At 35.1% G+C, this 68831-nt stretch overlaps 1 protein-coding gene and 1 pseudogene across 1 annotated transcript; both read left to right on the forward strand.

Moving 5' to 3' along the window:
• Positions 1-37577: 37577 nt before the first annotated feature.
• LOC136040377 (transmembrane emp24 domain-containing protein bai-like) lies at positions 37578-38481 on the forward strand. Its single transcript, XM_065724635.1, has one exon. It carries the CDS (start codon positions 37821-37823, stop codon positions 38433-38435), a length of 615 nt encoding a protein of 204 aa, XP_065580707.1. The 5' UTR covers positions 37578-37820; the 3' UTR covers positions 38436-38481.
• Positions 38482-48732: 10251 nt separating this feature from the next.
• On the forward strand, positions 48733-58089 carry LOC136040296 (calpain-A-like; annotated as a pseudogene).
• Positions 58090-68831: the final 10742 nt, after the last annotated feature.

Below are 68831 nucleotides of genomic sequence, written 5' to 3' on the forward strand. Positions count from 1 at the left end.
TTTATAATTCATAATTGTGTTTCATTAACCTGTAAGATTTTGATTGGATTTGGGGGTTGGGTGACCTCTTTTTCGTATTGTTACAAGTATTTATATTTTTCATTTTTGATAGATCCCCATTTATACAGCGATTGTGGCAGAGGAAAGTGCCAATAGAAACAATTATTGCAGTTTTTTCTAAAGTTACAGTCAAGTGCGGGAGTGTTTGTTTTAAAAATGTGAGTTCTTGTTTCTTTTATGTTTGATTGTTTATATTTTTAGTTTGGTTTAGTTGTCGTGGCATTTTTTAAAATGTCTTAAAAATAGTCTTAAATTGTTGTAATTTTCTCCCTTTTTGTTTTTTTTTTCCGTTGAGAAAGGCTCCCGGAGGTGGGGCCGAAATATTCGGAGTATTTTTATTTTTTGTTAGTTAAAGTGTAGTTTTTATTTTATTTTGTTGTCACTGCTTTATTTATAAAAAAATTAAACCCGTTTTTTCTTCAATTATTTGTTTCGTAAATGGAAAAGCAGTGTGGTCTAAGAAATTATTTACGTCAAGCCTACGGGTGGCAAAAGACCAATTCAGTTTTAGTATTTTTGAATTTAGCAAAAAAACATGCCAATATAATTACACAACAAAAGTTTTTAGAAAAGTGCAAAATAAACAAAATCATTCCAAAATCATTTCGTTTTAAGTATCATTTAAATACATTTAATGAGACTAGTCACACGAGAAAGGTAAATTTACTAAATTTAAACCATGTATTGAAGGATAAACGTTTTCAAAGATCACAGATTGTAAAAGAAATAGATTTCTTAAAAAATATACTTTGTGGGTATCTTAATACGTATGATTTCCAACAAATTATATGAATTTTCAAAAATTCTTTTGAACATGTTTTAAGGTTATCAAGGGAAAGATTAAACCAAAAATTTTTGCAATTAAAAAGGGAACATAAAAAACAAAATATTTCAACGTATAAATCTAAACATTTCCCAGGACCAAGTGTGATTAATCTAAGCAAAAAGGAGTTAACCAAAGAACAATTGAATATCCTTGAAAAAGGTATAAAATTTGGACTATCTCCTAAAAAAGTACCGGTAGAAGAAATAATTTCAAAGATTGAGACAGGGATTCATATGTTTTCAAAAGATGTTAAAAATGTGGATGATTTAAGATTGGGAGTAATAAATATTTTAAAAGATTTTGGCGATTTTCAAGAAAACCTTAAAAACAAAGATACAAAAATTTTGAAAGAATTAAAAAAAGATGATTCTCTAATAATAACGAAAGCAGATAAAAGCAATACGATAGTAATCCTAGAAAAAGATGATTATGATAGTAAAATAGAAACAATTCTAAAGGATATTTCAACATATAAAGAACTTAACTCAGACCCAACCGAATCTTATGTTGCAAAATTAAGAAAGGACTTAGAAGACCTTAAAAATAATCAAAATATCACACCACAGATGTACTATAAGTTCTTTCCAAGGGGATCGGTTTGCCCAAGAATATATGGTTTGCCAAAAATACATAAAACAGACATCTCTCTAAGACCTATAGTGTCAACAAGGAACTCACCAACAGAGAAAATTGAAAAATGGGTAGCAAAGACGCTTAAACCTTTATTATATCTCCAAAAGTCTTATTTTAAAAACTCAGAATTTTTTAAAAATAAAGTTAAAAATATTGAAATATCAAGTGACTCTAGACTTTTTAGTTTTGATATAAAGTCAATGTATACATATATACCTTTCGATAAATCTGTGTTTGTTTTATCAAAAAAACTTGATGTGCATAAAAGTGAAATGGAAGAATTGTTTGCAGGGATTGAGATAGAAACTATATTAAATCTAATTAAAATAACTAGCAGGTATACTAATTATTTCAAATTTAGAGACAATTTTTACCATCAAGTTAGAGGATTAGCAATGGGAGGACCCTTAAGTCCACTGTTAGCTAATATTTATGTGGAGTATATAGAAAATTTAGCTATTGATACATATTTTTTAAAACCAAAATTTTGGGGCAGATATATGGATGATGTATTAGTTATTTTGAATTATGGGGAATCACAAATTGAAGGTTTTCTGGAACATTTAAATAATTTGGGAGGGGAATTAGTTTTTACAATTGAAAATGAAACAGAGAAAAAATTACCGTTTCTGGATATTTGGATCCATAGAAAGAATAATAAACTAGTGTTTTCAATTTACCGTAAACCAACTAATAACAACCGCTATTTGTCTTTCACATCAAATCACGCGATCCAAGTAAAAAGGGGGGTAGTTATTTCTTTAGTGGATAGAGTGTTAAATTTAGCTTCACCAGAATACATTAGTAGTGAATTAATTTTTATTAAGGATATTCTAGTAGGAAATGGATATCCCGAAAATATGATTTCTCAAATAATTGAAAAAAGGAAAAAAAAAGTTACTGGAACCTGTAAAATTAGAAGAAAATGAATCAAATCAAAAACCAAATTACATAACTTTGCCTTATATCCCAAGGTTGTCACAGAAATTAAGGAAAGAATTAAAAAAACATAATATAAAAACAGCTTTTAAATCAGGACAAAATATAAGCTCATGGCTAAATAACGGAAAAGATAAAGTTCCAAGAAATATACAACAGGGGGTATACAAAATTCCATGCTCTTGTGGTAAATTTTATGTAGGTAGAACACAGCAGAATTTAAAAAATAGGCTACAGCAACACAAATATGCGATAGATTGCTCGCTAAGACAAAATAAAAAACCTGATACTTTTGAATCCGCTATAGCTGGTCACGTGTATAATTTTCCTCATCATAGTATTTTATTTGATCAGACAAAAATTATTGATAAGTCTGTAGGACTTTTACAAAGTTTCAGAGAAATTATAGAAATAAAAAAGATTATCTATGGGGGTATTAGTATCAATAGAGATGAGGGGGAATTTAAAATAAATTCAATTTATAATAGTTTAATTAAAGACCAGTCAAAAACTTCAATGAGTATTGGGTTGCATAATTGTCCTGAAACAAGTAATAACCTTGCGAACGGAGGTCAAAGCATGGTCAATGCTGTAAGAAGTCAACGGACGGCAGCTAAAATAGCAAATGAAAAAATCCATTCAATTTATAATTCATAATTGTGTTTCATTAACCTGTAAGATTTTGATTGGATTTGGGGGTTGGGTGACCTCTTTTTCGTATTGTTACAAGTATTTATATTTTTCATTTTTGATAGATCCCCATTTATACAGCGATTGTGGCAGAGGAAAGTGCCAATAGAAACAATTATTGCAGTTTTTTCTAAAGTTACAGTCAAGTGCGGGAGTGTTTGTTTTAAAAATGTGAGTTCTTGTTTCTTTTATGTTTGATTGTTTATATTTTTAGTTTGGTTTAGTTGTCGTGGCATTTTTTAAAATGTCTTAAAAATAGTCTTAAATTGTTGTAATTTTCTCCCTTTTTGTTTTTTTTTTCCGTTGAGAAAGGCTCCCGGAGGTGGGGCCGAAATATTCGGAGTATTTTTATTTTTTGTTAGTTAAAGTGTAGTTTTTATTTTATTTTGTTGTCACTGCTTCATTTATAAAAAAATTAAACCCGTTTTTTCTTCAATTATTTGAGGCTAGGAATAAGTGAAGATGAAAATGTGACGCTGGGCAACGAAAATATTGATCAGGTAGGTAGCTTCACTTACCTTGGTAGCGTTATTAGTAAAGACGGTGGGAGCAGTGACGATGTTAAAAGTAGAATAGGCAAAACTCAGGCTGTTTTTTTCACAGTCAAAAAAGGGTTTTGGTAGAATAGGAAAATAAGTCTATCAGCCAAGATTAGAATATTGGAAGGTACAGTGATGACTGTAGTCAAATATGGCTCTGAAGCATGAGTGCTCTGAAAAGCGGATGAAGATTTACTAGATCTTTTCCAGAAAAATTGCCAACCGATTGTTCTGGGTACCCAGCTGACTGACCGTGTTTCAAACAGTAGACTGTACGAAAAATATGGTTCAATCCCGCTTTCTAGGGCTATAATGAAAGAAAGGTTAATATGGTTAGGACACGTTCTGCGGATGAAGGACGAGCGATTACTGAAGATTGTGCTGTTCGGCCAACTGTCTAGGGCTAAACGAAAAGCAGGTCGTCCTCGTTTTGGGTGAGAGGATGTCACAAAGAAAATTTAAAGGAAATGAAAACTTCCTGGGAGGGTGTAAAGAGGGAGGTTTTGAATAGACTGGGATGGAGGAGGAGCGTACCTAAATTTGTTGGCCTCAGGCGGCATGGTGCTGTGGCAAGTTGTTAGTAGTAGTAGTAGTGGTAATCAAATAAGCGATTTAAATTTAAATTAATAGATACAAATCACATTAAATCAAAATCAGCAATGAATCTTCTTTTTGGGCTTTTTTCTGCTGTTCTTTTAAAAGGTTCGTGTAAATTAGCTTATCAACCTTATTCAACTTAAGAAATGTATTTAACATTGCTTAATTGAACTTTCAATGACAAATAGCTTAGGTTTTGTGTTCGGGCTGTAGTTGTTATTGAATGGAATATCTTTATGACTGTATAATAGTTACAATTCTTGAATCAGCCAAATATGATTTTTTGTTTCTCACTAGCCAATGTTTTTAATTTCTGTTACTACGGGCGGTGGCTCATTCTTTGCTAGGTTGTAATTACCACTGCAACCATGCTGAAGTTTCGAGGATTCATTAAGAGCTTTGATAATAAAACTTCAAAGGTGTAAATTTTGATTTAAAGAAGCAAAATTATGAGTGACAAAAGAGAAAAAAAAATGTTTGTCACCAAGGTATAATCATGAGTCTATATGTTCCTTAAAATTAGCGTAGATAGATGGCACAGAAGAATGGGAACTAAAGGAAGAAGAGAAATTCCCAGAAAAATTACTCTGAGCAAAATTTTAATGCTAAGATCAAGATATTAAATATATTGAAATGCCGAACCCCCTTGATTAGTTTGGAATGAGATTATAGCATGAAATATTTATTTGTTTGATTTCAGTTCAACTCTGCTCGAATAAATCTTTATTTGTTAATAGTTTAAATTAGACGAAAAGGAGCAATATTCACTCGTCCGTATTCCAAAATAATTTGAAGATAAGAAAAAGTGATCTTACGAAACGTCCTTCTTCATTAAGGACTCTTTATTGCCAGTACTCCTATTAACCACATCAATTTGTTCAAGAAGGCCAAAATTGTTTAAATCTTTGACGTTTTTCAGCTAAAAAAACGCAAATAAAGTCGTAGTCTTTGAAAAATTTCAGGAAGTTAATTTAAACCAAGACTACGAAAAATTGAGTAAAGAAAAAACTGGTTTAATTTCTATAAAGCAGTGAACAAAAATAAAATATATAAATTACACTTTAACTAAAAAAATAAAAATACTCCGAATATTTCGGCCCCACGTCCGGGAGCCTTTCTCAACGAAAGAACAAAAATTAAAAACCGACAATTTAAGACATCATAAAAAAAAAAGTTTCTAGTGTTGCAAGAAAATAAAGTTTTTTTTTCACATGCTGTTGCTACTTCTTCCACTGCTAATTCCAGATTTTCAATATTTTTTTTGCAATCAATAACTAGTACAATTTAGGTTTGAGTCCCCACTTGAATACATTAGGCATTATTTTTTCACTACGTTCCCCCTTCGCGTGGACTGTATTGTGCTTCTGTTTACATTCTAATTTTATGTAAATAGTCTCTCACGTTTTGTGAAACTGGTGTCAATGAATCTTTTTTGAAAGACTTGTTGGAGTAGTTTTATAGATTTCACTGTGGAAATGGCTTCTGTGCCTATGTAACTTTGATTTGTTTTAAAAATGTCAATGTCTGACCTTTTAATCCTAAGAGTAGGGGAGACCAGCCGAAGTTCACCACAGCCCAGGCTCGCCATTTGTGTTTTACTTGCAGCCCATTCACGGAGAGAATCCCATAATCTAGTGTTTGAATTACTATCTAGTAGCGACAGTTTAGGTGGATTAAGAAGCATGCTAAAACACGTTTCGTAGATTCTATGCGGTGAGTTGTTTTTTGGTGCTATAAAACTAGATTTCATCCTGATGGAAAATGAAAAAAGTCAATGCTTAATTTAAAGGTATGAGAGGACTCTTGATCCCAATGTGATCATCTGCAACTTAGCAACAATAATGGGTGCATATGTGACGCCATCCATGGTAATAACTGATCACCACTTTTTTTTCTCAAAAGAGGGAACAAACCCATGTTTGCCAACAAAAACCAGGCCTGGTTCACCATTCCTAGGAATGGCGAACTAGGGCCTGGCGAACCTGGACGATCGAATTCTCGTATATCTCTTTTTATCTATAAGCCTATCTTCTTTTTTTTACCAGACCGGGAAGTAAATGTTTTGATTTTTGTTCAAATGGCCTTTCTTCTTATACTTTGTGACCAACAGTCGGTACGATCAACCCTGAAAAAAAACACAATAGTTGATATTCCTGAATCAGCTTCAGATGACGATTGGATTCCTCCTCCCTCGGCAGCTTTTTTTCCAAACATGTTTTAAATTTTTGGCTGCTGTGGTGGTTGTGGCGGAAGCACCAACCATGAAAAAAAACTGATCGTTCCAAGTTGTGCTTTTCCTTTTTGTTCAATGTGTGGGCCTGTAAGTCCTCAACCGATTTTCAAGAATTTCGATTAAAATAGTGTGATTTTTATTTCAATTTGACACCATTTTTGAGGTGTTTCTAGCTTCTTTTGGAATTCTCAAAAATTTTGTCTCAATAACGACAGTTTATTGTTCTTTTAAATCAGATAATAGCTATTATTTTGTATCAGCGTTCATTCGGAAATATTTCACACAATAGGCTTCTTAAAACATGCGTTTTCAGATTAAGTTGAAAATAAGTCGTGTTTCACTCTTTTCTATGATATAACTAGTGCTGCATTAACCGCCATTATTCTGCTCAAACTTATCTGTTTGTAAGACCAGACGTGGTTCATGCACCGATGAGATTCCTTACGTATATAAAAATGTGATTCCTCACGTATTAGTGAGCAAGGAGACAAAAAAATAGCGTTTCTTCTCCATCATTTACAAATTTTTGTCCAAATCTGAGATTCATTGCTTCTTTCTCTTGCTTCCTCTATGGGATATAAAGCCGAAATTTAACCTATATTAAACTATTTATCACATTAAGAGAAAATCATCACAATGTACAGGGAAATGGTAGTTGGATGATGGCTTATAGCAATAATGCTACTTATAATCCTGTGCTTATAATTCTTGACAATCACATTAGTCGTTACAGTAGTGAATTGCTTGAGTTAGCGAAAGGGAATCAAGTTGTCATGCTGACAGTGCCTCCGCACACAACGCATAAATTGCAACCACTTGACAGGTCAGTTATGCATCCTTTGAAGGCATTCTACAACAGGGAATCTGCAACTTTTAGGACGCAGCACAAATGCAAGACGATTTCCGTGTACAATGTATTCGAGCTTTGCGGAAATGCGCATTCCAAAGCACTGACTCCAGAAAATATAATAAGCAGTTTTCGTTGCACTGGAATTTCCGCTTTCGATCCCAATGTTTTCAAAGATAATGAGTATCTCAGCTCATATGTCTCTGATCGACCATATCCTTTGGACCAGGATGTCTTATTGCCTACATCACCAGTTTCTGGTTCCTGTAAAGATGATGCGGCTAGCCAGTCTACCGACTGTGACAGCGCTACCCAATCTCTATCGGGCTTACCTTCAGATTTAGACCTATTGGCTGACAAAAGCTTCTATGCACTAGTTGACATCTCTCCATTCCCAAAAGGTTCTCCAAGAAAACAAATCAGACGTGCAGTGAAAAAAAAATCTACCGAAATCTTGACTGATATTGGGGTATTGGGATTTTCATCTTGATAAGATGTTGTTTTCTTATTCTCTTCATCTTGATAAGACGAAGTGCACTTAAGTCACAAAAGTTGGTTGATTCTAAAAGGCTAGTTTTATTATCATATTATTGGCTAAGGTATTGAATACTTCAGGAATGAATGTTTTTCACTATTTTCTAATCAGATTTCAAAATCTTAGATTTATAGGAAGAATTATAGGGCTGTATTTCACAGACGGCAATCTTTACTTTTAACATCAATAAACGCACTCCTATATACCCTAGCATATTGTATTGATCCTGCCACCCTTTAGTTTACAATAACACGATCAATAGTATTGGCTGTTTTACTATCATGTGAACACCAGGTTAACTCAAGGGCCATTTTGTGACCAAATAGTACTATTTTCTTTTCCTACACGAAATTTACCTAGGGAAGGTTATCATCTATCCCTATTTGTACCAACCTGCCTATTTCTATCAGTGCAGGACGGGGACCAGCACAAATTCTCAAGTCTATACTAATATACTCAAGCTAGCTTAAAACCCGACAGCAAGGAGTCTCTGGGACTTTCAGTATGAACGAAGGCTTTGTCCAATCTTGAGCCATCTTTGTCAAAACACTGTTTTCAACACTGCTCCTACCTTAAATTACCTTAAATTGTATTGCCCAGTAAAATAAAGATGGATTAAATCCTGCAGGACTGCTCGTTAGTGATGACAATGGTTGGACGTCTCAACAGCATCCCACTCAGTTTGCCATTTCTTTGATGGCCCTTCTCCATCAACAGCTCTTTAAAGGCAGCAGTACTGGGGGGTAGTGACTGCTTCTTTGGTCAGAAAATTCCACAAACTTACAATTCTGTTAGTGAAGGAGTTATTGCATAGTCTAGTGCCAGCTCTCTTCTGATATAGTTTCCAAATATGCCCCCTAGTTTTGGCAGATTAGTCAAGTTTAAATGGCTTGTTTAATGGAGAGTTATAATTAGGGAGCTTATGCATCATAATAATATCACCCCTTTTATGTCTGTAGACAAGAGTGGGGAGTTTCAGTTTCTTCAGACAGGATGAGTAGTGTAAGTACTCTAAATTAGGTCTGACCAATGTCTTATATCATTTAGTCATCACCATAGGTGACCTATTAGTGATTCTTCTTTTTATAATGCCAAGGGTTCAGAGTGCTTTGGCTTAAGTTGTTGGTGTGTGCATAGTGAATTTTAATTCTTTATCAACTATGACCCCCAAGTCTCTCTCTCCTGTGGACAAGATTATAGTCTCTCTTGATCCATCATCCCTAAAATATAAGATAAGATGATATTTATTTTGAAAAGGTTATCACAAGCTCTAAGAGCCAAATTTGCTTTATATGCTATGTAAGAGTAAAGAAAATAAAATTTAAAGTTAGTACATTAAGTCAACTTAACACACTCAACATGTTACATTAAGTCAAATAAACAGTCTAGACATTAAAATGGAAAAAGGCAAAATCATCAAAGATAAAGGGCAAATCAGGAAGCTTGACAATTGCTGAAGGGGTTAAATTATAAAAAGATTACATATAAACAAAAATAAAAACAGCAATAGATGAGAAAGGGAACAACTTGTGGCAATACACCATCAACAGGGAGAGAGACAAAGGAGTTGATTTTGGTAAGGACACAATCACAAATGATTATTAAGTTGCTCCAGAATAAAGGGGATAAAACTTTTATGAAACTTGTCTGTAACAGCATGGATTCAACAGTAAGTAAGGATTGCCAAAGAGGCTGACTGGGGAGTTGGGGTCTAATGGGATTGTGAAATTCAGGGAGTAAGTCCTCAGTATGGGATTGTAAATGACTGATTTAGTGAAATGCAAGCAAATTTTTCCTCCTTTCTTTTAAGGTGCAAATGCAAGCAAATTTTTCTCCTTTCTTTTAATACATGCAGTTTTAAGGAGGAAGGAGTATGGAATTTGCTTGCTTTGTAAATGATCCTGAGCGCATACTTTAGACCAACTCAGTTTTGTCACTAACTTCACTTGAAGGTTGTGAATGCTAGACCAGACATGAACATTCCAATTGCAGCCTGACAAAGGATGAGTAAACACAGAGAGAATGTATCTTAGGACAATTAAATTTGCTTAGCAGTTTCAACATAGATAGTGAAACAATTGCTTGTTTAACAACATTGGAAATATGCATGCCCCACTTAAGATCATTAGAAACACCAAGGAGTTTAACATGTTTCACAAGCATTTTGGGTGGGATCAGGTCACAGAAAACGGGAGTAGATTTCAAGAAGTTGATCGTCAATATGTGTGATTTGGTGGAATTTACTGTCATATTTAGATTTTTAGATTCATCTAAACATTGGGTTAGGATTTCAACTAAGTCACTTTTAATATTCCTATGACATACTTCAAGGATCAACAAGCCATCCACACATTTCCATCTTCGGGGGAATTCCTTGCCAATATCATTAATCATGACAAGAAATAAGAGTAGTTCCAATAAGGTCCCTTGAGGTGTTCCACAGTAAATAGGGAGGGGGCTAGAGTAAGTATTTTTGTATTTTACAACTTGTGATCTATTTGAAAAGAACAATATAACAATGTTTATTAATAGACGGTTAACTTCAAAGTTATCCTGTAGCAAACGAATTTGGATATTGTGGTCAACTAAGTCAAATGCTTCTTGGAAATTGACTAAAACCAAGTTTAGCCAAATATTTGGTTTCTCCAGTTCACTTAGGATGGTATGAATCAAGCACACAAGGTAATGGGGTGGTGGAGGTTCTTCTTAGATTACCAAACTGTGAGACATCAATGCATTGACAACTTTTAACTTTAAACCAGTCACAAAGGAACCCTTTGTACAATTTTGAAAAAACTGGAATTAACCAAGTGTGTACAATACCTTTAAGAATCTTGACATGAAAGGGCTGAGCTGATATCATTTATTGCCCCTGTATCATAGTTAGAAAGGATTTTATTAAATACTCAGCATAGATAAGTTGCCTCAAAACACTTGTTTTTTTCTATTCTATCCTCCTTTGTGTTTTGAACTAAGGTGTTATTTTAGAAAGGATTTAAAACAAGACAATCAATATTGATGATTTCATCATCAGGCTACGTGATTCTATCTATAAACCAGGCTTGGTTGCTTTCATACACAGAAAGTTTTATATCAAGTGCATGACATCTAATACAAGTCAATGAACTGGAATAGATTCATAGCTTACTATGCTTAAATAACTGTATAGCATGCTTTTACAGGCAATACACTAAACAGCACCTTATAATATACCTTTTATGCATACCTTCTTTGAATGAAAGGTTCCTAAAGATAGGTCCAAAGGGACTCCTAAGAAGAACTGAAAACTAAGGAAGACATAAACTTAATCAGGTTTTGAACCATGTCTTCTCCCCTCCAAGAAAAAAAATACTCTGATGCAACTATGGGAAAGAGACTGGGTTACTGGTTCTGAGTCACTCTGCTTCAGGTCGCATAAAAAGCAGAAGCTGATGCGGAACTTATGAAGCAGCTGCTATTGACTGTGCTGCTGCTGTGATATAAAAATTTCAAACTCAGTGATAGACATGTTTTCCAATTTGTTACAAGTGGTAGACAATTAGCTTGCACCTGAACCCAAATTCTAATATAATTAATAGGAAAATTTAACTTAAAATAATATTTTCTACTAAAAGTCAATTTAAATACCATTGGATGTTTGACGGAGACAAAATTATTGTTCCTGTCGGCTGGTGTAGTTACCTCTTGTATTCCAATTATTTCTAGGTTGATTTGATCTCCTGAGATACTGAGGCGTATCGTGTAGCAAATTTTTGTTTGAGTTGGTAATTACCTCTAACTGAGGTTGTGACGTCAATGTTGTACTTTCTTTTTAAAATGAATAAACATGTGAAATGGTTTAGCCTAAAGAGGAGGCGAGGAAAGTGTAAATAGTAAAAATAATCTTAGCTCGAGACCTGAGTATCTTCCAAAGGTCATCATTATAAATTACTGTGGTTATATAATTATTACCAAAAATCAACTGGAAGAGATACCACCCATTTTCCTGGAGGGTAAGAAACAAACTAAAATATTCCATCTTTTGATTGCTTGTTCAAATGAAACAAAAAACTGCGTCAAGCAAAGTGGAGTTACTCAAGAAGCTTGTTGAAAGCTTGGATGCGAAAAATGAAAATTTAGTGGTAAATCTAGTTCCAGAAAATAATTCTGAAGTGGGAAAAGAAAGGATGGTATTCTATTTTTCATATTTATTAAAAAAGTTTTACTCTTCCCTGCCTCAGAGCTATTGTGCTTCTTATCTCTATATAGAAAATATGAGAACATTTTTGTCTGGTGACTATAATATTGATGATTTATCCATCCCCTTAGAAAATAGCTTTGATCAACATTGTAAATTTCGAATAGATTTGACTAACAGTGATATTCTTATGAGTGTTCTAACAAAAAAGTGCTGTGAATTTTCGATATTTACAAAATTTGAAAAATTGCAGTATGATGGAGACGTTAAGGGACTTGTTAGTAACCCTGATGAGTTCCAATATAGCAATAAGGTTAACCATGGTGTTCTTGGTGGAACCTTTGATTCCATACATGTTGGTCATAAGCTGTTATTGAGTGAAGCAGCCTTAAGGTGCTCTAATTCTTTGACAGTTGGTATTACTGATGGCTCAATGATAGAAGGCAAGACTCTTTTTGAGCTAATTAGACCAGTGAACGAACGTATCGAGTATGTGAAGAAGTTTTTAAAATTGATCGCACCATCACTGTGTACGAAAATTGTGCCAATTTATGATCCATTTGGACCATCCATTTCTGATCCTAACCTAGAATTGATTGTTGTGAGCGATGAGACACTCAAAGGAGGACAAAGGGTGAATGAGAAGCGATTAGAAAAGGGTCTTTCACCATTAAAACTCCATCGAATAAGCCTAATCGAGGACACAAATAAAGAACTTGGAGATGAAGATAAAATGAGCTCCAGTTCTCTACGAAAGAAGAAACTTGGCACTAGAATTAAACCGTTTCAAATGAATGATAATGTTCCAATATATCAGCATGTGATTGATTTAGCCGGTGGGATAGCGAGTGGCAGATCATCGATAGCGAAACGTCTTGAAAACTTGGGTGCTGGCATCGTTGAGTGCGATACCCTTGGTCATCGGGCATATTTACCTGGGACATAATGTTTTGAAGATGTTTTGCAAGCATTTGGAGATGAAATTAAAAATGCTAACGGCACGATAAACCGGAAGGCTCTTGGCTCAATCGTTTTTTCTAACAGAGATGCTTTGAATAAGCTCAATAGCATTGTTTGGCCACAAGTTACTGAACTAGCAAAAGCAAAAATTAAAAAATTCCGCACTGAAGGTAAGGACATAGTGGTCCTTGATGCAGCGGTCCTGCTTGAAGCCAACTGGAACGAATTTTGTCATGAAGTTTGGGTGACTATTATCCCTCCTGAAGAAGCAGTAAAGCGATTGATGGATAGAAATGGACTACAAACATATGCCGCTTGGAAAAGAGTAGAAGTGCAGTTTTCAAACATAGAAAGAGTAAAGGTTGCAGATATTGTGTTTTCAACCTTATGGGAGCCAGAATTCACACAGAAGCAGGTTATAAAAGCCTGGGATGAAGTTGAAAAGGTTTTGAAAAGTTCTAGTCTCTGAAAATGGTTTTGGAGGAAAGTAATAACTTATAAGTTCTGTCTTGATAGTAAAAGCATTTTGTAACAATTATTATGTTAACTGTAGGGGGTTAGAGACAGAGTTTTGGGAGTGGTGTGTCCAGGAATTTTTTATGTTGATAAAATATCTGCCACCAACATTATTTTTAAAAGTTGACACCTATTATTGCCTCAAATGCAAATTTTTTGCAAATTATGAATTGAGGATCAAAAGTTTCTATTATTTTTGCAAAGCGTTAAATATTAAAGTGCCGAAACCCTATAGGCAAGTGTATTCTCCTAATGAGGCCTTGTGTTGGGATGTTGCCTCTGAATTATTTGTCTTTACTGTTTGTATTGTTTGGTAAATGACGACTTATACCTATTGACGACATGAATGCCTGTCCATGGATTATTCTTCATGGTTGATTGTGTATGGCTATGCTGGTTAACCTATGTGATTGTATGGATGAGTAGGGTTAAGGCCTAATTCAAGTATTGGTCTATATTGATCACTAATTTAGGAAAACAGTCTTCCTTTTCTCCTTTTGTCTCTTTTTTTTTGTTAATGTGTTTGTGCGGTTGACATGGTGATTTCTCTTTTCGTTATATGTGTATTCTTTAACTTCTAGATTATGTCCTGTTACACTTGATAGGCTAGAGCATATACTACTTATTTGTTGTTAAATATAGTTGGGAAATTGGTCGAACATGGATGCATTTATCACATTTACTGTTGCCCCGAGTCTATAAGGGCTGTAAAATAAGTATTAGCTACACTAAAATTATTAAATACTAGCTGTTGGGGTGGCGCTTCGCGCCACCCCAACACCTAGTTGGTGGGGCGCTTCGCGCACCCCCCCAAGCCCCCCGCGCGCGTAAGTCGTTACGCGCCATATTAGTTATGCGCCATTGTAGTTGTGTCCCTGTGTCCCACCTGTGAATATAGATAGATTTATATATGTGTTTCAAACTACGTAAAAATTGGGAATAAACAGCATTCTTGGCTTTCCCATTGTCTGTGCATATACAAAGCCGTATGTACTAATAATGACGTCATATGCAAACGCTCTTTTTACAAACAAACAAACATGCATCCACACAACTCGTTTTTATATAGATAGATAGATAGATAGATACAATACAAATTAATTGCGTAAAACTTGCGAATATACAACATTCTTCGCTGTCCAATTGTCGCTGCATATCTATACATTGTCAGGTTTACCGACCCTCGAACATGCAACGTACAATTGTCCATGGGAAAAACAATCAGTATTAGGATCTATACCACATTTTTCTAATGATTGACCTTGAGCTTTGTTAATGGTGATTGCAAATGCTAATCGAATTGGGAATTGCAATCTTTTAAATTGAAAAAGCAGATCCGTTGGAATCATGGGAATGCGAGGAATAAGAACAGCCTCACCCTCATAAGGCCCTGTCAAGATTGTGGCCTCTATTAGGGTTTCAATTTTTTTTTTTGTACGGCAAGTCGCGTGCCATTGCAAAGCTTTGGTGGGTTGATATTTCTTAAAAGTATTATTGGTACGCCTATTTTTAGTTGTAGCACGTGTGGTGGAAACCCTGAAGGATCTATGGAATTTAAAAATTCAGATGGATAATTAACCGCTTCATTTGGTTCCAAAACTGTGTCGACTGACTTGTAAAGGACTGCCTGGTCTCGAATCTTGGTCAAAACAATATTGTTGATTTCGTGGACGTCTATATTTTTGGGTGCGAGAATCGCTCTTTCACTTAGCCATTTATTATTTTTATAATTTTTTAGAATATTCGGAAATACTTTTTCAATCAATTCATTTTTGGACGTTACTAAATTACAGAAATCAGCAGGTAGTTGTATACGTCCTGAAATTGAGTCTACTGGGAGCTTTCCGTTTCCAATTGTCAGCAATTGATCTGAAAATGTTTGACCAGAGTCATCGTTTTGCAAACGGACACGCATATTTGTAGTTAATTTTAATATTTTTACGTGTGCCCATAAATTAGAATTTTTCAGGCAAGCATTCATTCGTCTTCAATGGCTCTGGTGGTGCAGCCAATAGAGGAAGTTTAACTTTTCCTGAGGCGCAACACATTCCCATTGTTTCACCATTGAATTTCAAGGCCTTGCAATAGGTACAAATTTTAGACATTGTCCCGATTTGAACACATCTACTCAAGCTATAATCATCGACTGGGTTGTACCTGAATGCCAGGCGATAACTTCCAGGTTGCTCTGATTCCTCGGCACGCTTTCTTTTCTTACTTTCTCTATCAGCAGCAAGCCTGATTTCTTGCTGTTCTTGTGATTCCTCGGCACGCTTTCTTTTCTTACTTTCTCAATCAGCAGCAAGCCTGATTTCTTGCTGTTCTTGTAATTCCTCGGCACGCCTTCTTTTTTCACTTTCTCTTTTAGCAGCGAGTCTGCTTCCGCGTTGCTCTGGTAGTTCCTCGGCACGCTTTCTGTTCTTTTTTTCTCTATCAGCCTCAAGCCTGTTTCCTTGCTGTTCTTTTGATTCCTCGGCACGCTTTCTGTTCTTTCTTGCTCTATCAGCCTCAAGCCTGTTTCCTTGCTGTTCTTTTGATTCCTCGGCACGCTTTCTGTTCTTTCTTTCTCTATCAGCCTCAAGCCTGTTTCCTTGCTGTTCTTTTGATTCCTCGGCACGCTTTCTTTTCTGACTTTCTCTATCAGCAGCAAGTTTTTTGGCATAGACTCTTTGAGCATCTTCATCGGCTTTTGCCATGGTAAGTTCATCAGTCATTGTAAACTTACATTAATAGATTTCTATGTGAACATATGTCTTAAATATCTTGAATGACGTCACCGTCAAAGCAAAAATGACGACAACTAATTTCATGACGTCCGTCAACACAGAAACATGACGTCACCTGATCCACAGACAGACAGACAACTTATTTTTATATATATAGATTAGCAACATTTTGTTATTGGCTGCACTTAAAAATGGTACCATCACAGGTGACCTAGAAAAATATATATGACCAAAATTTGGTCTTACAGGTTTTGGAGGCTTGTATCGTTCCTGTGATGCCCAGCTGTTAGGTGAAGAGTGTTTGTTCATTCTGCTATTGTTTGTTTGATCAGTATTCCAGGTGGAATTGTTATATTGCTCCCATCAGCTGGTGTAGTTACCTCTTGAATTCCAATTATTTTTAGGTTGATTTGTTCCCCTGAGATACTGAGATATATCATTTTGAAAACTTTGGTTTCAGCTTTGGTAATTACCTATTGCTAAGGTGGTGTTCTCTCGACTATCTCTTGCTGTATACCCACTATAGTTTGTTCCCCTGGACAAACAATTGCTTGTGTCTCTTAAATTGGCGTGGTAACTGTTGTTTGTGAAACTGTTGTTTGTGAGTTTCTGGCTGTATGACCTAAGTGGTTACATGCATAACACCTTGTGGGTTGACCATTGGTTGGTGATCTTAATTGGATACTGGAACAAAATGTACTAGTCTTGGAGTCGGCAGGATTTTATTTTGACTTCGAATGGGTTTTGGCAAAGATTTTCTAACGAAAAGTGGCGGAGAAGGATCTCTTAAGGTTTTAGGGGTTTTAGTGTCTACCTTATTGATTGAGTTTCTGGTGTTGCAAGACAATAAAGTTTTTTTCACATGCTGTTGCTACTTCTTCTACTGCTAATTCCAGATTTTCAATATTTTTTTGCAATCAATAAACAGTACAATTTAGGTTTGAGTCCCCGCTTGAATGCATTAGGCATTATTTTTTCATAAATTTCCCCCTCGCCTGGACCGTATTGTGTTTCTGTTGAGATTCTAATTTTGTATAAATAGTCTCTCACGTTTTGTGAAACTGATGTCAATAAATCTTTTTTGAAAGGCTTGTTGGAGTAGTTTTATAGATTTTACTGTGGAGATGGCTTCTGTGCCTATGTAACTTTGATTTGTTTTGAAAATGTCAATGCCTGACCTTTTAATCCTAAAAGTAGGCAACAATACATGTTAACCTATTAATAGATGCCTTATTTTTTAATTCCCATATTCACAGTGCCAGGTATAAAAGGTATTTATTATGCGGCTATTACTTACACCACGGTGTTTTAAATGTCTCTTGAACCTTCTTTTTGTTCCTTCTTTTCGAGGAAGATCGTTCAAGATAGTAGCGCAACCTCGGATGACGTTGTTTCTAAAGTTCTCAGTTCTTAGCGTGCCCTTCTTTAGATAATTGGAACAAGCTGTGTGCTTTCGTGTCTGCCTTGTCGGTGGGTCAAAAGATGGAGCAATGTGAAAGAAATATTCGGAGGGATTATAAATTTATATACTTGGAGAAAACAGCCATCAATGCAACTATGTCAATTTTTCATTTAGAGGCAGGAACGAGTCATTCGCAGAGGCCCAACCTCTAAACAAGACCAATACTTTTTGAAAAGTATCTATCTTCACATTACTTTTGACAGGGGATATGATATAATTATTGATAGATTTTTAAACTGATTTCAAAAAATGACGTCAGTTATACTTTATAATAGATGCCCTACAATAAATGACGTCACATTAAAACTTAAAATCAAACATGAAAACGAATGATGTTGTTTGTCAAGACGTCATTTGTACCATATAAAAGGATGCATACAGCGAATTCACCTCAGTAGATTTTAAAATTTCAAAGATGAATGTGCAATCCACTTTTTTGACAGTCTTAAATTCAGCAACCAGTGGCATAGACACAAGGAGATAACGACTGAAGGTAAAATTAAAGATTCCGAAGGTTCAAAAGTTCACCTAGCACTTCCGAAAATTCCTAAGCAAAACCCAACATTATGGGCTGAAACCGTTAATGTCAGTGAAGCTGTTAATTTTGACAGTATGTTTCCAAACCCTGTATTCAAATGGAAGTTTGAGCTTGACAGACTTCAGAAACATGCTATCAGAGAACGGTGAAAGTGTTCTTATCGCTGCACATACATCTGCAGAGAAAACGGTAGATGTTGAGTATGCTATTGCTTTATCTCAGAGGCATATGATGAAGGCATTTTACACTTCGCCTATCAAAGCCTTGTCCAACCAGAAATTTAGAGTTTAGAAGTACTTTTCAAGACGTCGGGATTATAACAGGAGATGTCCAGATCAATCCAAAGGCGAGTTGTGTTATAATGACGACCGAGATTTTTAGATCCATGCTGTATAATGGGCAAAGTTCAGTTCAAGACCTAGAATGGGTCATATTTGATGAAGTTCATTACATGAACGGGTCTGAAGGTGTCGTATACGAAGAAGTCATAATTCTTTTACCAGAACACGTGGGAATCATCATGTTGAGTGCCACTGTTCCTAACACCCTGGAATTCGCGTCATGGGTTGGCATGACGAAGAAAAGAAAGATGTATGTTATAAGCACACCGAAGAGGCCTGTACCTTTGGAACATCTATATATATATATATATAAATAAGTTGTTTGTCTGTCTGTCGACTGACGTCATGTTTGTGTGTCGACTGACGTCATGTTTGTCGACTGACGTCATTATAAGGATTGAGCTGTATGTCGTCATGAAGTTGTTTGTCGTCTGACGTCATGTTTGTCGACTAACGAAACTACAGACCGGGACCACCGGGACACAAATGACGTGTTATGTCTGTTATAACGTAATAGAGGCAAAAATCTTGACAGGGCCTTTTGAGGGTGAGGCTTTTCTTAATCCACGCATTCTCATGATTCCGATGGATCTGCCTTTTCAACCTAAAAGATGGCAATTCCCAATTTGATAAGCATATTTAGTTTTCAGTCCAGAACCACTAAAGCTATTATGTAAATATCAAAAATATTTATGTTGTCTGAGCAATAATTTTTAGTTTTTATTTCAAAATAGAAAATTATCTGACAATTTTAGAATTATATCTATCTATATATATAAAAATAAGTTGTCTGTCTGTGGATCAGGTGACGTCATGTTTCTGTGTCGACTGGCGTCATGAAGTTAGTTGTCGTCATTTTTGCTATGACGGTGACGTCATTAAAGATATTTAAGACATATATGTTCACGTAGAAATCTATTAATGTTTAAGTTTAAAATGACTGATGAACTTACAATGGCAAAAGCCGATGAAGATGCTCAAAGAGTCTATGCCAAAAAACTTGCTGCTGATAGAGAACGTCAGAAAAGAAAGCGTGCCGAGGAATCAAAAGAACAGCAAGGAAACAGGCTTGAGGCTAAAAAACGCAAAACCGCGCAGTTAGATGAAGATCCACCTGGACAGCGAGAGTCAAAACATATCAAAACTGAAAATGATAGCGATGATGATTGGGTTTGGGATCTTGACTTGGATAAGGTCATCAATGCCTACCAGATTTTAGTTAAAAAAAACAAAGGTTCGGCGATATGTATTTCATAGTGAAGCTGAAAAATAAAGAAGAAAAAGAAAACTGAAAAAAGAAAAAATGTAAAAAACTAAAAAATACTAAAAAGAAAAAACACTCAAAGAGAAATTACAGACCGGGACAAAAATGACGACCGGAACAGAGGGAATATAAATAACGACCGGGACACTCAAGGAAAAAATAGAGACTGGGATACCGGGACACAAATGACGACCGGGACACAGGCAATATAAATGACGACCAGGACACAGGTATTTAAGAATATCGTTCAAAGACAAATTTTTAATTGTAATAAGACCGTTGAAAGAGAAATTCCTAATTGTAAAATGACTGAAGAACCTACAATGGCAACACCCGAGGAAGCTGCTCAAAACGAATGTATTTACGCCGAAGTATCTGAGTTGGTAAAGCCTTATGTTTCAGGTTCTAGGTCCGAGAGGCTCCAGGTTTGAACCTTGGCTTTAGCATTAATACAAAAGAAGAAAAAAACTAAAAAAGGTAAAAACTACAAAAAAACTAAAAAGAAAATATATATATATATTTATATATATCATCTTTTCCACAAAAATAATAATTTAGTGCTTCTGCTTAAAAACAGCAATCGAATTGATGCCTCCTGATACGCAACTATCAACAAAGTGGCAATCGTTGTGGTCGGTGATCAGTTCTTACCTCGAGATAATATTCTTTATAGGCGAAACAATCAGTTGACAAGAATTGCTTAAACTCATCGATACTACGATGCCCTACAATATCCTGACGAATATAAATGACGCCCGGGACACTCAAATAGAAATCACAGACTGGGACACCGGGACACAAATGACGACGGGGACACAGGGAATATAAATGACGACCCGGACACAGGGCCACAACTACAACGGGGATGCCGGGGGGCACAGGGGGATATATAAATGACGACGGCAACAAAGGAAATGGTCGATTAGCAATCACCATCAACAAAGCTCAAGGGCAATCAATAGAATCATGAGGTATAGATCTGAATATGGATTGTTTTCCCATGGACCATTATGCGTTGCATGTTCAAGAGTCGGTAAACCTGACAATCTATTTATATGCACAGACGATGGGACAGCAAAGAATGTTGTATATTCGCAAGTTTTACGTAGTTAAAAACGCATATATATATATATATATATATATATATATATATATATATATATATATATATATATATATATATATATATATATATATATATATATATATATATATATATATATATATCTATATATATAAAAATAAGTTGTCTGTCTGTCTGTGGATCAGGTGACGTCATGTTTCTGTGTTGACTGACGTCATGAAATTAGTTGTCGTCATTTTTGCTTTGACGGTGACGTCATTCAAGATATTTAAGACATATGTTCACGTAGAAATCTATTAATGTTTAAGTTTACAATGACTGATGAACTTACCAGTCTATTGAAGAGTCTATGCCAAAAAACTTGCTGCTGATAGAGAAAGTCAGAAAAGAAAGCGTGCCGAGGAACCCAGTCGATGATTATAGCTTGAGTAGATGTGTTCAAATCGAGACAATGTCTAAATTTTGTCCCTATTGCAAGGCCTTGAAATTCAATGGTGAAACAATGGGAATGTGTTGCGCCTCAGGAAAAGTTAAACTTCCTCTATTGGCTGCACCACCAGAGCCATTGAAGACGAATGAATGCTTGCCTGAAAAATTCTAATTTATGGGCACACGTAAAAATATTAAAATTAACTACAAATATGCGTGTCTGTTTGCAAAACGATGACTCTGGTCAAACATTTTCAGATCAATTGCTGACAATTGGAAACGGAAAGCTCCCAGTAGACTCAATTTCAGGACGTATACAACTACCTGCTGATTTCTGTAATTTAGTGACGTCCAAAAATGAATTGATTGAAAAAGTATTTCCGAATATTCTAAAAAATTATAAAAATAATAAATGGCTAAGTGAAAGAGCGATTCTCGCACCCAAAAATATAGACGTCCACGAAATCAACAATATTGTTTTGACCAAGATTCGAGACCAGGCAGTCCTTTACAAGTCAGTCGACACAGTTTTGGAACCAAATGAAGCGGTTAATTATCCATCTGATTTTTTAAATTCCATAGATCCTTCAGGGTTTCCACCACACGTGCTACAACTAAAAATAGGCGTACCAATAATACTTTTAAGAAATATCAACCCACCAAAGCTTTGCAATGGCACGCGACTTGCCGTAAAAAAAACAATGGAAAACTTAATAGAGGCCACAATCTTGACAGGGCCTTATGAGGGTGAGGCTGTTCTTATTCCTCGCATTCCCATGATTCCAACGGATCTGCTTTTTCAATTTAAAAGATTGCAATTCCCAATTCGATTAGCATTTGGAATCACCATTAACAAAGCTCAAGGTCAATCATTAGAAAAATGTGGTATAGATCTTAATACTGATTGTTTTTCCCATGGACAATTGTACGTTGCATGTTCGAGGGTCGGCAAACCTGACAATGTATAGATATGCAGCGACAATTGGACAGCGAAGAATGTTGTATATTCGCAAGTTTTACGCAGTTAATTTGTATTGTATCTATCTATCTATCTATCTATATAAAAACGAGTTGTGTGGATGCATGTTTGTTTGTTTGTAAAAAGAGCGTTTGCATATGACGTCATTATTAGTACATACGGCTTTGTATATGCACAGACAATGGGAAAGCCAAGAATGTTGTTTATTCGCAATTTTTACGTAGTTTGAAACACATATATAAATCTATCTATATTCACAGGTGGGACACAGGGACACAACTACAATGGCGCATAACTAATATGGCGCGTAACGACTTACGCGCACGGGGGGGGCTTGGGGGGGCGCGAAGCGCCCCACCAACTAGGTTTTGGGGTGGCGCGAAGCGGCACCCCATCAGCTAGTATATATATATATATATATATATATATATATATATATATATATATATATATATATATATATATATATATATATATATATATATATATATATCTATATATATAAAAATAAGTTGTCTGTGGATGTGTGGATGGATGTGTCAGGTGACGTCACCTGAAAAAACTGGATCAGGTGACGTCAAAACTGAAAAAACTAAAAAAGGCAAAAACTACAAAAAAAACTAAAAACTAATAAAAAAAATAAAAAAGCTAAAAAACTAAAAAAACTATAAAGGTAAAAACCAATAAAAAACTAAAAAAAAAACTGAAAAAACTAAAAAAAGGCAAAAACTACAAAAAAAACTAAAAACTAATAAAAAAAGTAAAAAAGCTAAAAAACTAAAAAAACTAAAAAAAGGTAAAAAACTAAAAAAAATAAAAAATAAAAAAAAACTAAAAAAAAGGAAAAAACTGAAAAATAAGCTAAAATAAAGGTAAAAACCAATAAAAAACTAAAAAAAAGGAAAAAACTAATAAATGACGACACTCAAAGAGAAAGCGACCAGGACAAAAGGAATGTTCGATTAGCAATCAACAAAGCACCGGGACACAGGGAGTATAAATGACGACCAGGACATAAGTAAAAAAAAAAAACTATCTATATATATAAAAATAAGTTGTCTGTGGATCTGTGGATCGTGGATCAGGTGACGTCACCTGAAAAAACTGGATCAGGTGACGTCAAAACTGAAAAAACTAAAAAAAGGCAAAAACTACAAAAAAAACTAAAAACTAATAAAAAAATAAAAAAGCTAAAAAACTAAAAAAACTAAAAAAAGGCAAAAACTACAAAAAAAACTAAAAACTAATAAAAAAGCTAAAAAACTAAAAAAACTAAAAAAAAGGCAAAAACTACAAAAAAATAAAAACTAATAAAAAAAATAAAAAAGCTAAAAAACTAAAAAAACTAAAAAAACTAAAAAAAGGTAAAAAACTAAAAAAACTAAAAACTAAAAAAAAACTAAAAAAGGTAAAAACTAAAAGAACTAAAAAAGAAAAAAATAAATGACGACACTCAAAGAGAAAGCGACCAGGACAAAAGGAATGTTCGATTAGCAATCAACAAAGCACCGGGACACAGGGAGTATAAATGACGACCAGGACACAAGTAAAAAAAAAATTAACAAAACTAAAAAGAAGGTAAAAACTACAAAAAAACTAAAAAGAAAAAAAAAACTAAAAACTAATAAAAAAACTAAAAAATCTAAAAATCTAAATAAACTAAAAAAGAAAAAAAAGGAAAAAAATAAAGGAGAAAAACAAAACTAAAAAACGAATGTATATACAGACCGGTACACCGGGATACAAAAAAAAGGAAAAAAATAAAGGAGAAAAACAAAACTAAAAAACGAATGTATATACAGACCGGGACACCGAGATACAAATGATGACCGGGACCCGGGACACAGGGAATATAAATGACGACCGGGACACAGGGACACAACTACAACGGGGACACCGGGGGAAACAGGGGGATGTAAATGACGACCGGGACACCGGGACAGGGAATGGTCGATTAGCAATCACCATCAACAAAGCTCAAGGGCAATCATTAGAATCATGAGGTATAGATCTGAATACAGATTGTTTTCCCATGGACCATTATATGTTGCATGTTCAAGAGTCGGTAAACCTGACAATCTATTTATATGCAAAGACAATGGGACAGCAAAGAATGTTGTATATTCGCAAGTTTTACGTAGTTAAAACCATATATATATATATATCTATATTCACAGGTGGGACATAGGGACACAACTACAATGGCGCGTAACTATTATGGCGCGTAACGACTTACGCGCGCGGGGGGGCTTGGGGGGGGCGCGAAGCGCCCCCACCAACTAGGTGTTGGGGTGGCGCGAAGCGCCACCCCAACAGCTAGTATATATATATATATATATATATATATATATATATATATATATATATATATATATATATATATATATATATATATATATATATATATATATATATATATATATATATATATATATCTATATATATATATATATATATATATATATATATATATATATATATATATATATATATATATCATAGGTGGGACATAGGGTAGCTATGAAGGCCTTAAAAGCGGCACCACCTCTGAAACCATGGAGGACTTTACTGGGGGATTGGCAGAAATGTATGAACTAAACATTTCAATGCTCAATGTTCATTCAATTCTCTCCTCGAGTTAACATCTCAGTATCGGAGAGCGCGCATTTTGACTTATACTATGCTATTCTTGTGAACACCTGTGAATAGTTATTATGACCAGGAAAAAGAGACGCAATGATATGGAATCCACACTATTATCTGTGGAAGAGTCAACAGCCCAAGGGACAATACGTGATTCGATTGATGCGCTGACCAGTTCGGTCCATCAGATTTTAGAAACAGTTAAAGCAACGCGGGAAGAGATACTAGATTTGAGATTTGAATTATCCGAAATCCGTTCTGACATTAGTGGTCTAACTTCCAAAGTAGATGATATTGAAATCATAACTGCGACCCACTCGGATACAATAACAAAGATTAAGGCAGAATTAAAAGATATATGAAAGAAAGAAGCCCATGGATTAGGCCCTCTCACTGATAGAGTCCTCATATTGGAGAATTTGGAAAAGAAAGACAACATTATTGCTTGGAACTTAAAGGCTGCCTCAGTGCCGGAGGCCTCAACGAAAATGAAACATTTGCTGGAAAACTTCTTACAACTAAAAATTAATTTTGAAGGTAAAGAAGTACATGACAAATTTATTAAAATACGACTCATGAACTCGGATGACAAATTCTCGGTACTTCAAGCGAATAAACAATTAAGTGCCCAGCCTTGGAAAAAAAAACTTGATAAAGCGACAAAATTTGATTACAATGGAGTTTTCTTCAGTGATGATGTTAGTCAAACCTGCAGGGAGATTCGCACTATGCTGAATCAAAAAAAAGAAAGAAATGAAAGATAAAGGTTTTGTTGCATGGATCCCACCGACGGTACCACCCACATTATGCTACATAGACAGGACGGAGTGAAACAAAAAAAGAATTGGCATAACGTCCCATCAGTCAAATAAATTGTGTTATTTTTTTTGTCATTAGTAGGGATTTGTTCAGATTTGTTCATAATAGTCACTACATAAATGCTCAAATGTGTTGGTGTGCGCACATTGTTGCCAAAATGTGCGTGTTCTCTGTTGAATAGAATGAACATACTTCCACTGAAATGCAATGGAATTCTCCGACGTGTGCGGTTGTTATATATTTTCTTTTTTTTTTCTTTTTTGATTGGTCTTTTGTTAAATTGTTGAATAACTGAATTGAGGCTTTTTTGTTGATTTATGATATTGAGTTTACATAATTTACCTGATCTTGCAAGCAGAACTAAACTGTTAGAGGAAAATCCTTTTGATATACTGGAATGCATTAGGGATGTTAAGGATGATGAAGCAGTAATTTTGGAAGATAGCCCGAAAAACAAATATTCATTTATGGATGATTCTATCCTCACACTCAGTAATGTAGGTTTTTCTACTTTTAACTGCAGAGGTTTACTTAGTAGCATTGAGTTCAAAGATGACATAATTAATGAAAATAAAATTGAAGCTTTAGCTTTAAGCGAAACTTTCTTAAATGATAGGAATATTAATGATGTAATGTTTCTTGATTATGATTTTGTTCATGAGGGTAGAAAACACCATCAGCATGGTGGATTAAAATTTATCGTTTATAAATTTATAATTTTTCGAATTATAAATTCGCCGTTTTAAATCAAATAGTTTTTTTTATAGTTTTGTTAATTCACTGTTTAAATATCTGATATTCCTTTTTTTCTTGGAAATTTATTTTCCCAATTAGAAATATTTTACAAGTTGTTTGCTTGTGTTTAGTCAGTTTTCGTAACTCTTGCTAAGAAACAAATTTCGTGTACAATGTTTTAGGATAAAAGCCTAGCCACATTTAAAACAAATGATATATATATATATATATATATATATATATATATATATATATATATATATATATATATATATATATATATATATATATATATATATATATATATATATCTATATATATAAAAATATATATAAAAATAAGTTGTTTGTGTGTCTGTCGACTGACGTCATGTTTGTGTGTCGACTGACGTCATGTTTGTCGACTGACGTCATTATAAGGATTGAGCTGTATGTCGTCATGAAGTTGTTTGTCGTCTGACGTCATGTTTGTCGACTAACAAAACTACAGACCGGGACACCGGGACACAAATGACGTGTTATGTCTGTTATAACGTAATAGAGGCAACAATCTTGACAGGGCCTTTTGAGGGTGAGGCTTTTCTTATTCCACGCATTCTCATGATTCCAATGGATCTGCCTTTTCAACCTAAAAGATTTCAATTCCCAATTTGATTAGCATATTTAGTTTTCAGTCCAGAACCACTAAAGCTATTATGTAAATATCCAAAATATATTTATTGTCTGAGCAATAATTTTTAGTTTTTATTTCAAAATAGAAAATTACCTGACAATTTTAGAATTATATCTATCTATATATATAAAAATAAGTTGTCTGTCTGTGGATCAGGTGACGTCATGTTTCTGTGTCGACTGGCGTCATGAAGTTAGTTGTCGTCATGTTTGCTATGACGGTGACGTCATTAAAGATATTTAAGAAATATATGTTCACGTAGAAATCTATTAATGTTTAAGTTTAAAATGACTGATGAACTTAAAATGGCAAAAGCCAATGAAGATGCTCAAAGAGTCTATGCCAAAAAACTTGCTGCTGATAGAGAAAGTCAGAAAAGAAAGCGTGCCGAGGAATCAAAAGAACAGCAAGGAAACAGGCTTGAGGCTAAAGAACGCAAAACCGCGCAGTTAGATGAAGATCCACCTGGACAGCGAGAGTCAAGACATATCAAAACTGAAAATGATAGCGATGATGATTGGGTTTGGGATCTTGACTTGGATAAGGTCATCAATGCCTACCAGATTTTAGTTAAAAAAACAAAGGTTCGGCGATATGTATTTCATAGTGAAGCTGAAAAAAAAAGAAGAAAAAGAAAACCGAAAAAAGAAAAAATGTAAAAAACTAAAAAATACTAAAAAGAAAAAACAGTCAAAGAGAAATTACAGACCGGGACACAAATGACGACCGGGACAGAGGGAATATAAATAACGACCGGGACACTCAAGGAGAAATTACAGACTGGGATACCGGGACACAAATGACAACCTATCTATCTATATATATAAAAATAAGTTGTCTGTCTGTGTTTCTGTCTGTCTGTCAGGTGACGTCATGTTTCTGTGTCGACTGACGTCATAAAGTTAGTTGTCGTCATTTTTGCTATGACGGTGACGTCATTAAAGATATTTAAGACATATATGTTCACGTAGAAATCTATTAATGTTTAAGTTTAAAATGACTGATGAACTTACAATGGCAAAAGCCGATGAAGATGCTCAAAGAGTCTATGCCAAAAAACTTGCTGCTGATAGAGAAAGTCAGAAAAGAAAGCGTGCCGAGGAATCAAAAGAACAGCAAGGAAACAGGCTTGAGGCTAAAGAACGCAAAACCGCGCAGTTAGATGAAGATCCACCTGGACAGCGAGAGTCAAAACATATCAAAACTGAAAATGATAGCGATGATGATTGGGTTTGGGATTTTGACTTGGATAAGGTCATCAATGCCTACCAGATTTTAGTTAAAAAAACAAAGGTTCGGCGATATGTATTTCATAGTGAAGCCAGTCAGTCGACGGCCAACCTACCATCTTCAAAGATACCACGATAGGAAGACTCTACACCGTTCACCCCAATCAACATGAATGCTTCTTCTCTACACCGTTCACCCCAATCAACATGAATGCTTCTTTCTACGCCTGCTTTTGGTGAATGTACCCGGTCCGACATCCTTTGAGTATTTGAGAACTGTAAACGGTACTATACATGACACTTACCGTAGTGCATGCCAAGCTCTAAATTTATTGGAGAATGACCAACACTGGGATAACTGCATCAATGACGCGTGCGAAACGTCAACCCCAAGTCAAATTCGTGCATTGTTTGGCATCATTTTACTGTCGTCATTTTTGCTATGACGGTGACGTCATTAAAGATATTTAAGACGTATATGTTCACGTAGAAATCTATTAATGTTTAAGTTTAAAATGACTGATGAACTTACAATGTCAAAAGCCGATGAAGATGGTCAAAGAGTCTATGCCAAAAAACTTGCTGCTGATAGAGAAAGTCAGAAAAGAAAGCGTGCCGAGGAATCAAAAGAACAGCAAAGAAACAGGCTTGAGGCTAAAGAACGCAAAACCGCGCAGTTAGATGAAGATCCACCAGGACAGCGAGAGTCAAAACATATCAAAACTGAAAATGATAGCGATGATGATTGGGTTTGGGATTTTGACTTGGATAAGGTCATCAATGCCTACCAGATTTTAGTTAAAAAAACAAAGGTTCGGCGATATGTATTTCATAGTGAAGCCAGTCAGTCGACGGCCAACCTACCATCTTCAAAGATACCACGATAGGAAGACTCTACACCGTTCACCCCAATCAACTTGAATGCTTCTTTCTACGCCTGCTTTTGGTGAATGTACCCGGTCCGACATCCTTTGAGTATTTGAGAACTGTAAACGGTACTATACATGACACTTACCGTAGTGCATGCCAAGCTCTGAATTTATTGGAGAATGACCAACACTGGGATAACTGCATCAATGACGCGTGCGAAACGTCAACCCCAAGTCAAATTCATGCATTGTTTGGCATCATTTTAACAACTTGCTCTCCATCAGCTCCTACAGAGTTATGGGAAAAAGATAAGTCAAAAATGTCCGAAGATATACTCCATCGAAAACAGTTAGAGACGTCAGATATGACTTTTGATTTTACATCAGAAATTTATAACTACACTTTAGTTATTATAGAAGATTTGTGCGTACGTATGGCAAACAAACCTCTTCAGGATTTGGGAATGCCTTCACCTAACCGTATCGCTGCTGTTTCGACATGTGTAGAATTGGATCGTGAACAAAGTTACAGTACGAGTGATCTATTGTCGTATGCACAAAATAACATTTCCAAGTTAACGTCGGAACAAAAAGACATTTATGATACGATAATGCATTGTGTCGATAACAACGTTGGAGAAATTTTCTTTTTGGATGCGACAGGAGGTACTGGTAAAACGTTTGTGATAAAACTGATTCTGGCGTCAATTCGATCAAAAAATGATATAGCGTTGGCAATTGCGTCGTCCGGAATAGCCGCAACATTGCTGCCTGGTGGAAGAACTGCTCATTCCGCTTTGAAATTGCCTCTGAATTTGTATTCTACAGAAACTCCCACGTGCAATATTTCCAAATCATCTGGGATGGGTAAAGTATTCAGCAATGCAAACTTATTATTTGGGATGAGTGCACAATGGCGCACAAAAAATCGCTCGAGGCTCTGGATCAATGCTTGAAAGATTTGAGAGGGAAGTCGAAACCCTTTGGCAGCACATTAATATTGCTTGCGGGAGATTTCAGGCAAACATTACCTATAATACCTGGATCAACTCCTGCAGACGAAATGAATGCTTGCCTGAAAAATTCTAATTTATGGGCACACGTAAAAATATTAAAATTAACTACAGATATGCGTGTCCTATTGCAAAAATATATATATATATATATATATATATATATATATATATATATATATATATATATATATATATATATAAATAAGTTGTCTGTGGATCTGTGGATCTGTGGATCAGGTGACGTCATGTTTCGGCTGACGTCATGAAATTAGTTGCCATCATTTTTGCTTTGAAGGTGACGTCATTCAAGTTATATAAGACATATGTTCGCGTAGAATTCTATTAATGTTTAAGTTTACAATGACTGATGAAGATGCTCAAAGAGTCTATGCCAAAAAACTTGCTGCTGATAGAGAAAGTCAGAAAAGAAAGCGTGCCGAGGAACTACCAGAGCAACGCGAAAGCAGACTTGCTGCTAAAAGAGAAAGTGAAAAAAGAAGGCGTGCCGAGGAATCAAAAGACCAGCAGGGAAACAGGCTTGAGGCTGATAGAGAAAGAAAGAACAGAAAGCATGCCGAGGAACTACCAGAGCAACGCAGAAGCAGACTTGCTGCTAAAAGAGAAAGTGAAAAAAGAAGGCGTGCCGAGGAATCAAAAGACCAGCAGGGAAACAGGCTTGAGGCTGATAGAGAAAGAAAGAACAGAAAGCATGCCGAGGAACTACCAGAGCAACGCAGAAGCAGACATGCTGCTAAAAGAGAAAGTGAAAAAAGAAGGCGTGCCGAGGAATCAAAAGACCAGCAGGGAAACAGGCTTGCTGCTGATAGAGAAAGAAAGAACAGAAAGCATGCCGAGGAACTACCAGAGCAACGCAGAAGCAGACTTGCTGCTAAAAGAGAAAGTGAAAAAAGAAGGCGTGACGAGGAATCAAAAGACCAGCAGGGAAACAGGCTTGCTGCTGATAGAGAAAGTAAGAAAAGAAAGCGTGCCGAGGAATCAGAGCAATCTGAAAGTTATCGCTTGGCATTCAGGTACAACCCAGTCGATGATTATAGCTTGAGTAGATGTGTTCAAATCGGGACAATGTCTAAAATTTGTCCCTATTGCAAGGCCTTGAAATTCAATGGTGAAACAATGGGAATGTGTTGCGCCTCAGGAAAAGTTAAACTTCCTCTATTGGCTGCACCACCAGAGCCATTGAAGACTTTCCTTACTGGAACTACGTCAGAATCTAAGCGTTTTTTGTCAAAAATCAGACAATACAACTCATGTTTCCAAATGACGTCGTTTGGAGCCCAAATCGAAAATCCAGATCAATTTATGTCTACTTTCAAAGTAAAAGGGCAAATTTATCATAAAGCAGGGTCCCTTCTACCATTCTCAGGCGAGAATCATAAATTTTTACAATTGTACTTCATCAGTGATAGAAATTCTGAATTGAATGCACGTTGCGAAATTTCTCCCAACGTTGAAAGGACAATCGTTTCCCAATTGCAACATCTTTTCCACGAAAATAATAATTTAGTGCGTCTGTTCAAAACAGCCATCGATTTGATGCCTACTGATACTCATAAAATTGTTATTTCCGCTGACAAAACGCCTCCTGGCCAACATGTGCGTAGATACAATGCTCCGACTATCGACGAAGTGGCAATCGTTATGGTCGGTGATCAGTTTTTACCTCGAGATATTATTCTACATAAGCGAAACGCTCAGTTGTTAAGAATTGCTGAAACTCATCGATGCTACGATGCCCTACAATATCCTATCATTTTTTGGGATGGAGCCGACGAATATCACTTTAATATTAAATTGATGAATCCAGCCACTAACAAAGAAATGAATAAGAAATGCAGTGCAATGCATTATTATTCCTATAGACTAATGATTCGGCAGGATGAAGAAAATTATATTTTAAAATGCCGTGAATTGTTTCACCAATTTGTCGTGGATATGTATGCTAAAATTGAATCAGAACGTTTGCTATATATCCGCCTGAATCAGACCAAGCTCCGCTCTGAACAATACATTCATTTGCGAGATGCAGTTATAAATGACGGTAATACCACAAACGTTGGAAGATTAACAATTTTACCTTCGTCATATGCTGGCAGTCCCCGTCATATGCATGAATATGCTCAAGATGCTATTGCGTATGTTCGTCTCTATGGTCGTCCAGATTTATTTATTACATTTACATGTAATCAATCTTGGGACGAGATACTGCAGCTTTTACTTCAAGGACAATCGGCGGTTCATAGGCATGACATTACGGCACGTGTCTTCCGGCAAAAGTTGAAATCACTGATAAACTACCTTGTAAAACATGAAGTGTTTGGGTCAGTGCGATGCTGGATGTACTCAGTGGAATGGCAAAAACGAGGTTTGCCACACGCACATATACTAATCTGGCTACATAAAAAAATTACTTCAAACGAAATTGATGATTTGATTTCCGCTGAAATACCTGATAAAAATGTCGATAAGGGGTTACATGATATTATTGTAAAAAATATGATACATGGACCTTGCGGTGCACTGAACGAAAATTCACCATGCATGGCCAAAGGAAGGTGCACAAAGCAATATCCTCGACTTTTAGTACCCAAAACAATTACTGGCAATGATGGTTACCCACAATATAGAAGAAGATCTACTGAAGATGGCGGTAAAACAGCAATAATAAAGAAGCGTAACGGTACCACCATCGAAGTAGATAACCAGTGGGTTGTTCCATATTCCCCTTTATTATCAAAAACATTTAATGCACACATAAACGTTGAATACTGTAACTCCGTAAAGGCAATCAAATACATATGTAAATACGTCAACAAAGGCAGTGACATGGCAGTTTTTGGCTTGCAGTCCGAAATCAAAGATTTCGATGAAATCGTAGAATATCAGGCTGGAAGATACATTAGCAGTAATGAAGCTGTTTGGCGAATTCTTTCATTTCCGATACATGAACGTAGTCCAGCTGTTGTTCACTTAGCGGTACATTTACAGAATGGTCAACGTGTTTATTTCACGGAAACCAACGTGCAACAAAGAGTCCTGAATCCACCGGATACAACATTAACAGCTTTTTTTTTGCTTTGCAAAAATGATTCTTTTGCAAAAAAACTGCTGTATACTGAAGTGCCTTCGTATTACACGTGGAATACTAAAAATAAAATATTTGAACGTCGAAAACAGGGTAAGTCAGTCGACGGCCAACCTACCATCTTCAAAGATACCACGATAGGAAGACTCTACACCGTTCACCCCAATCAACATGAATGCTTCTTTCTACGCCTGCTTTTGGTGAATGTACCCGGTCCGACATCCTTTGAGTATTTGAGGACTGTAAATGGTACTATACATGACACTTACCGTAGTGCATGCCAAGCTCTGAATTTATTGGAGAATGACCAACACTGGGATAACTGCATCAATGACGCGTGCGAAACGTCAACCCCAAGTCAAATTCGTGCATTGTTTGGCATCATTTTAACAACTTGCTCTCCATCAGCTCCTACAGATTTATGGGAAAAATATAAGTCAAAAATGTCCGAAGATATACTTCATCGAAAACAGTTAGAGACGTCAGACATGACTTTTGATTTTACATCAGAAATTTATAACTACACTTTAGTTGTTATAGAAGATTTGTGCATAAGTATGGCAAACAAACCTCTTCAGGGTTTGGGAATGCCTTCACCTAACCGTATCGCTGCTGTTTCGACATGTGTAGAATTGGATCGTGAACAAAGTTACAGTACGAGTGATCTATTGTCGTATGTACAAAATAACATTTCCAAGTTAATGTCGGAACAAAAAGACATTTATGATACGATAATGCATTGTGTCGATAACAACGTTGGAGAAATTTTCTTTTTGGATGCGCCAGGAGGTACTGGTAAAACGTTTGTGATAAAACTGATTCTGGCATCAATTCGATCTAAAAATGATATAGCGTTGGCAATTGCGTCGTCCGGAATAGCCGCAACATTGCTGCCTGGTGGAAGAACTGCTCATTCCGCTTTGAAATTGCCTCTGAACTTGCATTCTACAGAAACTCCCACGTGCAATATTTCCAAATCATCTGGGATGGGTAAAGTATTGCAGCAATGCAAACTTATTATTTGGGATGAGTGCACAATGGCACACAAAAAATCGCTCGAAGCTCTGGATCAATGCTTGAAAGATTTGCGAGGGAAGTCGAAACCCTTTGGCAGCACCTTAATATTGCTTGCGGGAGATTTCAGGCAAACATTACCTATAATACCTAGATCAACTCCTGCAGACGAAATGAATGCTTGCCTGAAAAATTCTAATTTATGGGCACACGTAAAAACATTAAAATTAACTACAAATATGCGTGTCCGATTGCAAAACGATGACTCTGGTCAAACATTTTCAGATCAATTTCTGGCAATGGGAAACGGAAAGCTCCCAGTAGACTCAATTTCAGGACGTACACAACTACCTGCTGATTTCTGTAATTTAGTGACGTCCAAAAATGAATTGATTGAAAAAGTATTTCCGAATATTCTAAAAAATTATAAAAATAATAAATGGCTAAGTGAAAGAGCGATTCTCGCACCCAAAAATATAGACGTCCACGAAATCAACAATATTGTTTTGACCAAGATTCAAGACCAGGCAGTCCTTTACAAGTCAGTCGACACAGTTTTGGAACCAAATGAAGCGGTTAATTATCCATCTGAATTTTTAAATTCCATAGATCTTTCAGGGTTTCCACCACACGTGCTACAACTAAAAATAGGCGTACCAATAATACTTTTAAGAAATATAAACCCACCAAAGCTTTGCAATGGCACTCGACTTGCCGTAAAAAAAACAATGGAAAACCTAATAGAGGCCACAATCCTGACAGGGCCTTTTGAGGGTGAGGCTGTTCTTATTCCTCGCATTCCCATGATTCCAACAGATCTGCCTTTTCAATTTAAAAGATTGCAATTCCCAATTCGATTAGCATTTGCAATCACCATTAACAAAGCTCAAGGTCAATCATTAGAAAAATGTGGTATTGATCTTAATACTGATTGTTTTTCCCATGGACAATTGTACGTTGCATGTTCGAGGGTCGGTAAACCTGACAATCTATTTATATGCAGCGAGAATTGGACAGCGAAGAATGTTGTATATTCGCAAGTTTTACGCAGTTAATTTGTATTTCGGAACCAAATGAAGCGGTTAATTATCCATATGAATTTTTAAATTCCATAGATCCTTCAGGGTGTCCACCACACCTGCTACAACTAAAAATAGGCGTACCAATAATACTTTTAAGAAATATCAACCCACCAAAGCTTTGCAATGGCACGCGACTTGCCGTAAAAAAAAAAAAAATGGAAAACCTAATAGATGCCACAATCTTGACAGGGCCTTATGAGGGTGAGGCTGTTCTTATTCCTCGCATTCCCATGATTCCAACGGATCTGCTTTTTCAATTTAAAAGATTGCAATTCCCAATTCGATTAGCATTTGCAAATCTATTTATACGCACAGACAATGGGACAGCGAAGACTGTTGTATATTCACAAGTTTTACGTAGTTAATTTGTATTGTATCTATCTATCTATCTATATAAAAACGAGTTGTGTGTATGCATGTTTGTTTGTTTGTAAAAAGAGCGTTTGCATATGACGTCATTATTAGTACATACGGCTTTGTATATGGACAGACAATGGGAAAGCCAAGAATGTTGTATATTCGCAATTTTTACATAGTTTGAAACACATATATAAATCTATCTATATTCACAGGTGGGACACAGGGACACAACTACAATGGCGCGTAACTAATATGGCGCGTAACGACTTACGCGCGCGGGGGGGCTTGGGGGGCGCGAAGCGCCCCAGCAACTAGGTGTTGGGGTGGCGCGAAGCGCCACCCCAACAGCTAGTATATATATATATATATATATATATATATATATATATATATATATATATATATATATTTGTTTTTCTCTATATTCCTTCATGTTGCCTATGTTCGATTTTACCAAATTAGTTTGGATGTTATTTATAATTGTTTTTGTATCCGTCGGGTAGACCAATTTTGTATTTGCTACATCTAATAATACTTTATTTCCTTTTTAAAAATTTGCTCCTATTATTGCCTCATATGGTTTTTGCAAATTATAAATTGACTAGGAAAGTTCCTATTATCCTTGTGTATAGTTAGATACACAGATCCTATTACGTCTAGATCACGTCCGGTTACATTGGGGCATATATTACTCATTCGCCGTTAAATATAATTGGCCAATTTGTTAAACACGGATGCATTTATCACATTTACCGTTGTCCCTGAGTCTATAAGGGCTGGAGGAGGAGAGGGAAGTGAAAGTGGACTGCTTGATAGCATCACAAAACTCGTTGTTGAAAAATCCGGTCCACTAGTGCTACCCCGTCGTTCAACTACAACCGTGGTAAAGTGGATGTTTGCTACCTTGGACACAACCATAAAGCTTGTCCGGTTATGTTGATTGATTAACATACAAGACCCATACCTGGAAAAAGCAGATCCAGTCCCCAATACTACGAAAAAACCAAAGAATACTGCTTGGCTGAAGCCTTTCGATTGGCTGTAAGCCTTTCCCAGCTGAAGACTGCTCTTTATTCTAAAGAAAACGACCATTTAGAAGAGTTCGTTGGCTAAGACCCCATAAAATATGTTCAGATCCACAGTTTGTGGTGAATGATGTATCAAGATTTGATAATCAACAAGGAGAGCTTGGTTATTGTTGGCTATTAGCTGCTATGACAAATCTTACAATCAATACAGTTGTTTTTAAACGAATTGTACCTGATGATCAATCCTTTGACGATGGCGAGTATGCTGGAATCTTTCACTTCAGGTTTTGGCAGTATGGTCAATGGGTGGATGATGTCATAGATTAGTCTACCTTCAATCCCAAGAGAAAAATGAATTTTGGAGTGCATTGTTAGAGAAAGCTTATGCAAAATTATATGGTAGCTATGAAGCCCTTAAAAGCGGCACCACCTCTTAAACCTTGGAGGACTTTACTGGGGGAGTGGCAGAAATATATGAACTAAACATTTCAATGCTCAATGTTCATTCAATGCTTTCCTCGAGTTAACATGAAAATTAGTGTTTTGTGGAAATATAAAGGGCCTTTACAGTTTAATAATTTTTCATACATGACAACATCTATTTCTGGTAATATTTTTGAGGCAAAATTTTCGTCATTAAATTTTCGTCATTTCATTAAATTAAATTGGAAGTTTAATTAAAAAAAAAAAAATTCACAGGGTTAGCGGTGTTATTAATAACTGCAAAAACGTTTGCGGTTTGCCAGCTCACAAAATATTTAAAATTGTCTGAAGGCTAGGAGAAGACCCTAGATGATATTTAAGCCGACTTTCATTTTTATAGTTTGTTGCAGAAAATTACTATTGGAGAGTTGTGGTGATTTCAAGCCATTACAATGTCACCGTTTATTATTTTTGGACTCCTAATGTTATTTTCAGGATTAGAAGGGCTGATGCTTGAATTGCAGCCAAACTCTAGGAGATGTTTGAAAGAAGAAGTGCACAAGGATGTATTAGTCACTGGCGAATATGAAATTAATGAGATTCAAGGACAAACTATAGATATACAGGTGACTGATACAAAAGGACATGTTTTGGTCAATCATGAGGACAAAAATAAAGGAAAATTTGCATTCACAACTGATGAATATGATGTTTTTGAGCTGTGCTTCATTTCCAAAGTTCAGCAAGGTTACCATGGTCAAGCTCATGAAGTTTCAATTTTTATTAAGACTGGAGTGGAAGCCAAGAACTATGAAGGGCTTGGAGATGCTTCGCAGCTAAAGCCATTAGAGATTGAGCTGAAGCGTTTGGAAGATCTGTCTGAATCCATTGTACAGGCCTTCGCTTACATGAGACAAAGAGAAGAAGATATGAGAAACACAAATGAGTCGACCAATTCACGTGTTTTCTATTTGAGTGTTTTCAGTATGCTGTGTCTGGTTGGACTAGCTACTTGGCAAGTGATTTATCTGAGGCAGTATTTCAAATCAAAGAAATTGATTGAATAAAGATCTGCCTTTGCTTTACATATATATTACTTACTAGCTGTTGGGGTGGCGCTTCGCGCCACCCCAACACCTAGTTGGTGGGGGCGCTTCGCGCCCCCCCGCACGCGTAACTCATTAGGCGCCATATTAGGTACGCGCCATTGTAGTTGTGTCCCTGTTTCCCACCTATGAATATATATATATATATATATATATATATATATATATATATATATATATATATATATATATATATATATATATATATATATATATATATATCTATCTATATATATAAAAATAAGTTGTCTGTCTGTGGATCTGTGGATCAGGTGACGTCATGTTTCTGTGTCGGCTGACGTCATGAAATTAGTTGTCAGGTGACGTCATGTTTCTGTGTCGGCTGACGTCATGAAATTAGTTGTCGTCATTTTTGCTTTGACGGTGACGTCATTCAAGTTATATAAGACATGTTCACGTAGAAATCTATTAATGTTTAAGTTTACAATGACTGATGAAGATGCTCAAAGAGTCTATGCCAAAAAACTTGCTGCTGATAGTTCCTCGGCACGCTTTCTTTTCTGACTTTCTCTATCAGCAGCAAGTTTTTTGGCATAGACTCTTTGAGCATCTTCATCAGTCATTGTAAACTTAAACATTAATAGATTTCTACGTGAACATATGTCTTATATAACTTGAATGACGTCACCGTCAAAGCAAAAATGACGGCAACTAATTTCATGACTTAATTTCAGAACTTAATTTCTGTGTTGACTGACGTCATGAAATTAGTTGTCGTCATTTTTGTTATGACGATGCTTAGTATATTGTAAAACACATTAATTTGGTTAATAATATACCATTTAAAACACCAAAATGAACATGCTGGAGTAGTCACTCGGTGAGAGAGGGTGTCAGAACGGAGAATGAAGGTCCCAGGTTCAAATCCTGGTTAGGCTAAAAAAGGTAAAAATCTAAAAACTAAAAAAAAAACTGAAAAAACTAAAAAAGGCAAAAACTACAAAAAAAACTAAAAACTAATAAAAAAAAATTAAGAATAAAAATAAAAAAAATAAAAAAGATAAAAACTAAAAAAAAAGTAAAACGAAAAAACGAAAAAAAACTAAAAAAGCTAAAAAAAAGGTAAAAACCAATAAAAAACTGAAAAGAAAAAAAGGAATAAAACTAAAAAAATTTTCATCTAAAAAACTAAAAAAAACTAAAAAAGGTAAAAACTAAAAGAACTAAAAAGAAAAAAAAAACTAAAAAAAGGAAAAAAACTGAAAAATAAAGGAGAAAAAGATAACTAAAAAAATATAAATAAAAATAAAAAAACTAAAAAGATAAAAACTTCAAAAAAAACTAAAAAGAAAAAAGAAAAAAACTAAAAAACCTAAAAAAAGGTCAAAACCAATAAAAAAAAACTAAAAGGAAAAAAAGGGAAAAAATTAAAAATTTATTTCATCATATACCAATTCAAAAACGAATGTATACCGGGATGACGACCGGGACACAGGGAATATAAATGACACAACTACAACGGGGACACCGGGGGGCACAGGGGGATATAAATGACGACCGGGACACCGGGACACAAGGAATATAAATGACGCCCGGGACACTCAAAGCGAAATCAAAGACTGGGACACCGGGACACAAATGACGACCGGGACACAGGGAATATAAATGACGACCGGGACACAGGGACATAACTACAAAAGGGACGCCGGGGTGCACAGGGGGATATATAAATGACGATGGCGACTCAGGGAATGGTCGATTAGCAATAACCATCAACAAAGCTCAAGGGCAATCATTAGAATCATGAGGTATAGATCTGAATACGGATTGTTTTCCCATTGACCATTATATGTTGCATGTTCAAGAGTCGGTAAACCTGACAATCTATTTATATGCACAGACAATGGGACAGCAAAGAATGTTGTATATTCGCAAGTTTTACGTAGTTAAAAACATACATATATATATATATATATATATATATATATATATATATATATATATATATATATATATATATATATATATATATATATATATATATATATATATATATATATATATCACAGGTGGGACATAGGGACACAACTATAATGGCGCGTAACTAATATGGCGCGTAACGACTTACGCGCGCGGGGGGGCCTTTGGGGGGCGCGAAGCGCCCCCACCATCTAGGTGTTGGGGTGGCGCGAAGCGCCACCCCAACAGCTAGTATATATATATATATATATATATATATATATATATATATATATATATATATATATATATATATATATATATATATATATATATATATATATATATATATATATATATATATATATATATATATATATATATATATATATATATATATATATATATATATATATTAGCTGTTGGGGTGGCGCGAATAGTTTTCTTTTTCTCCTTTATTTTTCAGTTTTTTTCCTTTTTTTAGTTTTTTTTTTCTTTTTAGTTCTTTTAGTTTTTACCTTTTTTAGTTTTTTTTAGTTTTTTAGATGAAAATTTTTTTAGTTTTATTCCTTTTTTTCTTTTCAGTTTTTTATTGGTTTTTACCTTTTTTTTAGCTTTTTTAGTTTTTTGTCGTTTTTTCTTTTTACTTTTTTTTTAGTTTTTATCTTTTTTATTTTTTTTTATTTTTATTCTTAATTTTTTTTTATTAGTTTTTAGTTTTTTTTGTAGTTTTTGCCTTTTTTAGTTTTTTCAGTTTTTTTTTTAGTTTTTAGATTTTTACCTTTTTTAGCCTAACCAGGATTTTTACCTGGGACCTTCATTCTCCGTTCTGACACCCTCTCTCACCGAGTGACTACTCCAGCACGTTCATTTTGGTGTTTTAAATGGTATATTATTAACCAAATTAATGTGTTTTACAATATACTAAGCATCGTCATAACAAAAATGACGACAACTAATTTCATGACGTCAGTCAACACAAAAATTAAGTTCTGAAATTAAGTCATGAAATTAGTTGCCGTCATTTTTGCTTTGACGGTGACGTCATTCAAGTTATATAAGACATATGTTCACGTAGAAATCTATTAATGTTTAAGTTTACAATGACTGATGAAGATGCTCAAAGAGTCTATGCCAAAAAACTTGCTGCTGATAGAGAAAGTCAGAAAAGAAAGCGTGCCGAGGAACTATCAGCAGCAAGTTTTTTGGCATAGACTCTTTGAGCATCTTCATCAGTCATTGTAAACTTAAACATTAATAGATTTCTACGTGAACATATGTCTTATATAACTTGAATGACGTCACCGTCAAAGCAAAAATGACGACAACTAATTTCATGACGTCAGCCGAGACAAAAACATGACGTCACCTGACAACTAATTTCATGACGTCAGCCGACACAGAAACATGACGTCACCGGATCCACAGATCCACAGACAGACAACTTATTTTTATATATATATAGATATATATATATATATATATATATATATATATATATATGTTTTTAGCTACGTAAAAATTGCGAATATACAATATTCTTCGCTGTCACATTGTCTGTACATATAAATAGATTCTCCGGTTTACCGACTCTTGAACATGCAACATATAATTGTCCATGTGAAAAACAATCCGTATTCAAATCTATACCTCATTATTCTAATGATTGCCATTGAGCTTTGTTGATGGTGATTGCTAACCGAACCGAATCTGGAACATAACGCTTTACCAGCTCAGCTACTTCGGCTTGAATACATTCGTTTTTGAATTGGTATATGATGAAATAATTCAGACGTCATATGCGGACAGTGACGTCAGTCGACAGACAGACAAACAACTTATTTTAATATATATAGATAGATATATATAGAAATATACAAATTAACTACGTAAAACTTGCGAATATACAACATTCTTTGCTTTCCCATTATCTGTACATATAAATAGATTGTCAGGTTTACCGACCCTCGAACATGCAACGTACAATTGTCCATGGGAAAAACAATCTGTGTTAAGATCTATACCACATTTTTCTAATGATTGACCTTGAGCTTTGTTGATGGTGATTGCAAATTGCATAATTGTTATGTACAACAATATACTTAGAAACAAGAGTAATTATTCCCTATGCTCTTACTACAGGATAAGAATCACCGAAAAAAGCATTAGCAAGTATTGTGGCTTTAATAGCAGTGGATGTTGCCCTGCCCCAGACCTAAGCAATTAAAATTTCAACTGATATTGTTGGCAATTTATCGCTTTTTAAATTGTATTTTTTTTTATAAATTAATAAGTAGAGTAGCCCTAATGGCACTAAAGGTTGCCCGGCCCTAGTCTTAAAAAAAATTCAACTGACGTTGATGGCACGATTTATCAGTTATATGAGTAGACTAAAATAAATTCATATTTGCTTAACAATAGTTACTCACTTCTAGAAATCGTGCCTAATACACATATTTAAATCATTCATTTAAGTCTCCTGCCGTATAACCAAACAAGAAAAAGGTTTGCGACATAAATCAAATGATTGGTTGAACTATGACTAATGATATAAATGGTCAATAATTACTTCATGAGTAGTACATTTCTCAGAGAAGATAGAAAAATATAAAAAAGACTACCTTCCAAATATTATATATAAAAACTAAAATACAAAAATAAATAGTATAATTGAAAAAATTACTTTTGAAAACAGAGAACAAGAAATTACTTTCACACATTTTGGATCTCAAAAACAGAGAAGAATGCCGAATACATGAATACCGTGGAGTCAAGGGGTATGAAAATACCCCGTTACAATATCAAGGGAATTCATTCAGGGGACAGTACCCCGCAGAGCAACGAAGCCGAGTCCACCACCGAGAAGGGTTGAAGACCACAAGTTTTAGATACGACTGGAGACCACAAGTGTTAGACAGGATTGAAGACCACAAGTTTTATCAACAATTTTATCTTTCCCTGGAATTTTAATTTTCGATTCTGGTATTCATGCCCATAAACTAGAATGTGCTTATTGTAGGGGAGTTAGTTCGTCTGTGATTAGAGTGCTAAGAAATATGTACAAAAAGGTGAGTTCAAGAGTAAAGGTACTGCATCAGGGACTTGAAAATTTCACACTATCAATCCCTATTAAGAAAGGTATCCGAAAGAGAGCAGTGACTTCCCCACCAGTTTTTAATAACAGTGTATTAAACCCAAGAGAAAGCGCTCACGACTCATATACTAGTTGAAGTTCAAGTCCAAGTTCATTTATTTGTTAATCGCACACACATGTATATATATAAATGACATAGGCCCATGGGGAGACTAGCTCGAAAAACTAGGCCTAGACAAAGATAAAATAATAACACACTACAATACAAAGATAAACATGACGGCAAAGATACAATAACACAACAATAATATGAAAGTAGCAGCTAGCCCAGGATCATTCAATACTATTGAAGAAATTAAAAATGTCCATATTATTAAATATAAATTAATACTGGAAGATAGCTGAGAGGCCCATAGTCACCCAGAGCAACGAACCATACAAAAACTTTGCCTTACTAAAAAGATACTTAATTAAAAATAATCCTGAACTAAATGAAATCTAAGTTTCCTTTTTATTAAATGGATAGAGGAAAAATTATCAATAAGAGTCTTGTGAGCATCCCAGCACCGAGCAATTGACACAAACGGAGCGAATTTAGATCTCTCAGTATTATACTTGTCAATGTAGATATCTTTTTTTTGTCGAGTGTTATAATTATGTAAATCTTGTGATTGGGAGAACAAACTTTGATGGAGGTAATATGGTGGTAATTTCTTAATATCATAACTGATTTCGAAAAGAATTGCTCCGAAAGCAAATTGTTGAGAGACTGGAAGTATATCTAGATAAGTATATAAAGATGCAGTAGAAGACTTATTTGGAAGTTCAATAGGTGATAGAATAAAAAGTTTAAGGATTCTTAGGGCTTTATTTTTTAAAATCTGTATTGGTTTAATATGGCCTTTAAATGTAGATAAATATACTAGAGAACAATAATTAATATTAGTCTGAATCAGAGCAAAATAAATACTTCGTAAAGCAGAGTAGGGCAAACAAAGCTTCAACCTTCGCATTAAACCAACATACGTTGAAATCTTTAATCGTAGATTTTGAATGTGTGTTTTAAAAGATAAGCTTTCGTCAATCACAAGTCCAAGGTGCATTATCATTTTCACACGAGATATTGATAATAGATACTTTGAAGAAGTAACTCGGGTAATACGAGGGCAGATATTTGACTTTCTGCCAGAAAATTATGAAATTAGTTTTTGATACATTCAAAGCAATAAAATTTGAAGAACACCAATCAAGAACATTAGAAAATGCAGTTTTCAGTTTTGCCTCCAGCTCCTCGTCATTCTTTTCAGAAATTGAAACTGCCGTATCATCAGCAAAATGTGTGTTGAGACACGGGGATGTAAAAGCGCGGTGAAAATCATTTATGTAAATTGAAAAAAGGAGAGGACCTAGGACAGAGCCCTGAGGTACCCCAACCTTCGAAGACTGAGGTACAGGTGAAGAGAGGAAATTGCCTCCATCTAATCGTTGCTTTCTCTTATCAAGATAAGATTTAACTAGATCCAACGCCGGTCCACGCACACCACAATTATCCAATTTACTAAAAAAAATACAATGGGATACTACGCAAAAAAAACATATTTTTTTCCAAGAATAATCTCAGTCACCATTACTTCAAAAAGCATTTCCTCATGAGAACCTTCCAGATTTGCAATGAGTCGAAAAGAGATACCTTCTTTAACTAGTACTGCTAAACCACCCTGGCACCTAGTCAATTGGTTTTTAAAAATAAATTGATATCCAGGAAAAACAGCCTGAGGAGTCAGGTCTGTAAGAAAAGTCTCACAGAATCCAACAACATGACAAGATAGTTTATGAACTACATCGACAAGATCATCCTGTGAACTAAAAAAACTGGAAGATCAGAAACTTCGGAAGGTAATTTATATTTACAATTTGGAAAGTTAATTAGCCCACCGTCATTTATCTTATTTCCTGAAAATTTATCATGGCTCTGGAATATGGAAAAATCAAGGTTAGATTCAAGGTATCTCAATCTATCCCCAATACAATTATCATCCAATGTACAAAATCAGAATTATGATCCGAACTAGCAGAAACTTTCGCAAAATGCATACCGTCTGAGTCTTAAAGTAGCAAAAACAACTGAACCAGTGAGAACTCAAAAATAATGAAAGAAAAAGAAACTGCTTGAAAATAAATAGAAACAGGAGAGAGAAATGGAACATATTCATTGTAAGATGAAATGCGGATATTGAAAAATTATTGCACTCCATTACTTCATATAAATAGAAACACACACAGAAAAAGAAAGAAAAAGACATAAAATAAACACATAATAAGCTACAGAGGGACCAAAAATGGAACATTTTTTCCATACAGAGGAAAAAAAATGCAATCGTATGAACAGAGAAACAATACATACTGTAAAATAATAAAAGTAATCTCACCAAATGAAATGTCATTATTAATCACCGTAACTAGTCAATCTTAATCCAACGTGAAGACGGAGACTTTTTACATTCTAGCGATAATTTGCTCCCTTTTTGTTTAATACGCGTAAGATGAACCGAACCTGATCACGCATCTCCTTTCCCTTAGACAATAGCTCATTCCGTAGAAAATTTAGCTTTGGTGGGAGATCACTGCAAATGCGAATTCCACTACCCTTCATTGCTACGATCCGTGTCTAGCGATATAAAAACAAGGGCCGGTCGAAGTTTTCCTACTAGTAATGTTTGAACTACTATTTCTCTTAAGGCAATAACACTTTGTAAGAGAAATGTCCTCGGTAACTTGCAATTTGTCAGAAAGAAGAGACAATACGTTGCTATTCACTGATTGATTATGCTTTTCAGCAGGCAGACCATGAACAATCAAATTTAATCTCCTTTCTCTCACTTCGATTTCCAAAAGCCTACTCTCCAAATCGTTATTCCGCAATTTTTCTTGCTCTAGATCATTTCGGAGCTTTTTTGCTTCATCTTATAGATTAGCATTTTCTGCTGATAGTTTCCTAACTTTGTCTTGAAGAGCAACTATTGAGACCGAAAAACTTTTCTGTTCTGCTAATATTTTATCCAGACGCCTGAAGCCGTTTCATTCCTTCATCAACCTTTGCTTGAGTAATCACCATAATAATTGCTATAATCAGAAAATAGATGTATCAATGTAAATTGGCAAATTATGGCAAATTATGACGAGGAGATTCTACATATAAGCCGTATCATAAGCGGTATTGAATCGAATTTGCTTATTTTTAATGCAGAGTGAGGAGAAGTAGGTTTATCTTTCAACAAAAGTAAAACTGAAATAATGATTTTGAATCCTAGTTCAAAAGAGCCTATTGAAATTGATATTAGTGGCAAGTTGCTAAAGCCCAAGGATTCTTTGATCTATCTGGGACTGCCTATTGGACCCAGTGTTTGTGCTATTCGTCAGTTGCTGAAAAGCTTTTTTGCAGAAAAAATTCGTAAAGCTTATATCATCCTTATTGTATTAAATCATAAATTTTTTAGAACCATTCTAGGTAAACGAAAAAATAAACATAAAGGAGCTGTAGTAAAGGCTTTCAATGGCTCAGCGACAAACTTATTGATAACGGAATGTGATGATCGTTCTTATAGTCAAGAAAGTCTATTTAATCTACATAAGTCCTTATTGTCTAGCATAATCCAATTAGGTTCTAAGAAAAAGATCATTTTAGTTTATCAGAAAGAAATAACTAATGTTTTAGCTGACAATTTTTAATGTAATAATGCACAAAATTATTATGAGGTAGATGATGAAATTAATCTGCAAGATTTTAAACCATGTGCAGTAGCTTTGGAGAAAAAGTAAATACTTCTCTAAGGCAAAGTAGAAAGAATAAGTTTCAATCAATTTATACATCCATTTCCTCGAGACATTATAGATAAACATGCATTTGCTAATCTTGTTCGAGGTAAAGACATGAATATTGGTTCTCAACTAAAAGATTTAGGTGAGACTAAGGACTATAATATAGATTGTAAAATTCATCAAGTAGAAATAAATACGAAAATAGAAAATGACACATCAACTCAGGATAAGATTGTTAATACAAAGGAAAGTTTTGATCTGTTTTGAAAAAGAAAACCTAATTTTAAAATCCATTGGCTAAAAAGTAAGCCTGGGAAATTAATTTGGCAAAAATCAAAAGGCTTCGTATCAATATCACGTAAATATATCAAGTCTGGAGGAACTTGTATTGATCAATATCTAGAGGAAATTCTTAGATCAAGTTAAAGAAACTAAATTAATAATCATTTCCGACAAAGCAGGGATGGAGAAGACGACACTTCTGATTACCCTATCAGTGAAAACAATATATAAATATTCCGGTAGATATATGACAGAAATTGGTTTAATCAAGCATACTGATCAGTTGAGCAAACTAAATGACCGGGAGGTAAACAGCTTTGAAGGAGCTTGGGTTCGCGGAGCAACTGCTGGTGGTTGTCGAAACAATTTACAGACATTTTGGACCAATCGTCAATTCCGTATAACCCTTGAAGATTGTGACAAGTGATTCCTGATTCAAGCTTAACGATGATTTCAGTTGATATAGTAACGATGTTAGTATTAAATCTGGCTACTGGTATCAGTATGTTCGAGTTCACACTATTTGAACTAACGGCAGGAACTCTATCCTACGACTTAGTAGACCCCTCAAGCTTGAAAAATATTCTAGATAAAATAAAAACCCAATTAACATTTGGTGCTCATTTGCCAGTAGAGCCAAAATTTGCAAACTTATTTTATATTATATAACACCAGCAGCAACAATTTCTAATGGCGGTGAAACGAAGAGGAAAGGACGCCCAAGTAGAACAGATAAAGAGAGGATGACAATGGCCAAAAATCAAAAAAGAAGGCCAGTCTTTTCAATTATTATAGACTACTTATATCTACTCCTACTTATCATCGTTGTGGGCATTTTGGGTTTTCTTTACTTTGTATATGGTGTGGGTCAAAAACAAAACTAAATCAGCACCAGAAAGTGAGCAAGCTGTTGTGGCAATAGGTGAAGACTTGCAGAAGAAAGCTGCACAGAGTGAAGACCAGCTCAAGATAACAGGATTGAACCACTGGATTGGACTACGTGATGACTGGATTATGTGGAAAGATGACAAAAATCAAAATATGACGAATATAATATCTGACCAACACTTTTAAAAGATAAAAAAAGATTTACTGGCAAAAGGAAAACTTTTTGAAGATACGTCTTTCCCTCTGGAGCAAGCCATGGGTAACTTGGGTAACTTCAAGAATCAGAGAATAACCTGGCGAAGGCCGCATGAAATCTGCTCAGATGGTATGAAACCACAGTTTCTGGTGGGAGACTCGACTAGGCTCAATGGGAAAGGGCTGCAAGGAGGTAGATGTTGGCTGGTGGCGGCAATGATCAGTTTGAGTCTAAATCCAGTTCAATTCAAGAAGATCATACCAGAAGATCAGTCCTTTGACTATGGCGAATATGCTGGAATTTTCCGCTTTAGGCTTTGGCAGTATGGCCAATGGCAGAATGTAATAATTGATGACAGACTACCAACTCTACTAAACTCTGATGAAATTATCTACGCTCATTCCCAAGAAAAAGAAGCTTTTGGAGTGCATTGTTGGAGAAGGCGTATGCCAAGTTGCATTGGAGCTATGACGCCCTTAATGGTGGCAACGAATCCGAAGCCCTGGAGGACTTTACTGGGGGACTGACAATTATTCATGATCCTAAAGCGCATCGGAAGCTTTTTAAAATAGCGGATACATCATTTAAAAGATCATGTCTTCTGACTTGTAATATTAAGTCAGCCCAAGACGGTTCCGGAGATCAAACAAAATTTAAATTATATAGACGCCACGCCTACAGTATTACTAACTTCAGCCGAATCGCCAGTAATACGATCCCCGTGGATCGAATAAGAAATCCAGGGGGAACCACAAGGAGTGGAATGGAACTTATAGTGACAATTCACCAAAATGGCAAGATATAGCTGACCAAGAGAAGAGAAGGATAGAACTAAGCTTCCAACCTGACGGGGAGTTTTGGATGACCTTTAAGGATTTCAGAAAATATTTTACGAAAATGGTGGTAGTCCACTTAAATCCCCAAAGTTTTGATAAAGTTTATGAAGATGAGGAATATAACAAAATCTGGTACCTACGCAGCTTTCAAGGAGCTTGGGTACGCGAAGAATCTGCTGGTGGCTTAGAGAAAATACGGGAGAGTCCTCCATTCCGTTTTACCATTGAAGATTCTGATGAGGATGAAGGCAGGTACGCCCTGATTGTCTGCCTCACGCAGAAAAGTCGCAGATCTCAACATAAATTTGGAGAGAGACATCCTTTCATTGGATTTATTATGAATAAGATTAATGATGCCGAAAAACCCGAATTCTTAGGTCAATCCGAATATTTAAACAACCGAACGATTTGTGGAAGAAGTGAAGCGTTTCCTGGAACTTTCTCCATAAAGGCAGTTACACTGGATTCTAGTCAAGAGCGCGAATTTATAATTCGTCTATTTAAAGGAATATCAAACTCAATGCAAGAGAAAGGCGCTGAACAACGTCACGACTTATAACGACACATACATTGAATTTTATGTTAACCTAAGCTCTGGGTGTGCTTATGATAGAGCAAAATTTGCAACCCTGTCTGCTCTTCTAGACTTTTTAACAGAAAGAGTGTCAAAGAATCGAATGTCAACATGTAGTATTAAGGAAGCCTATATGAGTGATATGATAAAAAAGTTCACAAATTTGCGGACACAATGAAACTTCAGTCTGAATTCTCAGTAGATTCATTTCAAACAGTGCTGGATAGTTTTTTAGTATTCCAAGAGTGTACATACATGCCAATTTGTGAATAGTTTTATCCAACAATTATTGGAGACTCTGTTTATAGTGATATTAGAGACGCGTTGTTGCAGTTGCATAAAAGACTGATTGCAACAAGAGTGAGCACACATGCAATTTCAGTGTATTTGAATTTATTTTTTTACCCTCATTTTTCTGCTGTAAGCATTTGACAGTTCAATAGCAGTAGTGCCAAACTCGGTGATAATGCCTCTATGCAGTTTGTCAAGCCAAAACCAACCTTTAAGTGAAATCACCCAACTTCTTAATGTCATGATAAAGAATTCCATAATTATTCCTATAAAAAAGTACTTAAATGGCGAAAATTGGACTTAGTTTTTTAAGTTGGCATATAATATTTGTTTCCACTTGAACTTTTCCATAATTAAAGTAATACATAACCGGTTTTAAAACTCCTTGGGACTTCAAAATGTTTCTTCAGTTTTTATAAGGCTGTTGTACTTTAAATGTTTAACCAATGCTTGAATGGAATTTTTAATTGAATGAAATTTTTTATTGCCTGTTTTGGCTTAAAAAAAGTTTATCCATCAAATTTAATTATGCCCAGTACTAGTACAATTAGGAAGCTATCATGCACGTTTTTAACTGCTTGAGGTGATCTTTGTACGATTTTGGTTTTGGCAGAATTCCAACGACTGTTGGGTACTTTTTTGTCTCTTTTACTGGCCAAGGCAAGGATTTCCATGGTGTAATCCATGAATGGATCTGTGAAATGCATTGTCCTATCCAACCTTAGTTTGTTCCAACACAGTCACACTTTTAGCTGAAAGGCGTCCCCTGATTTCAATTTCAAATTCTTTAAGGACTTTTTAAATTGAGGTTATAGACGCCATTTCTGGTGAACTCCTAATAATCATAAGGCTGTTGAAATATATTTGTTACGCTATTTTAACAAAGATTTTCTCAGTGTCTGGCTATATTTTTCACCCCCTGTACTGCCGTTGTTTCATCATTCAGCTGATTATAGAACCTTTACTAAAGAATTAGCTGCTCAATTTCTTAGCTGATCAATTATAATACAAGAAACAATACCAATCCCATCTGGCTCTGCCATGTACCGTTTTCACCAATGCAATATATCATAATTGGTACACTATATTTCAATAGTTCGGTAGATGAACCATGAATTTTTTGTAGTAAGGATGACCCTTTGTCTTCAGTGTCTTCTCCCTTAACCCATTTTGTAACTGGTCATAGCCACCTAAATTATATCCTTCGCAGAATCGGGAAAATGGACAATACACTCTGCTCGTGGGTGGTGTTGAAAATCGTTTTGATATCATCTGTGACTGTGCCAATTATTCTTTTCCTCCTTCGCTTTTGATAAAATATTTAAATGAGCTTTTACTCTTCTTTCCTTATAGTTTGTCTTTACTTAGTGCTTCTAAACTTAATTGGTCTTTAGTAATTAGAGTAGTCTTTTTTTACTCTTTTTTCTTTAGTTTATTTTGAATTTTTTGTGTGTTTGTTTCTCATGTATTTTATGGTCAATTTTCATTTTTGTACTTGTAGATATGGAGTACAGGCTTTCTGGTTTAGTCACAAAAAAAATATTTATTTATCTACTTGTGGTACAATCCACTTTTTGCAGCAAATTATAGAAAATTTGAAAAATTACTTTTTTCGGCCTGAAAATAAAAACTAAAATTATTATATCAAACAGAAGGTGCATATCACGGAAATTAATGAACAACTTTTCGCAATCTATAACGTGAAAATAGGATCTTGTATTTTGGACCTTTCTCTAAAAGAATCACAATAACAAGATATTCCCAACTCGTGTGAAGCCCTAATAGGAAGCACGAAAAGAGAAAAATTTATCAATCTACGAACTATTCTATGGTTATTTACTGTACCCAAAAGACAGTAGAAACCCTATCCTATTACAACAGTACAGAGAAAATTGACTCCATTCATCAAACTGAACTACTCTTACAGGACGTTGGAACAATCACTATTAAGCAAGGTTACTGACTGAAAAGTAATAAACTTTCAGAGAGTAAATCTGTCATTCACAATCCCAAATATAAACAATGGGGAATCAAAATCCTCTACCAGGCCAGAAATCAAGAAAATCAAAGATACAATACAATTGACGAAGTTAAAGGAGGCATTAGATTAACATATGCTACAATATTATAATAACTATATTTCTGGTATTTCTCATTTCATTAACAATAAGAGCACTGCTAACGTTGAACTATGAATAGCTCTTAAAACTGCAAAAAAAAGCCCAAACACGACATAAGAAATGCATCAATTAAACCCCACTGCTCCCGATGCAATCTGAGCCATAAGAACTGGGAGAATATAGCATTACAGGAGAATTAAGAGGTCGTCTCTAGTATATTGCAATATTCGGTCCCTATAGTAAATAAATATTGCTAATGTATAGAAGTTGAAAGACTATGCCACAATAAGTTGTATTTCTTTTCAACACAATCATACATCAGAAAAATATACAATTTGGCAGAATATATTATATGCAAAATTAAGACCTCTAACACTTACAAAGTAGTTAGCTATTTTATAAAACAGTGATCTTGTATTCACCGCCACAATATTGTAATTAGTGGCGAAGTAATAATGCTTAAAATATTACTTATGTATTATTTACAATTTTGTTATAATGATGTTACCTGTTTTTATGTGTTATTCTGCTTATTAATAATGGGATTCTGCCAAGAAATTTTTATTATAGGAACTATAATACTATGGCACCAACCAACCATCCATTATGGTAAAAAATCAAGGAACGAGTAACATCTATTGCCATGATTTATCAACCACCGAAAAATGCCCAAAAACCCACACAACTGATATTTCCCATACCACAACAACCTCAATAATACAAGACCACCTCAATAATACCAGTTGTTTGGGAAAATACCAACTATGATTATTCAATAATCACCTTTAATTCCATTCTTATAACGAAGATCAACATCCCCAATACCAGTACAACAAGACTAAGTTGACGTAAGAAGAAAATGTATACAGTTGAAAATTATACACGATCTGATATTGAGTAATACTTGAACAGTATCTCAACAAAGCAAGACATCCAACACACATACAATGTTCCGACAAGAACAATCAACAGATCAGCTGCAACCAAAGCTATAAAGAAACCCAAGGCATCAACATCTAATAGCCCCAAGTAAGCTGTAATGTTATAACTTATGAATCGACGTATACAATTAAGGTTTCGATAACTGTCCGAATGAAACACCCTTTCAAAGATAAAAACTAGAAAAAACTCTTTAACGAATTTTTAAGAAACATTACAAATTTCAACAAACCTAGTGAAGAGTTTAAGCATCAAAAACTTATACTAAAGGATGAACAATAATTAACCCAAACAAAAAGAGAAATAGGCAGTAGACACGATAAAAATTATGGATTAGATGTGAAAGAAAATAACAACTTATTGATAAATTATGACAAAATGTGCCAGCTGTGATTATTGGCTAAACATACTTAAAGTGAACAATTACAAAACGAAATTAGTAAAAAATTATTCAGAATATGCCAGTAGTGATTTGCAGAACGTTATAAAACCGACAAGTGTTTTTAATTGCTGATGTATAAATAACTTGACTAATATGCTTTAATATTTTGGAATACCTTGAATCAATTGGCAAGATAGTTGAATTAAAATAAATTTTATTAAAAAGTACGTCTCATTGAAACTAGTAGTATAATTAAAACAATTGAAACTAGATATCATAGTATAAACCTTTATTTTGTTCAAGTGTATCATATTAATGCAAGGTGTTGTGTTATAAGCTTCATAATATTGTAATTATGTCAATAACATTACCTTAATTATCATAGTTCCAGATTCTTTTAACCAAAGAAAAATAAAAATTGACAGAATTGGCTAATTGCTGCCCGTAAGCTTGACGAATGAACGTTCTTAAGCCGAAGTGGCCAGACATGACAATAAACAACCAAGAGAGATAAAACTCTACAAAAAGAAAACTTCAAACGAGACGACGGCCAGTAGAATTGAAAGACTAAAACAACGCTGATATTTCACTGATATTTAAAACAAGCTAGGTGAGCAGAAACTACCAACACTATTAGATCGAAGTGATGTGGTCCATAGCACTAGCCTAGATAAGGCGAATGCTCTTGTAAAACTCTTCACCAGCACGTTCACTATTGACGATGGCTGTTTACCTCAACTCCAAGACTCACACCCAGGAAGCGAGCTCCAGAGCATTGGCTTCACGCCAAGAAGTGTTCTAAGAGCAATGAAGGGCATGAAAGTGAGAGACGAGCTATGTGAACCTCTGGCAATAATTTTCCAAATCTCATTCGAGCAATGCAAGTTTCCTACTTCCTGGAAGCTATCCCATGTAACACCTATTTTCAAAGGAAAAGGGAAACGGAGTGACCCGGAGAATTATCGCCCGATCAGCCTTACTTCACCTTTCCTGAAAATCATGGAAAGGGTCATAGTGGAAAAGTTAAACTCGCACCTCGAATTGAACAACCTCATCTCAGATCATCAGCATGGCTTCCGTAAAAATCGTTCTACTGTTTCCCAAATAGTAGTGATACACGACTACATCCAGTCTACCCTTGACCGTGGGATTCAAATAGATATTATCCTAATCGATCTACTTAATGCCTTCGACCAAATATCCTTGTGAAAACTCATCTACTGCCTAGAAATCTATGGAATCAAGGGACAGCTAAAAAATTGGTTCTCAGCGTACCTGAATGATAGAAAATAGCAGTCAAGGTTGCAGGCACACTATCCACATGGACAGATGCAACCAGTGGCGTCCCACAAGGTAGTGTTCTCGGCACAGTCTTGTTCGTCATGTACATAGACATTTGCATAAATGCCATTTCCCAAACCGACTTCTGCCTGTTTGCAGACGATACGAAGCTCCTTGGAGAAGCTAGTGCATCATCACAAATCCAAAGCGACTTGGATGGCCTGACAGAGAAGCTCGAAGCATGGCAACTTTCACCAAATTTAGCATAATGCTCTGTTGTCCACCTTGGCCGCCAAAATCCAATGTACTCATACAAAATGAAAGGTATCGACCAGACAAAATCTACCTGTGAAAAGGACCTAGGTGCAATTCTGAGCTGGGACCTCAAACCAGAAAAGCATATCAACCTGGTTGTGCGTAAAGCGTCGAATACTCTCTGGCTACTTAGTCTATCCCTACGATACCTTGACAATCACTCAAAGAGTTACAATCACTCACAAGCTACGTCAGGCCACAGCTTGAATACGCCACTGTCATCTGGTCGCCATATCTCAAAAAGGATATGGACAGAATACAACGGGTCCAGAAACGCTTTGTAAAAGGACTTCAAGGATTCAGAAACCTTCCGTATGACGAAGCTCTAAGAAGGCTTAATCTCCATAAACTTGAGACAAGAAGAACGATCTTAGAACCTCTTCAAGATAGTTCATGAGAATTTTGGGAACGTAAAAGACAAGCTTGTCCAAAAAAATCCCCAAAGCAACACAAGATCGCACAGTCTGCAATTGGAGCCCGTGAAGATGAAGATTGCAAGATCTAATTCTTACCATCATTCGTTCATACCCCGGGTCATCAGGATCTGGAACAAACTACCATTCCCAGTAGAAAAGATGAAATCACTGGAAGCCTTCTCCAACAGCCTAAACATAAACATACCATATCTCGAGGCTTTTTACGTAGGACGACTTTAAATGGAAATCGTGCCGCAGTCGATCCGCTTTTCGCCCTGTCATAACATTTTTCTTTTAAAAAGGTGTCAGTTGTATAGAAATTTTGTATTGAGAGGCGTGAGGAATAAAGATATTTATTTATAAATTGTTGGTGAGTTCTACCAATAGCCTCATCAAATTGTATAAAATGTTCGGGATGAAAGAATGTATGTTCAGCTAGAGCCGAAACAAAAGTTTCGGGAGAATTTCTTAGTTGTAGGGTTTTTTCTAATGATTTGCGATGCTCAATAGATCTTTCAGTAAATTGTTAGTGAGTTCTACCAATGTAAAACTTATCACAGGAAGAAGGAATTTTATACAGCCCACAAACTAACTCTCCCCGGGTTAAATCCTTCCCAGAATTAAGAAAACTACCTAATGGTCTCACTGATTGGAAACAAGTATCAAAGTTATGTTTGCCTAAAATTCTTTTAAGCATCTCCCCCAAAGTAGGTACATAAGGTAAAGAAATGAAAGTTTTTGGTAAGTTTAATTCTGTGCACTGTAAATCCCCAACAACCCAATTGTTGTGTTTAATGCGTCTATTTTATATTATTTCATCAATGAATTTAATCGGGTAGCTATTACAAAATAAAACATCCCTCAAATATAACAATTCAGAATCTAAACACTAACGGGAACAAATTCTGAAAACACTATCCACCATTGCAGTCACAACCCCTCGTTTCACTGAAATAGGGTGGCAAGAGTGAAAGTTCGAATACCTATCACTGTGAGTAGGCTTTCTATAAACTGAAAAAAGTAAATGGAACCCACTTTTAATCAATAAGACATCCAGAAAAGGTAGTTTATCACTTTCTTCAAACTCCACTGTAAATTTTACGTTTTTGTCAAAACTATTTAAATGTTTATGGAAAAGGTCTAAAGACTCTAAACCGTGTTTCCAAATGCAAACCACATCATCCATGAATCTGCCCCAGAAACAATGAGAGAGCCTAAAACTGTGTATGGCGGAGGTTTCAATAGATTCCATGAAGAGATTTGCCAACAAAGGGGAGAGAGATGCCCCCATAGCCAAACCAAACACCTGTTTGTAAAATTCACCTCTAAAACCAAAATAAAGAGAATGTTCATTTGCAAGAATAACCAATTTCATAATGACTTCAATCTCCAAACTCGCCATGGTCACATCTTGTATCACATCAAAGTGCTTTTGTAATTTAATCCATAATATATCCTCGCACTTTTTCACGTTACAATTTGAATACATGGACACCACATCAAAACTACAGAGAATTGAATTCTCCTCCAGTGTGAAATTTTTTAACTTATTAGTAAGGTCAGTGGAATATTTTATATATGATTTTTGTGTTCCTAAGAGTGGACGCAATGCCACCGACAACCACTTTCTTAATTTTGTCAAAAATTGTGGGGTAATGTGTAAATTATTTTTCAGAGACTCCAATTCCTTTCTAATCGACTTTACATATTTATCCGTGGGATCGAAATCCAATTTCTTGTAAAAAGTGGTACAACGTCTCTTATGAGTTGTGCCATTGAGCCAGACTCAAAAGTTGTCGAAGCAGAAACACCAGTTGGATTGATCAAAGGTCACTGACTGAAGTCAGGCGAATCCATATTCAAACTCCTCGTGTGAGTGGTAAGATCCCTATGGTACAAATAAGAAATCCATGGGGCAACGAGGCTGAGTGGAATAGAGCTTGGAGTGACAAATCCCCAGAATGGCAATATATACCTGACGAAGAAAAAGACAAAATTGGCCTCACTTTCATCATTAACGGGGAGTTTTAGATGAGCTTTAAGGATTACAAAAAATATTTCTCACGGATGGAGATAGTTCACTTAAGTCCAGAAATTTACGACGAGGCAGTGGAAGATGAGGAGTGCAAGAAAAAGTGGGAGCTAAACAGCTTTGAAGGAGCTTGGGCTCGCGGAGCAACTGCTGGTGGTTGTCGAAACAATTTACAGACATTTTGGACCAATCGTCAATTCCGTATAACCCTTGAAGATTGTGACAAGTGATTTCTTATTCAAGCTTAAAGATGATTTCAGTTGATATAGTAACGATGTCAGTATTAAATCTGGCTACTGATGTCAGTAAGTTCGAGTTCGCACTATTTGAACTAACGGCAGGAACTCTATCCTACGACTTAGTAGACCCCTCAAGCTTGAAAAATATTCTAGATAAAATAAAAACCCACTTAACATTTGGTGCTCATATGCCGGTAGAGCCAAAATTTGCAAACTTATTTTATATTATATCAAACAGAAGGTGCATATCACGGAAATTAATGAACAACTTTTCGCAATCTATAACGTGAAAATAGGATCATGTATTTTGGACCTTTCTCTAAAAGAATCACAGTAACAAGATATTCCTAACTCGTGTGAAGCTCTAATAGGAAGCACGAAAAGAGAAAAATTTATCAATCTACGAAATATTCTATGGTTATTTACTGTACCCAAAAGACAGTAGGAACCCTATCCTGTTACAACAGTACAGAAAAAAATTGACTCCATTCATTAAGCAAGGTTACTGACTAGAAAGTAATAAACTCTCAAGGAGTAAATCTGTCATTCGCAATCCCAAATATAAACAATGAGGAATCAAAATCCTCTATCAGGCCAGAAATCACGAAAATCAAAGATACAATACAATTGACGAAGTTAAAGGAGGCATTAGATTTACATATACCACTCTTCACTAATGAGGACCAAAGAGTAAAATATGTGGAAAGTCAGTATGGATTATTTTCGCCAATTTCCTGGTACAATATTATAATTATTATATTTCTGGTATTTCTCATTTCATTAACAATAAGAGCACTGATAACGTTGAACTATGAATAGCTCTTAAAACTGCAAAAAAAAGCCCAAACACGACATAAGAAATGCATCAATTAAACCCCACTGCTCCCGATGCAATCTGAGCCATAAGAACTGGGAGAATATAGCAATACAGGAGAATTAAGAGGTCGTCTCTAGTATATTGCAATATCCAGTCCCTATAGTAAATAGGGACTGGGTAGAAAGGGTAGTCATACAAAGCTTCAGATGGGGCTAATTGGATTGGTAATTAGAAGTTAGAGTGCCCTTTTTAAAATTCGAAGTGATCGAAGGGTTGATTCCCCCCTCACACCTCATATTTTCCCGAAATATATCTTATAGAAATTTTGAGATGGCAATTTGTTCTCGTAGAAACATTGAAGAGCTGATTCGATTGGAATTGAAAAGGCTAGTACCTTTTTTAATAGTTGAAAGTGATTGGAGGGCAACTAAGCCCCCTCCCACGCCTATCATTTCCCCAAACACATCAAATCGAAATTTTGAGACAGCCCTGTCGTTAAACGTACTTAAAAGGTCCGGAAATGATGTTTTTGAGGATGTGCCTAACCCCCTCCCAAGAGTTCTCAAGGCTCATTGCTTTTAAATAGCAATAGTTAATAGCTCTGATCTCGTACTTAATACAATATTTTGAGCATTAAATTGTTAAACATTAAGTTGAGCATTAAATCTTTTCTTGGTTGTGGAAACCATAATTGCAATCCACTAAAGGGCAAACCATTGTCAATAGTAGTTAAATAATTAAATGATTTTGTTAATAGAAAATCAAACAGACAAATACAACCCCAAAGCAATTCCTTTTCTTTTTTTTCTTCTTCTTTTTTTTTGAAGGGGTGATTGTTTTAAACCAGTTATTTTTTCAATACCAGATGAAGGCATTAAAGTTCATTTGAAATGAGAAATCTAGATACCTGTCTAGGTAACAAAATAGGTTACGCCATAGCAAAGTGCTGTTTTATCCTAAAAATGTCACTTTTGGCGCAAACACGATAAAAATTATAAAAGATGCATATTGTAAGACAAACAACCAATTTGTCATGATCTAAAACCCTTAACTGTAAGTTTACAGCTATCCATTCTCAAAACGAAAGAAAAGACGATGAGCTCTATAAGAGACTTCATCCAGAAATAGCTGATAATCCAAGAAAATCTGCTTCAATTGGTGCAACCTTAAAGGATCATGAAAAAATGGAATGGCAAAGAATATAAAGATAGATATAATAGAAGCTGGTGAGCAAAATCTAAAGTTTACACCTCTAGAGCCATTGGTGGCACACACGGGGTCGAATCAACGTTTCAGGTGCTGGATCTTTTACTGGGAGTAGCAAGCTTGTCATGACAGGAATATATTCCAACGATATATCCCCATCTTGGCTGAATCCAGGGAGGGCGTGTTGGGGATTAAACCCCCCACACCTACACAAACACACACAAACCTAAAAGTTTTATCCGATTTGTAAGGAACAGTATAGAAAAATATGAATAAAAAAATAGTGCATTTGTAGAATCGTGTTTTGTACATCCTCCCCCATCAAGACCACCAGTATAATGCCCTATAATGGTAATAAGAGTGTAGGGAGAAAAGGGGTGAATACACTGCGGATGTGTTGAGCCCAGGGTTGGCAAATGTTAATAGGATCCAAGTCAAAATGACCGAAAAATTGATATTTTTAGTGTCCTTTCAGAAGGCTTCGGGATCCACTTGACTGAAATTCAGAGCAAGACCTCTAATTCAAAATACCTGTCTAGGTGTTCTAGGGGTTAGTTCTGTGTTTCCTCAAAGTTTAAATTTAATTTTATTTATGGTTACCAGTTCACAGAAAGCAAAGAAAATGAGTATCTTATCAAGAGAAAAAATATATAATCAATAAGAATAAAAAAAAATTGCAGAAAGGCACGAATTCAGTTTTTGCAGCAGAACAGCCAAAATCAAAATAACCAAGAAATTATTTTAGAGCATACAAAATGTAGCCTTTTTCGACCCTAAAGTATCTGTTATACACAAGACTTCAAAAAACTACCGAGGGTCCATTTGGCAAGAAATTCAAATTCAGCGGCAAATAAATATTAAAATACCTGTAGCATCAACTCACCATGGTTAGCATCAACTCACCATGGTATCCCCGGGTAAAAGCTAAGAACATGTAAAGTCAGGTGCATTCGATAAACATTGGCAGTTAGGGCAACATTTGGTCAGTTTATGTGTCATCGTCTTTAAGAATGTATTGTAAATGGATATTTCTGTGTTCTTTTAATTAAGCTACTTCTATGAAGTGAAAAAGAAATCATATAATGATATAACTTAAAACTTCAAGGAGAATTCCGCTTTCAGATAACAGTGTTTGATTGATTATAATCGTTAAAAAAGCTACCATCTCTATCAACTAGAAAGGGGTCTAAATATATCTTTTTTTTTAATTATTATTATTTAAACTTACCGTTGAGGGCTCTACAGTAGATTTAGACTTCAAAAACACCCAAGAATCATGATATCAGCAATTTCAAGACTTCAACAATTTCCTATTTGTAAAATGGTGGCGACAATTTGACATTCTTTGGAATGCAGGAACAAAGCCAGATGATTAAGCATCAGCATTAAACAAGTTGCTTCTTTATCTTCTCAATTTAGGTAGAATAGATGAAATCTACAAAAAAAATTAAGTTCAGGCCTGAACTTGGGATTTTGGGAAAGTTTATTTATCAGTCATTACCCGTAAATGTTCCCTTAATATTAAAAATAATAATAATAATAATAATAATAATAATAATAATAATAATAATAATAATAATAATAATAATAATAATAATAATAATAATAATAATAATAATAATAATAATAATAATAATAATAATAATAATAATAATAATCTAGGTATTATATGTAATGTTTGCCTGAAATCTCCCGAAAACAATATTAATGTGCTGCCAAAGGGTTTCGAATTCCCTCGCAAATCTTTCAAACATTGATCCAGAGCCTCGAGCGATTTTTTGTGTGCCATTGTGCACTCGTCTCAAATAACAAGTTTGCATTGCTGCAATACTTTACCCATCCCAGATGATTTGGAAATATTGCACATGGGAATTTCTGTAGAATGCAAATTCAGAGGCAATTTCAAAGCGGAATGAGCAGTTCTTCCACCAGGCAGCAACATTGCGGCTATTCCGGACGATGCAAGGGCAATTGCCAACGCTATATCATTTTTTGATCGAATTGATGCCAGAATCAGTTTTATCACAAACGTTTTACCAGTACCTCCTGGCACATCCAAAAAGAAAATTTCTCCAACGTTGTTATCGACATAATGCATTATCGTATCATAAATGTCTTTTTGTTCCGACGTTAACTTGGAAATGTTATTTTGTACATACGACAATAGATCACTCGTACTGTAACTTTGTTCACGATCCAATTCTACACATGTCGAAACAGCAGCGGTACGATTAGGTGAAGGCATTCCCAAATCCTGAAGAGGTTTGTTTGCCATACATACGCACAAATCTTCTATAATAACTAAAGTGTATTTATAAATTTCTGATGTAAAATCAAAAGTCATATCTAACGTCTCTAACCGTTTTCGATGGATCGAAAATGTGCGAATATATCTCCGCACATTTTTGAATTATATTTTTCCCATAGCTCTGTAGGAGCTGATGGAGAGCAAGATGTTAGTATGATGCCAAACAATGCACGAATTTGACTTGGAGTTGACGTTTCGCACGCGTCATTGATGCAGTTATTCCAGTGTTGGTCATTCTCTAATAAATTCAGAGCTTGGCATGCACTACGGTAAGTGTCATGTATAGTACCGTTTACACTTCTCAAATACTCAAAGGACGTCGGACCGGGTACATTCACCAAAAGCAGGCGTAGAAAGAAGCATTTATGTTGATTGGGGTCAACAGTGTAGAGTATTCCTATCGTGGTATCTTTGAAGATAGTAGGTTGGCCGTCGACTGACTTACCCTATTTTCGACGTTCAAATACTTTATTTTTAGTATTCCACGTGTAATACGAAAGCACTTCAGTATACATCAGTTTTTTTTGCAAAAGAATCATTTTTGCATAGCGAAAAGAAAGCAGTTAACTTTGTATCCGGTGGATTCAGGGCTCTTTGTTGCACGTTGGATTCCGAAAGATAAACACGTTGACCATTGTGTAAATGTACCGCTAAGTGAACAACAGCTGGACTACGTTCATGTATCGGAAATGAAAGAATTCACCAAACAGCTTCATTACTGCTTATGTATCTTCCAGCCTGATATTGTACGATTTCGTCGATATCTTTGATTTTGGACTGCAAGCCAAAAACTGCCATGTCACTGCCTTTGTTGACGTATTTACATATGTATTTGATTGCCTTTACGGAGTTACAGTATTCAACGTTTATGTGTGCATTAAATGTTTTTGATAATAATGGGGAATATGGAACAGCCCACTGGTTATCTACTTCGATGATGGTACTGGTACCGTTACGCTTCTTTATTATTGCTGTTTTACCGCCATCTTCAGTAGATCTTCTTCTATATTGTGGGTAACCATCATTGCCAGTAATTGTGTTGGATACTAAAAGTCGAGGATATTGCTTCGTGCACCTTCCTTTGGCCATGCATGGTGAATTTTCCTTCAGTACACCGCAAGGTCCATGTATCATATTTTTTAAAACAATATCATATAACCCATTATCGACATTTTCTCCAGGTATTTCAGTGGAAATCACATCATCAATTTCGTTAGAAGTAATTTTATTATGTAGCCAGATTAGTATATGTGCGCGTGGCAAACCTCGTTTTTTCCATTCCACTGAGTACATCCAGCATCGCACTGACCCAAACACTGGAAGTTTTATTATGTAGTTTATCAGTGATTTCAACTTTTGACGGAAAACACTGGCCGTAATGTCATGTCTATGAACCGCCGATTGTCCTTGAAGTAAAAGCTGCTGTATCTCGTCCCAAGATTGATTACATGTAAATGTAATAAATAAATCTGGACGACCATAGAGACGAACATACGCAATAGCATCTTGAGCATATTCATGCATATGACGGGGACTGCCAGCATATGACGAAGGTCAAATCGTTAATCTTCCAACGTTTGTGGTATTACCGTCATTTACAACTGCATCTCGCAAATGAATGTATTGTTCAGAGCGGAGCTTGGTCTGATTCAGACGGATAAATAGCAAACATTCTGATTCAATTTTTGTATACATATCAACGACGTATTGGTGAAACAATTGACGGCATTTTAAAATATAATTGTCTTCATCCTGCCAAATCATTAGTCTATAGGAATAATAATACATTGCACTGCATTTCTTATTCATTTCTTTGTTAGTTGCTGGATTCATCAATTTAATATTAAAGTGATATGCAACGAGTCGGTTATAGGTCAACTTATAAAATCTAGTTAAATCATGTTTCAAAACAGGACTGTGGAGTCGGAGACGTGGAGTCTAGAGTCTGTTATTACTTATAACCAACTCCACTGCATTAATACAAAAAGTTAATACAAAAAATTTTAATACAAAACATTTACACTAGAAATTAAATATCCCCGTGACTGCAGCGTTTCAGAAAAGACTAAGAAGAATTTATAGCTTCACCCATCAGATGATTAATGCGTTAAAATTAGAACCAGCAATAACTGAAAGTAAGGAACATCATTAAAGCTTAAAATAAAAAGAAATTATTCTGTCCCCTCCTCAAAAAGGCTGTCCCCTCCTCAACGCCCCATTCTTTACGCTGAAGTTTTCTATTGTTTTAAAAAGTAGATCTGTGTCGAAGAGTCAAACTTTAGCGTAAACAGCGAGGTGTTGAGGAGGGGGTAACCCCTTTCATATACATAATAATTTCTGTTCGTTTTCAGTTTTATTGTAGCTCCTTACTTTATGAAAAAAAAAACTTGTTTTCTTATTTCTGAACGTTTTTGAATTAATGCAGGTTTTGATTTTGGCTCAACGTACATGAACAATTAAAACAAAATTCGCACATTACTTTTGCTTTTTGAAAGCTTAATGGCTTTCTCAAAGTTTCGATCCGGTGAGTTTGGGGAAAAAAGAGCGTGGGATGGGGCTAACCCTTCTCCCGGGGACTGTGGGGGATTAAGTCGTCCTCAAAGACGCACTTATAAGATTTTTCGACTATGCTAAACAAAATGGCAATCTCAAAATTTTGGTCCGGTGACATTGGGGAAAACCCAGCGTGGGAGGGGGCCTAGTTGCCCTCCAGTTTTTTGGGTCACTCAAAAAGGGGCTAGAACCTTTAATTTACGTCAGAATGAGCCCTCTCACGACAATCTAGAACCCCTGGGTCGATATGATCAAACCTGGAAAAAAAAATAATGAACACGCATACGTGATCTTTCTTCTGGCCAAAAATACAAAATTCCTCATTTTGCAGATAGGAGCTTGAAACCTCTACAATAGGGTGTGATTTTCATTAAGATTCTATGAATTTTAGGTGAGATTTCTCCTTTTTTTCAAAAATAAGGCCAATTTTCACAGGCTCGTAACTTTTGATGGGTAAGACTAAACTTGATGAAACTTATACATTTCAGCATTAAAATTCGATTCTTTTGATGTATCTACTGATATCGAAATTCCATTTTTTAGAGTTTTGGTTACTATTGAGCCATATCGCTTCTTACTACAGTTCGTGACGAAGAACTGCTAGATAATTACAATGCAATTGTCATACTCATGGAACGATGCAAGTTACGAAATTAAGTGAAATATCGTCGTCTCTTTTATTTAGTCTATCAGAATAAGTTAATTAATTATATTGCATATTTCAAGGAAACCAAATGAATTGAAAGGCATGCTTTATGAAATTAATTAAATAAAAAAAGCAAGTTTTTTTTTACTGAAAGTAAGGAGCGATATTAAAACTTAAAACGAACAGAAATTACTCTGTATATGAAAGGGACTGTTCACTCCTCAACGCCCGGTTCTTTACGCTAAATTTTCTACTGTTTTAAAAAGTAGAGTTGAGTGAAAGAGTCAAACTTTAGCGTAAAGAGTGGGGTGTTATAAATATATGCCTATTATCATTTTTGAAATAGATATTTATGTTACTGACACGGCACCGTAGCCCAGAAGGGAAAAAATAAGCTTAGATTTAATTTAAGAATTAAAATAATGTGATTAGGTAAGAATTATATATAGACTAGATTATTTTTAAAATTCATTAATGCACTTATTGATTATTAAAATGTATGTTTATCATCATTTTTGAAATAAATATATTTGTGTTACTGACACGGCACCATAGCCAAGAAGAAAAAAAAATACGCTTAGATATAATTTATTTTATGTCAAACTTTGATTAGAGTTAAAAAATTATTGTATCCCACCAGGAATCTGCTGAAAGTATTTTTATTTTCTTAAAGTGCTTCTTATTAATTATAAAGTATTTAGAGTAATAGTATACAAACAAGGGTTGCATAATAAAATGGAATACATATAAACCTTTAGTGTTATTTTGATAAAGTAGGTCTTTTAGTTTCGATCTAATGCAAATCAAAAATAATGAGAAAGATGAAAATACGAATACAACTAATATTCCTTTTTAAATTTTATAATTGGCTGCTAGATGGCGTTGTATTTTTCCTTAGGAACAATCAAAATTCAATATCAATTTTTATGTATTTAATTTCAATTTTTGATCAGCAGAATCTTTAAATCCCTTGTCAAAATAACTAACTTAAACAATACTTTAAAAATTTACTAAGAACCTACCCTCTGTCCTTGCTCAATGGTGGCAATCATAATATCAAAGGCTTTTTTCCAAGCTGACTCAGCCAGTGGAGTAAATTCGTCACCAAGGTCGGTTTTCATAAGCGCAATAAAATCCTCAACGAAATCCTATTAAGAATAAACAAACTATTGAATGTATCTATTGTCAAATTAAGTAACAAAAGTGGGAATAAAATCAATCTAAATCATCTATTAATTTCAACTGAATCAACTGATCAATTCACTGGCCTTAATTACAACTGACTAAAACTAAATGATCATCAAAATAGATCAGAGATCAAGTTGGTTAATTTTAATTGATAGCCATACAATCAAGTGTATTAATAAAGACTGATCGACTGAATAATTGCTTTTGTCTATAATAATAATAGTAATAATAATAATAATTTATTTCTTACCCACAACAACACTATAAAAGTATTAAAATGTGGAGTACAAACAATTAAATACACACAAAAAAAGCAAAACATACAAAAAATGAAAAGTAATGACAATAGAAATTTTTTACGTTAATACAAAAAATTAAATAAACACACAAAATAACGAATTATGAAAAAAATGAACATTAGATACACACAAAAAATGATATTCAAAAAAGACAAAGAGAAAAACAAATACACAAACAAAGTCAACGAAAAAAACGGATAAGATGGCGGTGAGGGGATAGGCGCGCAGAAGCTGTACTGGAGAGTTGTCTGTGAAGAATCTCCAACTTTAAAGTTATGTCAGGAACTGAGAATTTTTTAACAAGAGTCCGGTTTTTTGTCCAAGGTGGAAGATACAGAAGAAATTTGCAAAATATGAAATAATTTATCCGAATTTTTTCTAAATAACCATTATTAAGAAGGGGAAAAAGACCTGAAGCATAAAGGACAGAATGATCCCAGAAAGTAGAATAATGTTTAGCCAGCGCACGTCTATTATACTTCCCTCTATTTGCAACAATTTTTGCATATCCAGTCTGAATCTTTTTACTTATATCACAAACAGTACGCTGACGCAAGCTCGAAAGATTGTTAGTAATAGAGATACCAAGCCAACGAATACAATCAACAAGAGGGATAGTGAAGTTATTTCAGTGAAGGGGAGTAGCAGTAATACAGTTATAGGGAAGAAACTCACATTTATCTATATTAATTGAAAGGCCAATATCAGAGAAAGCATCAGAAACTATAGAGACCATTTTGGAAAGACCCTTTTTGGAACGGCTAATCAGAAGCCGTTCCAATCCGCAAGACCAGAAAGGTATGTACCTGAAATCTTAGCCAGCACACTAGAAATACAAATCTTAAAAAGCGTAGGGGACAGAACACCACCCTGCCTAACTCCTCTCCGCATTCTTATAATAGCACCTGGTGCAGATCCTAATTGAAGAAACGAATTTGAATACCAAAACCTAAGAAGCATTATAATAGAGAGATTGAACCCGGAATTATACAAGGAAAAAATGAGCTGACAATGGACCACACTATCAAACGCTTTCGAAAGATCCAAAGCACAAATATAAAGACCATTTCTCTTGGAAGAATTATCAGCCAATAGAGAAGACAGAATGACTATGATAGTTTTTTTGGCTGACCACTTTAACTCGGCCATTGATGCTCTTACCATAAATGTTATTCAATACAAAACTATTATTTAAATCTTCCAAAAAAAAACAACAAGTTTCTAGATAATGGCAAAAACATAGATATAATCAAGTAAATCATTTAAATTAATGCTAAAAAATTCTAGATATGACGGCAGTGGTGTCAACCCACGAAAATTTAGAGAGGGAGGCTAAATCTGTTTTCAATGACTGAAAATTTGCTGAAATCGTCATTTTGTCTTTTTTTTGGTAATAATACCAAAAAAGAACTTTCAACTTAAAATAATGAAAACAAAAGCATATAAAAAAACTTACAGGAGAGGGAAAAATAATTGGCCTCAATTCACCAAAATTTATTTAGGGGGGGGGGGGTAAAAATATGTTTTCCAGCATCTGACGACTGGCTAAAATAATCGTTCTTTTCAATTTTTCAATAAATACCAAAAAGTTAACTAAAATGATATAAAATAACCTTTCAATTTAAGACACCCTAAGCAAAGGTGATTTTCAAAATATAGGGCGAGGTGAAAAATCTAGGTTGCATAAAGTTCCTCCCCCTTATCCCCCTCAATTTA

The sequence above is a fragment of the Artemia franciscana genome, chromosome 20 (assembly GCF_032884065.1).
Source record: "Artemia franciscana chromosome 20, ASM3288406v1, whole genome shotgun sequence".
Taxonomy (NCBI): Eukaryota; Metazoa; Arthropoda; class Branchiopoda; order Anostraca; family Artemiidae; genus Artemia; species Artemia franciscana.

Bases quoted from the DNA above. Each gene is read 5' to 3' on its own strand.
- LOC136040377 (XM_065724635.1), top strand. From the start codon at position 37,821: ATGTCACCGTTTATTATTTTTGGACTCCTAATGTTATTTTCAGGATTA.